General features: G+C 38.1%; 4 protein-coding genes and 1 long non-coding RNA gene across 5 annotated transcripts; 3 read left to right on the forward strand and 2 right to left on the reverse strand.

The window, feature by feature from the left end:
• Positions 1-8,519: 8,519 nt before the first annotated feature.
• On the forward strand, positions 8,520-10,754 carry KLHL9 (kelch like family member 9). Its single transcript, XM_049769362.1, has one exon. It carries the CDS (start codon positions 8,554-8,556, stop codon positions 10,405-10,407), a length of 1,854 nt encoding a protein of 617 aa, XP_049625319.1. The 5' UTR covers positions 8,520-8,553; the 3' UTR covers positions 10,408-10,754.
• Positions 10,755-20,923: 10,169 nt separating this feature from the next.
• On the reverse strand, positions 20,924-23,699 carry LOC126002873 (uncharacterized). Its single transcript, XR_007493486.1, has 3 exons — positions 23,665-23,699; positions 22,995-23,104; positions 20,924-21,098 (listed from the first exon to the last, which is right to left on the reverse strand). It is a non-coding gene; the product is annotated as an uncharacterized LOC126002873 (long non-coding RNA).
• Positions 23,700-34,428: 10,729 nt separating this feature from the next.
• Positions 34,429-35,073, forward strand: IFNA6 (interferon alpha 6). The gene has a single exon (XM_049770172.1). The coding sequence runs from the start codon at positions 34,429-34,431 to the stop codon at positions 35,071-35,073; it is 645 nt and encodes a 214-aa protein (XP_049626129.1).
• An 11,752-nt stretch (positions 35,074-46,825) lies between these two features.
• On the forward strand, positions 46,826-47,413 carry LOC126003886 (interferon omega-1-like). Its single transcript, XM_049770253.1, has one exon. It carries the CDS (start codon positions 46,826-46,828, stop codon positions 47,411-47,413), a length of 588 nt encoding a protein of 195 aa, XP_049626210.1.
• A 15,942-nt stretch (positions 47,414-63,355) lies between these two features.
• On the reverse strand, positions 63,356-63,941 carry IFNE (interferon epsilon). Its single transcript, XM_049769395.1, has one exon. It carries the CDS (start codon positions 63,939-63,941, stop codon positions 63,360-63,362), a length of 582 nt encoding a protein of 193 aa, XP_049625352.1. The 3' UTR covers positions 63,356-63,359.
• Between the last annotated feature and the right edge of the window lie 8,148 nt (positions 63,942-72,089).

Raw genomic sequence — 72,089 nt, forward strand, 5'->3', positions numbered from 1 at the left:
TTTTAGGATCAACCTACCTTCTCAAATATTCAATATATACAGAGGGTCAATTGGAAGTCCTGGGTCTGCAGTCAGTAAGCTGGAGGAAATAAGCACATCTTAACCTTTATTTAGCTCTCCAAAATTTCCCTGACCCAAAAGTGACTTGCCCTGAGTGAAGGCCATTTCACTATTACTGATAATCCATGCAAAAAAGAGACTTTTATAAACTCTGGAGGAAATTTTCCACAAAGAAACAGTCCACCATAGATAAGAAGTCTGCCCTCCAGACTTCTGGTCCTGTCATATTTGGTCAACATGAGGCCCTTGTACTTTGAGAAAAACACAGTTACCATGTATTTTTGCTTCCTTTTAAATGCATAAAAATAGTCATAATCCTATCCAAATTACCCCACTCCTTTTATAAGTTACTTGGTACAAGACTCCAAACTCCCTAAGGGTGAGCCAGCAGAACTCAGTGGAACTTGAACTCAAGGAATAGATCCTTTCACAGGTCCAACCAGCAGAAGGCATGGTTTCCCAAATGGGTGGCCACTAATGCAACTGTCTGATAATCTCCTTTTCCATGTCCCATAAGTACCCCATCTTGGCTTTGCATACTGAATTTTCAAGTCTAAGTCAAAGTGGCTACACCAACCACATTAACCCTTACTTCAATCAATGAACCTTCAAAAGCTCACAAAATTATCTGCAGGGGCAAGAAATAATCAAACCCAAATCACCCAAATGATCTAATCCATATATATATATATATATATATATATTTACAATATACCTATTGAATATATATATTCAATATAATGAGTGCCTTATCAAGGATACTTTATCCACTAAGACAAATTCAGATTTGAAGTAATGATATACAATGTCATGAATAAACAATAACTCAGGAACTTGATATATTCAAAACCAACTTAAAAAAAACTGAAGGGGCTAATTTAAGGCAAGAAGCATCTCAAATACACCAAACTTCCTCAAGAAAGATGGTGAAAAAAGTCTCTGACAAGAATCTCTCTCAATCTCAATGGTCTATGTGTACTAAGAGGCTCAGAGTGTCAATTCAAAAAGTTGAATCCAACTTTCTGCTGGCTGCAAAAAAACAAATTTGAATAGTCAGCAAACAAAAACTCAAAGGCAAAGATTGGAAGACAATCTTTTAAGCAATTAATAAGACTGAGACTAATATAAAATGACATAGACTTCAGGCTCAAGAACACCATTGACTAAATGAAAGCAAACATAAACAAATGGGATTACATTAAATTAAGTAGCTTCTGAACTTCAAAGTAAACAAAATCCAGAATAGAAAAAGAGCCCACAGACTGGGAGAAATTATTTGCCCATCACACATCAGTAAATGTTTAGTATTCAAAATACATAAGGCACTGGTAGAAACTTCTAAGAAAATAAATCCAACCTATCAAAAAAATGAGGAGAGAAGAGGAACAGAAACTTCCTTAAAGAAGAAATTCATATAACCAAAAGTCATATGAAAAAATTCTCTATATGAGACTGGAGAAATAGCACAGGGGTAGGGAGTTTGCCTTGCATGCAGTTGTCCAGGGTGGACCTGGGTTCGATCTCCGGCGTCCCATATGGTCCCCTGAGCCAGAAGCGATTTCTGAGGGTTACCGTGAGTAACCCTTGAGCATCACTGGATGTGGCCCAAAACACACACACACACACACACACACACACACACACACACACACACAAAATTCTCTATGTCCCGAATCATCAGGGAAATGCAAATCAAAATAATAGTGAGATACTCATACCAAAGAGACTGTCACATATCACAAAGAACAACAGCCAATGTCAGTGTGGATGTGTGTAGGGGGGAGAGATCCTCAGTCATTGTTGGTGTAAAAGTCAACAGGTCCAGCCTTTTGGAAAAGCAATATGAATATTCCTCAAAAAATAGAATTGAACTTCCATTTGACCCAGCAATATCAGTTCTGAGACTATACCATAGGGACTCATAAAACAATTGAGAAAAGGCAGTGCAGATGCATTCCTATGTTCACTGCATCTCTATTCACTGTAGCCAGAATCTGGAAACAAGCCAAGTGCCCAAGAACAGTTGATTGGATAAAGAAACTAATCTATCCAATGGAGTACTACACATTTAGAAAAATAGGATGTCATGAAATTTCCTTATACATGGATGGACACGGAGAGTACCATGCTGAATGAAATAAATCAGAGGGAGAGGGAAGACAGAATGATTGCACACATTTACAGGATATTAAAAAGACACAGTATGAGACAATGCCCAAAGAGAACAAAAATGGGAGCCAGGAGAATTGGTCCCTAGTAGGAAACTTGCCACAGAGGATGGGGGCAGAGAGTAAAGTTAAGATAGGGAAGGATTACTTTTAAAATGATAGTGGAAAATGATTCTTTGGGAAAAGAACAGGGTGCTGAAAGGAGATAAAATGATTTTCATGATACCCTTTCAATAACAGTAGTATCTAAGAGGCAAAACCATAGTGGCTAAATGAAAAAAAGGAAGTGTCTGCCATAGAGGCAGGCTGGGGATAAGGTGGAGGAAAATTGGGGGAATTAGTGGCCAGAAGTATACACTTGGTGAAGGGATGGGTGCTCAGATATTGTATATCTGAAAATCAGGAACAATTTTGTAACTAAGTATTTTATAACTAAGTAATTTGTAACTATGGTAATACAATAAAAACATAAATATTCAACATAAAAAAGTGGGATCCTCTTAGATATGTTTCTGAAAATCTAGAAATATCAGTTAACTTGTGCTTTCTTATATGTATGTTTGGGAACCTTTTTAACCATGAACCACAAGAGAGCAGGAAAGAGCTCTACAGAAAAGACTGTGCAATCACAGGAATGAACTAGAATGGTGCCAGGGAATTTCTATATTTGAAGAAGGAAACTATTATGATGTTGTAGGACATGCCACTTGATGAAAGGACAAAGTTCATTTGAGTGGCACAAGAAAGAATCAAGTGTGGGCCAAAGAATTAAAGAATAAGAAAGTTTCTTAGAGAACTATATATGCATAAATTTTTATAATAACACTGTGATTTACCTAGTAGTTCATAATACAGCTATTTCAGGCATTAAATGTTCCAACACCAATCTCACCAATAGTGTGACCTCCCACCAATCTCCCTAGTGTATCACCATTCTAGCCTGCTTCCTTACAGAAATAAACAAATTTATTTTATATTGGCATACAGCATGAACTTAAGGATAAGGGTGTAGACTTGTTCAAAAAGTGAATATCATTGTTTTAAAGTAAGACAGTACACATTCAAAGAATTAGGAAGAGGTCCTCAAATTTTTTAAACCTGGTGCCAATTCACTGTCCCTCAGACTGTTTGTTGAAGGAGGGCTGGACTATAGTTTTAAAAATTAATCAACAAATTTCTATGCACATATTTTATTTTGAAGTAAAATCCAAAATGGGGCAAAAACAATATTTAAAATAAAGAATAAATAAAGTTAAATTAACAAACTTACCAGTATGTCAATGGGAACTATGGGCCTGCTTTTGGCTAATAAGATGGTTAATATCCGGTTTCCTAGTTGTCACTGCTAGTTGTAACAAGTGATGGAAATATGCATCAGTTAGTCTACAATATAATAGAGGAGTCAAGAGACAGCAAGAAGGGGAATAGGAGTGTGGAGCACATTTCACATATGTGTACTGCAGGCCTGGGACAAATTGGCTGCTAAGCAGGACAGGCAGCTGCAGCAAAAACACTCAGAGAGCTGGATAAATGTCCTTGGTGGGCCTCATGTGGCCCATGGGCCATACTTTGAGAACCTCTGAGTTAAAGTGTCATCATGCTCCAGGGAGCAGCAGCATTTCTACAGTAATTTCTAGGTTATTTAAAATAGAAAGGGCTAAGTTCATAAGTAGTTACTGATTGTTTTTTAGAAGATACTGAATTTTTGATACAGATTTCCTGGAGTCAATGTGCCACCAGACTTTAACCATATTTGGCACTTCCTTGGTTTCACTGCCATGCTTTTTTACAATACAAATGTAGAATAATGAATGTTAAATAAAGGAAGCAGTCATCAGTGGGTCACTTGGTCCTTCATCTTTAGATTTCTTGACTCACTGATTTTAGGCTCCAACCTGACTTGGACCTCATGGTTCTTTTTGTAACATAAAAACTTCTTTGAGGGGCCGGGAAGGTGGCGCTAGAGGTAAGGTGTCTACCTTACAAGCGCCAGCCAAGGAACGGCGGTTCGATCCCCCGGCGTCCCATATGGTCCCCCCAAGCCAGGGGCGATTTCTGAGCACATAGCCAGGAGTAACCCCTGAGCGTCAAACGGGTGTGGCCCAAAAACCAAAAAAAAAAAAAAAAAAAAAAAACCTTCTTTGAGAAAAATAAAAACAAAAGAAACAAAAACCAAAGTTAGCCTACCAGCATTTTATATGATTATGCTGAGAAACATGATCAAAGACGGGAACCATCAAACATGGAGTGTGATATCAATATATTAAAGGACAGGATATAGTTACTAGTTTCTAGGAACAAAGATGTTTGCTTGAGTGAAAGTTGCAATTGTTAAAGTTTGCAAGATATTCACAGATGAGTAAAGATTGCAGTTGTTAAAGTTTTGCAAGGTCTTCACAATGGAGTATTTTTTCATGAGAGGCAAATGTTTCTAATTCTTTTCTCAATATAGAAGTGAAGGGCCTGGAGAGATAGCACAGCGGTGTTTGCCTTGCAAGCAGCCGATTCAGGACCAAAAGGTGGTTGGTTCGAATCCCGGTGTCCCATATGGTCCCCCGTGCCTGCCAGGAGCTATTTCTGAGCAGACAGCTAGGAGTAACACCTGAGCACTGCTGGGTGTGGCCCCAAAACCAAAAAAAAAAAACAAAAAAACAAACAAACAAACAAAAAAAGTGAAGGAAAAGATCCAGAAACTCAACCAACAGTGTTGGTTGGAATAAAGGCATGGGGCATGAAAAGAATGTTAGGTGCTAGCTAAAATAAGTGAAAAAATACATATAAAGATTTCAACAAGGAGGGTAATTTAAATATATAAAAGTTATTTTTACCCCTCGACACTTGGGTCCCACAGGGCTTAGTCAAGATTCTGAGTTCAAGGATAACTCCTGAAAGACTTTAGGATCATATATAGTCCTGGAGATTGAACCTAGGTCAGTTGCATGCAAGGCAAACATCTTCCCTGCAGTACTATCTTTCAGGCCCAACATTTTATTTAATTTATTTATATTTTAGTAATAATATATTTATTTAGGCACCATGATTCCAAACATGCTTGTAGTTGAGCTTTAGTTATAAAAAAGAACAACCCCCTCATCAGTGTAACCTTCCCACCATCAATGCCCCCCATCTTCCTTCCCCCCCTTACCCCTGCCTGTATTTGAGACAGGCATTCTATTTTTCTCACTCACTATCATAGTCATGATAGTTGTCAGTGTAGTTATTTCTCTGACTGAACTCACCACTCTTTGTGGTAAGCTTTATATCGTGGGCTGGTCCTTTCAATCCTCCTCTCTATTGTCGCTGGGTATTATAATCATACTGTTTTTTATTTTTCTTAAATCCCACAGATGATTAGGACTATTTTGTGTCTATCTCTCTCCCTCTGACTCATTTCATTCAACATAATAGTTTCCATGTCCATTCTGTGTAGGAAAAAAATCATGACTTCATTTTTCCTGATGGCTGCATAATATTTCATTGTGTTTATGTACCACAGTTCTTTAGCCACTCATCTGTTGTCAGGCATCTGAGTTATTTCCAGATTCTGGCTATTGTAAATAGTACTACAAAGAATAGAGGTGTGCAGAGAGCATTTTTGTATTGTGTTTTTGTGTTCCTAGTGTACATCCCTAGAAGTGGTATAGCTGGATCATATGAGAACTCAATTAGCTGGTTTTTGAGGAACCTCATACTGTTTTCCATAAAGGCTGAACCAGATGGCATTCCTACCAGCAGTGGGAATTTTAAATGTGACTAGAACATTCTAAGTGTGAACATACAGTATGATTAGAATATTGTAAAGATGCACATGGTATACTTGCAAGTATATTAAAATGATTAAATAGGAAGTACATGGTGCATATAAATTAATTTAAAATTTTACTTATAATGACATGATGCACTGTACCACCTGTATTTCATATTTTCTTTTCTTTTTTTGGTTTTTGGGCCACACCCGGCGGTGCTCAGAGGTTACTCCTGGCTATCTGCTCAGAAATAGCTCCTGGCAGGCACGGGGGACCATATGGGACGCCGGGATTCGAACCAACGATCTTGGGTCCTGGATCGTAATATTTCTAATAAATGTCATGGAAAATCTGGTTCACTTTCTTGCATGATAAAGATAGGGAAAAGGTTTTGAAATCACTTTGCAATGTGAATATGATAAACTATATCTGTTCACAGAAATTGTCCTATTCTGAGTACATGTCCGGAGCCAGAAAGAGAATGAGAGGAAGGCACTAGCCTTACACAAAGCTGATCTGGGTTGAATACCTGGCACTTGAGTACAAGCCAGAAAAAAAACCTTGAATACTGCTGATAAGGCCCCCAAAAGACCAACAAAAACCTAACAACCATAAAAGAGTTTAAGTCTGGTTCCATATTCCTTATCTCGCAAATTAACAATAAAAAAAGGGTCTTCATGACTTAGGCTCTGACAATGAGCCTGCCAGCAGTCCTATTCTTTCTTCTCTTGAAGACTGGTTCTTTGGAAGTGCTTCTTTATAGTACAGAATCTGTACTGCCTGTGGTATGGCATCTTGCGCTGAACAAACTGAAGTTCTGCTGAAACATCTTTTGAAGAGCAGTGACACAAACCTTTTTGACCACTAAGCTATTTACCAGAAACAATAGAAAACAACGAGCTCCTATCCATCACTAGAGCACTTAATAATTTATGATGTACTTCTTCAGTGGAAATCAATACAAATACTTAAATACATTGAATAATTCTTTGTAAGATTATCTCAAAGTTGGGCAGGGGGAGGAGTACAGAATATTGAGGTTGGCATTGTAACCTTGACATAAAAAGGGAGAATGTAATAAAAGAAAATAGCTTTATTCTTATTAGCTCATAAATGCATAATTAAACTAGATTAAAGAGTAAATAACCCCAAACTATAGAAAATGTTGGATGTGGGGGAAACTATATCAAAGTACACATTCATTCTCATCCCCAAATATAAATTTACTACTAATTAAAGAAATGCACATTAATAAATGCACATTTACTGTGAGGACTTAATAGGCAAACTGCATAAGCAATACTGGTGACATTTTGGAAAAAAAATCCTTTTCTATGTCTTGAACCAATATACCACTCTTTGGATCTTTCTAAATACCATAGTTGTGTGCCTAGATCTAGAAATTTTAGTTACCAGGTATGCTATAACTACGGAGAGGAAAAAAAAAAAAAACATAGTCTGTCCTGTCTATAAAATAATTGGCCAAGGAAGCTACTAGAAAACCTGGCTACTAGAAAAATTGTGTGTGCAAAACTAAATCACGAAAAATTTGCTTATAATGCGATTGCACGGTTAGGCAAAACAAGCAGGCTTTATTATCTACATTGCAGGAACCAGAACATACTCTTTAGAGAGGCACAATAATTGACATAACATAATAACTTCACATAAAAAAAAATGTGAAAATAGGAAAGCCAGAAACGAGGTGTCCAGAAAGCCGAGCTAGACATAGCTGCTTCCCTCAGCAGTCCAAGCGTCACAAGATCCCTCACAAGGCCGAAGCCCGGAAGTGTAAACACAGGGGAGAAGAACTCCGCACCCGGAAATGGCTACTTCCGCGCCGTGCCGCTTAATATCCGCGCCCGGAGTCCGGCCAATTCCGCGCCGATAGCACAGAGAAAATAGAGCCCGCACAGACCGGACCTATCCCCGCTCTCCAAACCCCGCCCTTCCCGTCTGCGGCTAACTTCCTACTGCTTCCCTCCAACCCCCGCCCAGCAACGCCATCGGCGTCTGCGCAGTCGCAGTCGTGTCCGCGGCCGCTCCTCGCCCGGGGGATCCTGGGAATCAAAGCTCTGTCGGCGAGCGGCTGTGCTCGGCGCCTGGGGGCTAGGCCGAGTGGTCCGGGCCCACACTGGCGCAGACCCAGACCCGGGTTGCAGGCCCCTGGCTTCCAGAGCGGCGACGACGCGCCGGTGACAGACGGCGGAGAGCGCAGTGGCCCGCTTGCGGCTTAGGGGCCGTGCTCGGTGGCTGAGGGCTCAGGACGTGGCGGGGCCGGCGCCTCCCTCCCGTTTGGCCCGGAGCGGAACTGCTGGCCGGACGGGGTGAACCGGGTCACTTAACTGCCTTCTGGTGATGAATCATCGGCCTTTGAAGTCCCCCGGCTCCGGCTGCACCGGGATCCGCGTCCGAGTTACCACCAGTGGCTGGCTGGTTAGTGTCTCCTGAGTGGGAGGGAGCCTCCGGGTGCATCGCTTGCTCCCCCAAAAGGAAAGCAAGCTCCCCCCCTCCTCCCAGCGGTGCTCGGAGCATCCTCTTCTCTTGCTCCTTGGATTGCCCCAGAGGAAGGCTTTCCCATGAAAGTGTCCCTCGGTAACGGAGAAATGGGCTTCTCCTCCCACCTGCAGCCGTGCAAGGCTGGCACCACGCGCTTCTTTACCAGCAATACTCACAGCTCGGTGGTCTTGCAAGGCTTTGACCAGCTTCGACTCGAAGGCTTGCTCTGCGACGTGACCCTGGTGCCCGGGGATGGAGAGGAGATCTTCCCAGTGCACCGAGCCATGATGGCGTCTGCCAGTGATTATTTTAAGGCCATGTTCACAGGGGGCATGAAAGAGCAAGATCTGATGTGCATTAAGCTCCACGGGGTGAACAAGGTTGGCCTGAAGAAAATCATCGATTTTATTTATACTGCTAAGCTGTCTCTCAATATGGACAATCTTCAGGACACTCTGGAAGCCGCCAGCTTTTTGCAGATTTTGCCTGTCTTGGACTTCTGCAAAGTCTTTCTGATCTCAGGAGTCTCTCTAGAGAACTGTGTTGAAGTTGGACGAATCGCCAACACCTATAACCTTATTGAAGTGGATAAATACGTCAACAGTTTTATCCTGAAGAATTTTCCTGCGTTGTTGAGCACCGGGGAGTTTCTGAAACTCCCTTTTGAACGGCTTGCCTTTGTGCTTTCCAGTAATAGTCTGAAGCACTGCAGTGAACTTGAACTCTTTAAGGCTGCCTGTCGCTGGCTGAGGCTGGAAGACCCCAGGATGGATTATGCAGCGAAATTAATGAAGAATATTCGATTCCCGCTAATGACACCACAGGACCTCATCAATTATGTGCAGACAGTAGATTTCATGCGAACGGACAATACCTGTGTGAATTTGCTTTTGGAAGCTAGCAATTACCAAATGATGCCATATATGCAGCCCGTGATGCAGTCAGACAGAACTGCAATTCGATCTGACTCAACACACTTGGTTACATTAGGAGGAGTCTTGAGACAGCAGCTTGTTGTCAGTAAAGAATTAAGGATGTACGATGAGAGGGCACGGGAGTGGAGATCTTTAGCCCCCATGGATGCCCCTCGTTACCAGCATGGCATTGCTGTTATTGGAAACTTCCTTTATGTAGTTGGTGGTCAAAGTAATTACGATACCAAAGGAAAGACTGCTGTGGATACCGTTTTCAGATTTGATCCTCGGTATAATAAATGGATGCAGGTTGCATCATTAAATGAGAAGCGCACATTCTTCCATTTGAGTGCCCTCAAAGGACATTTGTATGCAGTTGGTGGACGAAGTGCAGCTGGGGAACTGGCCACTGTTGAATGTTACAACCCAAGAATGAATGAATGGAGCTTTGTTGCAAAAATGAGTGAGCCCCACTATGGCCATGCCGGAACAGTGTATGGGGGATTAATGTATATTTCAGGAGGAATTACTCACGATACTTTCCAAAATGAGCTCATGTGTTTTGACCCAGACACAGACAAATGGACACAGAAGGCTCCAATGACTACAGTCAGAGGGCTGCATTGTATGTGCACAGTTGGAGACAAGCTCTATGTCATTGGTGGCAATCACTTCAGAGGCACAAGTGATTATGATGATGTTCTAAGCTGTGAATACTATTCACCAACTCTTGACCAGTGGACACCAATCGCTGCTATGCTACGAGGTCAAAGTGATGTTGGAGTTGCTGTGTTTGAGAATAAGATCTATGTTGTAGGTGGATATTCTTGGAATAATCGTTGTATGGTAGAAATTGTCCAGAAATATGACCCAGAGAAGGATGAGTGGCATAAAGTTTTTGACCTTCCAGAATCACTTGGTGGCATTCGAGCTTGTACTCTCACAGTTTTTCCACCTGAAGAAAACCCTGCATCACCCTCTAGAGAATCACCACTTTCTGCACCATCAGATCACTCTTAAAACTGAATTGTATAATGATCGCGGTGCAGTATGGATGATCTCAAACTTTTTCTTGAATTAGATTTAGAATGGTTATTAGCTGTTATTAGATAAAAAGGAAGCATGTGTGTTTATTAAAGGTTAAATACATTCTGAAAATGTACTGAATATTACCAACCAGCTGTTATGAAAAATGTAAAAAAAAAAAAAGTAGGAAAATGTTAGGTGTCTTTTTTGTGGTATTGTGTCAAATTGTAGTTAATTGCTATAAATGTCTAGTTATGGTCATTGTGCTTCAGAGTTTGGAGTTTTTATCTTTGACTGTAAAATCAAAGGAAGACTGCTTCAACTTAAAAAGTAAGCAAAAGTTTGTCAAGTATTAGCTACCTTCCTTTGTTCTAAGGTTTTTCAGATAGTTGCCAATTTTCATCAGTGACATTCAGAATATGTGAAGTTTCTAAGGGAAACAGAAAATAGTAAATTGAAAAAAATAATAACTTAAAAATTAGTTCAGCCTCAGTCAGGGTTTCTTTTCTCTTTGGAAAGGGAAAGAAGCATATATACACACATACACCTGTATGTGTATCATGCATGCATATATGCATTTTTTTAAATTGGTGTTTCAGTTATAGTGAAGTTTTTAAAATTTCAATGATTCCTTTCTGCCTAGTATCTATTTCTATTAAAATATAATTCAGTACCAGAGACTGAATGTGTAGTTTTACTGAATTGAGATAGATTAAGACTACAACATATTGACAGTCTAATTTGTGATTTTACTAAATTGTTTCAAATGCAGCATTACTTTTTTTCTGCTTGTATTATGTTTTCTGTAGTTTTTATACCAATTATTTAGCTAAGTTCAGGTTTCAGAAAAGTGCTTTTTACTCAGTTAATTTGAGCTTTGCTGTTTTCCATCTTTTTGTTTGATAAAATTTACCAAAAATATAAGCAAAGAAATACACAGAACAGATACAGGATTTTAAGTTCCATTTACTGTTTTGTTTTTGTTTTTGTTTTTGTTTTGCTTTTTTTTGCATTTCTAACATGATTATTTGTTTTGGGGAATGGTTCTCCCCTTATCCTAAATTTTATGTGATCTGCTTCAAGGTTGTAAGCAAACCAGAGATATATTGTCCTGCATCAAATTAGGAAAATATATTTTTGGCCATGTGTAAAGTATAGGAGCAGCTTTAATTTCCTTAGGAAGCAAGTAAAGAAAGAACATTGCTGACAGTCAAGCAGTACTAAAGTAAAAGGGCATCTCTACTGGTTATGAAATCACATAGGCAGATCTAATTAGGATCTTTTCAATGACAATAATAGGAGTCCTCTATAAGTCCTTCTTTCCTAGAATAATTGTTTATCTAAAGAAAAAATTATATGTGTATCCCAATCTAGGAAGATTGTCACGTTTTATGTTTATTGACAATCCCACAATAAAACTCAGGTACTAAAGAAAACTGAGTTGTCTCCCTAGAATCTGGAAATCCTTTACTCCCCATACAACTGTTGATTCATTTTAATGCCCCCCCCCCCAGTTTCAATAGACAGATATTTACTTGTTTTCTATGTTTGTTGGGTTTTTGTTTGTTTTAGCAACACTCTTATTTTTTTATTATGAAAAAAAGCACTTTGGGTACATTTAGAAAATAGAAAAATAGAATTGCTGTTAACTTAGTACATTGAGTAAACAAGAAGTAGCATCCCAGTATTTTTTTTTCTGGATTATTAGTGTAGTTATATATTGTTTGAATAGCTGTGTGTCTTCAATTAAAATTTTGCATGTCTTTTGCCCTTGTAATACTTATGGAGTTACTTTGTTTTTCATATCAAGTTATAGAATCTGTTTGTGTAATAAAAACAGTTTTACTGGTGGTGTTTGTATTTTTCCCCCCTCAACATATTACTATTTTACAAAGGCTGGGCCTATCAGTTAATTTTTGTTTGTTTCTTGGGTCTTATCTGGCTGTGATTAGGGCTTATTCCTTGCTCTATACTCAGGGATCACTCTTGGCAGTGCTTGGGATGCTATATAGGGTGCGGGGATCAAATCCAGATTGGCCTTGTTGCAAAGCAAAGAACCTACCCACTTTGCTATTTCTCTGGCCCATTCAGGGTTTTTTTCCGGGGGTGGGGGCAGGGAAGGAGAGCAGAGCACATCCAGCAATGCTCAGAGTTTATTCCTGGCTCTGTGCCCTGGGATTACTCTTGGCAGGCTAAGGAGACCCTATGGATGCAAGAGATGGAACCCAGATTGGCTGTATGCATGGTAATCACCTTACCTGCTGTGTATTGCTCCAACACTACATTCAGTCCATATCTTAGAGGAAATTTGTTGATCATTTTAACCTTTAAGGATGATTTTGCTAAGGTTCATATTAATAAGGGCTGGATATTTTTATTTTGTTGACAGGCACTTTTGAGCGTTGGCCTTGCTTTAGGATTGCTCCCCCATTCCTTTGATGCTAACATAGTATTAATGTACTCCTTTTCTGGTGTTGAGTCAAACATGCCAAGGTGATTATTACCAAGTTTGTCAATTTCCCCTTGATGAAAAGGATTTCTTTTGCCTTCTATGAATTTTGATGCTGTTGCACTTGACAGCTCTTGCCAATTTTAAAATAGCTGACCTAGGGGCCAGAGTGATAGCACATTGGTAGGGTGTTTGCCTTGCACAAGGCTGACCTGGTTCTATTCCTGGCATCCCATATGGTCCCCTGAGTCTGCCAGGAGCGATTTCTGAGTGCAGAGCCAGGACTAACCCCTGAGCATAACCTAGTGTGGCTTAATTCCCATCCCCCCCCAAAATGCTGACCTATGTGACTTTTAATCAGAAATTTCATCTATATGAAAATTTTCAGTGGGAATATTTAAAAATTAGGACAGACTAGAAAAATATTCTAAAACAACAACAACAACAAAAAAACCCCTTAAAACTGCAAGCATTCTATTCATTAAAAAAAAAAAACACATGGGGGCTACACCCAGTGCTTAGGGTTTACTCCTGGCTTCACTCAGGGAGCACGATTGGCAGTTGGGAGCAATTTAGGATGACAGTGTTTGAACTTAGGTCATAGCATACTATGCAAGCACCTTACCTGCTATACTATCCAGCTCTTTTTAGTTTTTTTTTATTTTTTAAATAAGTTTAAAATTTGATTCATATCTTTGGTTTTAAAATAATTCTATTGTAGGAAGTACAAGAGGGAGGGAGATACAGTGATAATGGGTATAGGAACTATGTGAATGAGAAATCATTAACAATATTGTAAAGCACAGAATTTCAAATCAAAACAATATACACATATAACACATTTTCCTAATATATCAAACTCTAAGCCAATCTGGTTAATAAGAGGAAATCTAACAATGACACATGGTACTATTATGAATTTTTCTCCAGTTTTTTTTTTAAGTTTTTATGTATTAGAGAATAGATGTAAGCCCCCAATTATCAAATGTATATATATTAGAGAAAACATTCTATTTTAATCAGACAAATCTATACTTAAAATTTCCCCTCTTGCCAACAATAATATTCTGTAATTTATTTACCTGCAAAGGAAGCACATTAAATAGCTCAATTTTTTTTGTTTGTAATTAAAATGTTCTGATTATAAAGGCAGAATATTTGCCTATAGAACATTTTTACTCTGGCTGAAATGAAGATTAATTTTCATTAAAATTTATGAAAAGATTTATGCTAAGAATAGTAATTTGTATTTTCTTTTTTATTGATTTGAGGGTCTTAACAATTTTATAAGTTGGAAAGTGATCTTTTCTTTCTTTTTATGCTCTTTTGCTTAATTTTTTATGGTTAGATAGTGTAATTATACCTCTATACACATCCACACATTTTTTTTTTTTTTTTTTGCTTGTTGTGGGGACACATCAGTTCAGAGGCTATCCTGGCTCAGTGCTCAAAGGTACTCCTGGCTTTGCTGGGGGACCATATAGTGCTGGAGACTGAATGTAAAGCCTGTGCCTAGTCTTTAGTCATGTCATCAGATCTATGCCAGCACTTAATATTTATTGTTATGAATATGGATTTTTACTAAACTTGTGGTATAATGTGTACTTTCAAACAATTCAATTACTGTATCACTAATTTTTAATTATATTTCTTTAATTTTTGTGTTTAATCTATAATAGAATCTTATTTGATATATGGGTAACAGAATCTTTAGCTGTCTTATAGATTGTTTTTTTGTTTTGTTGTGTGTGTATGTTTGTGTGTGTGTGTGTGTGTGTGTGTGTTTTGGGGCTACACATAGTGGCACTCGGGTTACTCCAGGCTCTGTGCTCAGAAATCGCTCCTGGCAGGCTCCAGGGACCCTATGGGATGCCGAAGATCCATCCAGGGTTGCTCCTGGGTTGGCCCTGTGCAAAACAATGCCCTCCCACTGAGCTATTGCTCCAGTCCCTATATTGCCTTTTTTTCTTTTTTTAGATGCTTTTTTGCATGGGATTTTTTTTTTCTCACATTGTATTCTAAACTATTTCAGTTGAAGAAAATAGAAGATTTTTACCAGGTTTTTGTTTTTTTTAACCAGGTTATTTTTTTTTGGCTGCCTTTATAATCACACTGGGGGTAAAATATTATCACCAGTAGTCAATTCTTTGGATGAATTTTTTTATGTTTTCACTTCGAAGAACTGCATACCATGTGAACTTTTTATATTATTTGTTCCATGTATCCTAGAGAATTGTTTACTACTTAAGGCAAAATTGTTGCAACATGAAGCACCACTTCTTGTAGGTCATTTTTAATTAAATTAATTATAATTTTATATTTCTATTCTTTAGGATAAAGCATCTTTGCTAACAATGACTGAGAAATTATAAAAATGAAAACTGCATAAGGTAGCTATAACTTATATTTATATCAATGTCTAAGTATAAGTAACTCTTTATAACTATAAGTATGTGCTTTCCTTTTAATATTTCAGTAATTTTAGAAACTTTTAGCTTCTGATAATAGTCTAATCAATAATTCCTGACATCGATCTCTCACTTCTTTTATGGTCTTGCGGTCTATTCCAGAGTGTGGTGCTAGTTTGAAGAGGTGATAGGCATAGCAGTTGGAGTTTGTTGTCTCTGTTGTCCTATTGAAAATCAAGATGTTTAGCCCTGACACATACAAAGCTCCAGTAGCCTTCTTCAACTGCTTGACCTGTGGTCTGTAAACACAAATAAAATCTTGTTTTTGAAAGTACTTAATGGATTCTGAAAGAAGGCTTGATATAAACATTATTTTTTTAAATGATTTACAAAGTCATTGATTTACAGTTAGTTGCATTAGGCATATACTATTTCAACATCAATCGCACCACCAGTGTCAACTCCCATTACCAGTGTTCCCAAACTTCACAATTCATTCCTGTTTCCCACCCCCACCCCTTGCATATCACCTTAACCAGTATTTTATAAAGTTTAGTGCTTGTAACTTAGATCTCCTGGTTTCATTTTTGTTGAAACTTTGGGTTTATTGTTGTACTACTGTCCTATGTCACCAATATAATCAAAGCCCCAAATCCTATCCCTCCATTACTTCTTTTTCTCATTGTTTTCCTTTCTTGATTTTTTCCCTTTGATATGGAGACTTTTTATAATTCTGAGCATTTCTGACAAGTCCTGACAGATTTTTTTTTTTTTTTTTTTTTTTAGGACAGGAGGGTTTGAGCATCTGGCATTCTCAGGGATTGGGTTTCTCAGGAATCACTCCTTGTGGTGCTCAGGAGACTAGAGTGGTCTGGGGATCAAACTTGGGTTAGTTACATGAAAAGCAACTGCTCTACCCACTGTATTTTCTCTCTTCAGCCCCAGTCCTGACAAGTTATCACAGTTGGTTTTTATATATATCCTCTACTTTTTCTAAGAATATTATCTTTGGCACAATTTTAGTTAGTAAAGAAATTTTAAACAATAAATAATTATTTGTTATTTGAATATACTTCATGAAAGTTCTGCTTTTTTTTTTTTATTATTAATTGGGAGTCTAACTGGGCTGAAGAGAAATAGAGTGGGTAAGGCATTTACACTGCATGCAGCTGACCTGGCTTTAATCTCTGTCACCATATATGGTTCCTTGAACCCCACATGACTCAGCAGTAAGCTCTGCCACTGCTAGTTGAGGCCTCAAACAAAAAATAAATAATGTGGGAGTCTAAATAATTATAAATTTATATTTCTTTTTTATTAGTTTTTAAAAATCTTGAGACATATTCAGTGGTGCTAAGAGTTTACTCTGTTGCTTGGGGTTGCTTTTGGTGGTGCTCTGGGTAATCATGTGGTGCCAGGAATGGAATCTGGCCTCCTACAATAATGCATGCATTCTAGCCTTTTGAACTATAACTTTGAAGGTCATATTTTATCACAAATACTTATAAAAAGTTATTGAAATTGCAATTTAACTGTCATCTCTGACACGGAAGAGAGTTTGTTTTTTAATTGTTCCCAGCTGTTATATTAAAATAGCACATAATATAGTTGAATGCATCATCAATGCATGAAGAGCAGCTTGATACCAGCAGTATGTTTATCTTATAAATTTATACTCCTTAGATATTAATCATGTTTCTGAAATCGGTAATTAAAGTCAAGATATTGTCATTTAAATAGGATTATACTTTTTGCTTCTAAATAGGACCCATTAGAACTTCCATAAATTTTTAATGAACTACAAAAAATTCTTCTAAGCTGGAAAGACAGAACAGCAAATAAGGAGCAGGCCTTGTACCCAGCTGACCTGAATTTGTTACCCAGCACTACTACATATGGTCCCCTGAACTCCATCAGGAGTCATTCCTGAGTACAGAGCCCAGAACAAGTTTTAGGGTGTAGCCCTAAAACAAAATTTCCAACCTTAAATTTTGTTTTGGGGTCATATTCTAGAGTGCTCAGGATCATTCCTGGGGACCATATGGGATGCCAGGGATAAATTGGGTAAGCGGCATGCAAGGCCACAAAACCTGGCCCATTGTACTACCTGTCTGGCCCCACCTGAAATTTTTTAACTTTAATTTTACTTCTAGTAGACGATTTTTTTTTTGTTTTGGTTTTTGGTTTTTGGGCCACACCTGGCATTGCTCAGGGGTTACTCTTGGCTGTCTGCTCAGAAATAGCTCCTGGCTGGCACAGGGGACCATATGGGACACCGGGATTCGAACCAACCACCTTTGGTCCTCGATCAGCTGCTTGCAAGGCAAACACCGCTGTGCTATCTCTCCGGGCCCTCTAGTAGACGATTATTAAGCATATATTTTAATGGAAGAGTGATAGTTAAGACAGACTTAAGCTTATTAGAAATAGTTGTAGACTGTTGAAGTCATGTTTCTTAATCAAGTCCACATAAATGATTAGTTTCTTTGTGATGAGCTCTGAGCAACTGCTTACTGGGGGCTAAAGCTATTCTGCCATCTATTGGTTGAAGTTATAAGTCCTTGTTTACATAGATACCAGAAAATGTATCTCCTTTAAACAAAAGACTTTGGAGTAAATTATTTTAATGGTAGAAATAAGATAATGTACAATGTATCCAAGAATAAATAAATCTTCCAATTTTATGTATTCTAATAACTATTGGTTTGTTAACTAGTCAAGGCTGTAGCTGTTTTGATCTAGTGGAGATAGTAGCACATATTCAGAAGCCCACACAACTGTGATGCTGAGCAGCTTCTGGGTAGTGGACTTCGAGGTCCCCACACGTATGGCCTAACATGCCTTTTTAAAATGCCTCCCTGGAAATCTACTTTATTTAAGGGAACAAACAAAAATCTCTTTTTTCCCAATTGCATCCCAAGACCTCTACGACCTGCCCCCTGTATTGTTCCCCACCTCAGAGAGGTAATTATTATCTGCTTTGGAAGACATTCGTTGAGTTATCTAATTTTTTTTTCCTTAACAGGATTTTAAAAATCTTGTTGGGACAGGAGCAATATAGCACAGCAGGTAGGGTGGATAGGGCGTTTAGCCGAGCCTGGAATGTGGCCCAAACAAACAAACAAACAAACAAACATAAAACAAAAACACGTTTGTTGGATCTAGAGGTTAGTACTGAGTACAAGGTGTTGCCTTGCACATGGCTGGTCAGGTTCTATCCTGTGAGGGACTCGGCCCCACCAGAAGTGATCCCCGAGCAGAGACTGGAGTAAGCCCTGAGCACTGCCAGGCATGGCCCAACCTTCTATTTGTGGGCCCCATACCATATGTGGCCTATCTGAACAATAAGAGTTGCATAACCACCCATTTCTCAGTTCTCCAAAGCTTTGCCTCAGTGCAAAATCTTCTTTGCTTTATTTCCCTCAGGGTAAATGTGACATCTTGTCTTATGACTAGCACCTCTCCCAGATGACCCAGTGTAAAACACTTCTTCCTTTCTGAGGTCTAATTGGACAAGGGTCTATTTCCTGTGGTCTGTCACAGAACAAGACAAGTAAGTTTAACACTGTTATAAGTAATGACCTCTGTAGTCTGTGACCCAAGTGCAGAGGTTTCTTTGTGTACAGCAGCTTCTGACTCTTTATAAACCCATCTTTCTGGAGATGCCACCAGAGAGAAAGAGATTTATAATTACTTTGCCTCGTTTTACTCAAAAGCAAATCAGCAGAATCTGTTTATGTGTGTGGGGTGGGGGTGGGGGAGAAAGGGAGGAGGTTGGTTTCATTTCAACCACAAATTTTAGGTAAGTATATTTTATCACTTAGAAAGAAGTCAAGACATCTTCCAAACAGTAACTAACATTACTTATAAAAGTCTAATTCATAGTAAGTAAAATCTTAAATGCTGGTCAATAATAAAGTTTATTTACTTATGCTAAATAGCATGTTAACTCCAATTTGTTTGTTTGTTTCTAGTTATCAGCATTGCAGGGGGCAAAGTGGCATCTCTTAAAAGCTCCAAACCACCTTTAAGAAAATAAATGGTGGAAACCTAATTTCCCAAAATTTCCCATGAACTTGTAATTAGAGTCACTTACTGACCAGTCACATTTTTGTTGTTTATTTTGAGACCACACCCAGGTGTCTCCAGTGGTTTTCCTGGCTTTGTGCACCTCTGATGGATTCATACCAGGATTAGCCAGATATGAGATAGGTACATTAACCCCTGTACTTTTGTTTTGGCGCCACATCCGGTGGCACTGAGGGGTTACTCCTGGCTCTGTGTTCAGAAATGGCTGCTCTTGGCAGGCTCAGGGGAGCATTTAGGATACCAGGTATTGAACCCAGGTTGATCCAGGTTGGCAGCATGCAAGAAAAATGCCCTATCTGCTGTGCTATAGCTCTGGCCCCTGACTCTGTTTTGGATTACTGGTCCCACCCTATTCAATATTGATACTCCACCCTAAGGTGTGATATAGTGATGGGATTATTGGATCATTTCCTACTTGGTATTCCTCTTCCACCCTAGGGTGTGACCTGCTTCTTGTCAATAAAAGCACGGTGTGAGGGAGGCAGATGCCTATTTCTTCGGGCTTCCTCCACTAAGCTACTTTTCTTCTTAGAAGCCGAAGGCTTGTGTGGTGGGATTCCATGCTTGAATGCTTGATTTCCTGAACCGAATCTTGTACCTTTTCACTGTGTGGATTATTTCCTGCATCAGTGTTTGCTTCCAGACCCGTGTCTCACCAGATCATTGTTTTGGAGCCTGGGGCTCCGAGTATACCCCTGTACTCTTACTTTTGGGCCCTGCTTCTTAATTTCTGTTTTGACAATAGCCCTGCACAAGACTGCATTTTTCTCTCAGAAATTGACTATGTTTTTGGTCATTATTGACCAAATAGTTATTATTGACCAGGCAGTCTTTTCATTTCTTCCTGTCTCTCTGCTCTCAGGAATCACTCCTGGCAGCTAGGGAGACCATATGGGAAGCTGGAGATTAAACTCTGGTCTGCTGTGTGTGTGAAGAAAACACCCCACACATTGTTATCTGACCCCACCTTGAGATTTTTAATGTTCATATTTAGTGAGATTTCCTAGAGCATTTCAGAGAGATGAAACTACAGCAAGGCCTTGAATTAGAGCTTTTCATTCAATGTCATATTATATAATTAGTTTAAGCACCATGTATATAAAATTGTTCATGATTGAGTTGTTGTTGTTTGTTTGATTTTTTGGTTTCTGGGCTAACCCTGGCAGAAGTCAGGGGTTACTCCTGGCTTTATGCTCAGAAATCACTCCTGGCAGGCTTCGGGAACCATTTTAGATGCCAGGGATCGAACCTGAGTCAGTTGCATGCAAGGCAAACAGCCTACCTGCTGTGCTATTGCTCAGACCTCTCATGATTGAGTTTTAGTCATAGAATGTACATCATCCTTCATCATTGCACCTTTTCCATCACACATATCCCTAGTTTCCCTTCCACCCTCCCCTGCCTGCAGCACTTTACTTCTCTCTCTCTTTCTTTCTCAATGTCAATTTTTAATGCATATTAAAACAAATAAAGATTGCCCTGAGATTCCCTGAGTCTTGTAAAGCTGCTATCATTCAATTCCCTTCTTAATTATGACATTCTTATACCTCAGACAATGAAGATGAGCTTGCCTTTCGGAGTAGTAGGACTCAGTTCTGGCAGGCTATGCTTCTGGGCCAAGTCTCAAGTAAGGAAGGACACAACATGGAACACACCATTCTTGGTCTCACAGTGAAGAGAAAGGTGGTCTTGAAATTTGGCAGGACAGATCTCTGGAGATACTGGCCTTTGTCACGTGGCTATAGAGAGACAGAAAATATAAAACATATAATTCAATGTGCACACACCTCTTAAACTCAGCAGTTTTGAAATCATTGCTGGTTAAGTAAGGCATTTGACAAATGAAACCACCCAAAAGGGGTATGTTGTAAGGAATATGACACATTTATGTGCTCTTTAAAATGTTGTACCTTAGGGGATAGAGCCTGTTCTGCCTAAGACAAATTAAATTGTTCCTAGGACTAGAAAGTTGTACAAAATGACTAATTTAAAAATTTCAGGATGTGTTGTTTAGGGTTCTCCAGACAAAGGCATTGTGTGTGTGTGTGTGTGTGTGTGTGTGAGAGAGAGAGAGAGAGAGAGAGAGAGAGAGAGAGAGAGAGAGAGAGAGAGAGAGAGAGAGAGAGAGAGAGAGAGAGAGAGCGCACCTTTATACTTACAAAGAAAGAGGGACAGAAAGACATAATGAGAGACAGGTGGGTTTCACTTTAACAAGTTGCAGCACTAAAAATGTTTTATCAAATGAGATTGGGGGGGGGCCACACCCATTGGGGCTCAGAGCTTACTCCTGGCTTTGCACTCAGGAAATCACTCCTGGCAGGCTAGAGGACCATATGGGATGATGACGATCGAACCCACTTCTGTCCCAGGTTGGTTGTGTACAAGGCAAATGCCCTACCACTATATTGTAGCTCTGACCCTCTCAAATGAGATTCTTATTAGGTGAGGATTGTTCTTTTCCACGCTTACTCCAATATTTTCCATTTCTTTCAATTTCTCTTTCAGTTGTGGGCCTTAGATAATGTCACATAATTTCAGCACCTTTTCAGTATCTTGGTCAAAGTGAATTACATATCTTTCATAGTAATATTTTAGGTAGATATTAGAAGCAGGGGAATTCCCACCACTGAAGTTGACTTCCCTCCCCCCCATTCCCAGCATGCATCTGATACCCCCTTCCCTTACCCCCCACCCCCCGGGCTGCTAGTATAAGTGATCCCCTCTATATCTAGCTTGTTGTAGATTGGGTATCAATTCTGTTGTTGGCTTTGGATTTGGTGATTATGTCTGATCATTTTATTACTATTTAATGATCATACAGTTATTTGGACTTGGTACCCTCTGTTATTTCCCTCTCAATTTAAGGGCAGAGCAAGATGTTTCCAGTTATGTGGTACTGTTTGAAAAAAAAAGGAAAGAAATAGGATGGGGTAAAAATGCCACAGGCCAAAAGTGGGCAGGGTCCTTCTTGAGGATCTAAATATCAGTTTTGAGAGAAGAAGGGAAAAAGGGATGAGGATCACCACAATAATACAAAAAGAGAAATCAAACAAAAAATCCAATGAGCACTACAAGAAATCCAATGAGCACTACAGCAATAGACACAAGCACCACACAATAATCACGATTCTGAAAAAAAGTCAGAACGGAGCACAAAAGAAGAGAGGAAACAACAATGACAATAACCAAACCAAAAAAGCAAACACAAAACAAAAATTTGTGCTGGTTCTCTTTTCAGTATCTTACAGTGGTTACTAAACGTACTTGTGCAGTGGTAGAAGCTCCACTCAATCAGATATTTTTATCTAAATGAGATTTAATGTGCAAAGAAAACTTGAGTTTTTTTTTTATCTATGTTTCAATATATTTCACAAAGAGTTCTTAGACATTTGATCCTGACTTTGTTTTTACACTCCTTAAATCTAAGTGAACAGAAAATTAACTAATATAGGAGTGGCTTCACTTTCATATTTCCCTTTTCAGGGGTGAATGCATTTGATTGTGACTTTCCATTGTCCGTACAAGTGCAATAGCTTATAAATATAGTCTATAGATAATAGCAGCATAAATTGGGCACACTAAGAATTAGCTCTTACAATCTCTTCCTTCTCTTTCCCCAAATTCTGACAACCCACCTGTGTCAGGCATTGTGGATATCAAGGAAGACAATAGGATGTGATTGTGATGCAGGATTTCTGTATTCCTCAGTGGTAACCAATTTCTTCAATATTGCACAAGCTCAGAGCTGGAAAGATAGAAAAAAAAAGAGATAGAAATAAAAAAAATAATAATAAATAAAATAATACAATAAATAAAACAATAAAATAATAAAAACAGATAGAAAAAAGATAGTAAAAATGAAACTCTAGTATAGGACTAAGTTAAATATGACTTGTTTTATGAAATTTTTATAGGAAAACTGGGTTTTTGTATTATTTGTAAAATGTTACAAAGTATATGAAGATTTTAAAAAGTAATCTGGCTAGTAAGGCCTTTGACATTATTATTATTATTATTATTATTATTATTATTTTTTACTAAATGCTTAGATACTGCCATCATTTCTGGTCTCTAAGACCCTAAGATGGGCAGAATTTATGGTCTTAGGAAACTGTTAATTTCTCATTCTTAGAAAGCCCATTAAAATGTAGGATCAGGACTGCTAACAGCAACTGGCAAGTGGAAACTTAGACTTCCTCTTGCAACATCCTCCAAAGAGTAAGAAGCAGTCATGAGACAGATTGGGACTAAGGCAATATCAGCATGTACAGTGTAGTTGGTAAAGGCTGTGGCTCCTGATTTTACCTGATAGCAGAGTTTCCTTTCATCTTTGATACTCAGAAACAACTTCCTGGTGGTCACCCAGGAGCTGACCAAATTAAAAGAAATTGTGTTTGTCAGCTGTACATGGAGAATATGAAGAAATGAATGAGAGCTGCCTTTCCTATTTCCATCACACAAAATAATCTTTCTTATCACTTTCCTGCCAAGAGAGATGTGGAGTGCAGCTCCCCTCATTCCTTCAGGGGTTTGCATGTTCAGAGCCCCAAATACTAACAGGGGATTATTTTTTGTGTGTGAAAGCACAGAGCCCAGGTTTCTCCCTTGCAGCAATGTACAGCACACTAAGAAGAGAAAGGATCTAGCCCCAAGGCCTCTGCAGAGAATAGTGTGTGGGCTCACCATCTGACAGAACAGCAACTAATCTGTTTCAGTTTCAGTTTCCAACTCAATTTCACACTTCTCTGCTTTCAAGGCACAATTTTTTTCGCAAGTAGTAAACACCAGGAAGACAGAAAATTATCTGTTTATTTTCTACCATGATGGAACATTTCTAAGTTTTTAGCCATAGAAACCATAAAACTAATTTAAAAGCCATTTCGTATGTATTACTAGAGTAAGTAGTACTTCCTACATGAATGGCATTAAAGAAACAATATTCCTAGAAGTAAAAATAAATAAAATCTCAATGCAACATAAAGATTAATGTCACATTGCTTTACTGAAGAAAATATGAAAAGTTTTGAATGAAGACAACTCATGACTGCTCTGGAAATTCCCAGGATTCAAAGAAAGAGAGGGTGCAATTGAAGTATGAGGAATTAGTTTAAGAAATTCTTACCCCAAAATATTGAAGTTTCTCCTGCTAAGTATCCTTACTGCTTCATTGAAAAGCTAACTGCTCTTCTTGTATTGGAGTCTCCATTTTTACTTAAGTAAGATTGGTGTACAACAGCATATTATTTGAAGCCAACAGATTATAATTCAACATCAGATTCTACACACACATTACATGTTGCTTCCCAGCTCCCCTTATTAACAATACAGTCACAGTGGGGTCTTGGGAATGATGCTTTAGTAACATGAGTTTAAATGAATTGTGTCTGAGGTAGACAGGAGTGATAAGAAATGATCAAACATGTTAGTTCTGCCTGCTGATAGTATTAAAGTGACCTTGAAATTTTTAAGGAATTTGTTTCCAGTGAACTAAGAAAGTAAAATTGTATTGAATTCATGTTTTTATATAGGCAAAATAAAGATAAGGGAGGACATGGGTTATAATATTAAAATACTATGGGGGCCACATACGTGGTTGGTCAGGGCTATTCCTGGTCTTGGACTTGTGCGTGCAAGTCTAAGGACACTCATGATTGTACTTGGTGTGACCATATACACTGTATATTCAAGGAAAGCACCTTCTTTGCTGTACTAGCTCCCAGATCCCTTAGATACAGTTTTATATCTTTTATTTAATATTTTATTTAGGTAAAATAAAATATTACATAATATATTTATAATTTATAATATTTATTTATAATATAATATTTGATAAGATTCTATTTAACTGCTTAAATAAAATATTAAAAATTGTGTCCTACATTTAAAATAGCTAAACATATTGAAAATATTTTGCCTCCTTTTTTTATATCGAAAAATCTTAAATATTAACATTAAATATTAAACATTTAATATACTAAAAATTGTGTTCAACGTGGATGCTAAAATTTTGTATCAGAAAGCTTACTAGTATAATTTCAAAATCATGTCATTTTTTTTGTTTTGTTTTTTAATTTTAATTATGACAACAAAGATGCAAAGAAAGAGGACATGGTAAAGTTACAGTGGAAGCCCAATCACCCATAAGCAGAATTCTCGGTAGTCCCAACGATGATATCCCAGCCTTGATCTTTCAACCAAAGAAAATTAAGAAAAAAAAAACTGAACCCATGTACAATACAATTAATTTGTCCCTCAAATTCCCAGTTGTATTACATACTATTTCTTAGCAGCACACAATATAATCCAAAGAGATTAGACTTATGTAACTCCTTAAACATTGAGGGCAAAGTACATTTATCTAGTTCCATGCACATGCTTACTAGTTTAAGTTAACCTCAAAAGTTTTAGTGGGTTGTTTTTCTTAAGGATTGGAGTCAAGGGAAAATAGTAAAAAAATGGTGTTAGAGTGGCATTTGTTTGCATAGGCCCACCAAAATATAAGGGACATGGAAAGAAAAATTATGGTCTAAATACAAGGAGACCCTACCACTGAAGTTTCCCGGCACAGGACTGACTCTAGGCTCCAGGCAAACTAGTTTGTTCAATTCAAGTCATCGTCTGTAGTGGCAATATACCTTCATTCCTCACATAGTCTCTGTTGTTGGTATCATGTTTCTGTATTAAAGGTCCTGGAGTCTGCATATCCCATATTGCAGTCAGGATGGTGAAGAGCATCCTCTCGTTTCACCTCACACTTAAGGGGCACTAGAGAGAACCATGTCCTGTAGAGCAGGTCATTGTTGTTGTCAAGTCTTCTCAGTGTAAACGGAAGTCTCTTTTTAGGAGGTCGATGTCAGACCCTTGGTAGTGTCTTTCCTGGTAGAGGACTGCTTCCTCTTCTTCTCAGTGTAAACGGAAGTCTCTTTTTAGGAGGTCGATGTTAGACCCTTGGTAGTGTCTTTCCTGGTAGAGGACTGCTTCCTCTTCTTCTCAGTGTAAACGGAAGTCTCTTTTTAGGAGGTCTATGTCAGACCCTTGGTAGTGTCTTTCCTGGTAGAGGACTGCTTCCTCTTCTCAGTGTAAACGGAAGTCTCTTTTTAGGAGGTCGATGTCAGACCCTTGGTAGTGTCTTTCCTGGTAGAGGACTGCTTCCTCTTCTCAGTGTAAACGGAAGTCTCTTTTTAGGAGGTCGATGTCAGACCCTTGGTAGTGTCTTTCCTGGTAGAGGACTGCTTCCAGCTGTTGCTATAAAAGACCTTGGATGTTTCGTAGATAGCTTGCCTGGTTCTGGCGTGAATGGAGGATTCCCATTCTTCTGAGGCCTGTGCCAGGGCATTATATCAATGTTCAGGGTGTAAGGTACATTGTACTGAGATTTATTAGATAAGAACTTATCTGTAGGTATAGTGTTTTCCTATTTTAATGTGTCTATGCAAAGAAGGATCAATGCCATGAAGCGTTATTGGTGCATCTGGAGGCAATAGGAACAAGACCTGCAATTTCCATGACATAGTTCAATCATAGGCATTAAACTGAGGGACAGTTCCACCAACAATCCTTATTGAACAGCTTACAAAGAAAAGACAAGATGAAAAGTGGATAGAAACATCATGGTAGAAGAATATAGAGAGAGTTACAGCCGTTAAAGAAAATATACATAAAATATTTAAAAGATATATGTGTGCAATTTATGTCCTTCTAAATAGTTCTGGGATTGTTAGATCCACTGTACGTCTTTGGTCTGAGATTAGAACTGTGTATTATTGAAGGGTAAATCGGGGGTACTGATGGTTGGGAGGAGAATACGGGCGCTAGCCCCCCGCGCCGTTTGCATCATGTAGACTAGTATGAAATTGCCAGTGACAGCCTGAGTATAACTGACCAACTATCTGCCACCCCACAGATCAAACACCACCCCCCAAGCCAATCTCAGGAGCTCAAGCCCCACCCTAGGCCAATCTCCGCAGCTGGCCTGGGAGTGGGGAAAACCCAGGGTGCCCCATCAGGTCCTCCAAGAAACCCACCTGGAGATCCGGAGGAAAGGGGGAGAGGGGGGTCGGGTGACCCAGGTCCGGGCCCCCCTACCCTAGGCCGGGCCAAGTGGCCCCTGGCACATACGGAGGTCTGCCAGGAGCCAGCCCGTGCTGGCTGAAAATCCTGCGCCAGGAAGGGAGGAAAGCCCTCCCAGGCCCCAAGGAACAGAGCTCAAGACCCACCCTAGGCCAATCTCCACAGCTGGCCTGGGAGTGGGGAAAACCCAGGGTGCCCCATCAGGTCCTCCAAGAAACCCACCTGGAGATCCGGAGGAAAGGGGGAGAGGGGGGTCGGGTGACCCAGGTCCGGGCCCCCCTACCCTAGGCCGGGCCAAGTGGCCCCTGGCACATACGGAGGTCTGCCAGGAGCCAGCCCGTGCTGGCTGAAAATCCTGCGCCAGGAAGGGAGGAAAGCCCTCCCAGGCCCCAAGGACCAGAGCTCAAGACCCACCCTAGGCCAATCTCCACAGCTGGCCTGGGAGTGGGGAAAACCCAGGGTGCCCCATCAGGTCCTCCAAGAAACCCACCTGGAGATCCGGAGGAAAGGGGGAGAGGGGGGTCGGGTGACCCAGGTCCGGGCCCCCCTACCCTAGGCCGGGCCAAGTGGCCCCTGGCACATACGGAGGTCTGCCAGGAGCCAGCCATTGCCGGCTGAAAATCCTGCCCCAGGAAGGGAGGAAAGCCCTCCCAGGCCCCAAGGACCAGAGCTCAAGACCCACCCTCTCATGTCATTTTTTTATTAACAAAACTAAATATTTCAATATTAGAAATGCCCTTTAATAAGTTGTTTTACAATACTATCATATTAAAAAAAAGAAATATAGTATATAGTTAATAAAAGATGAACATTGGAAGAATCTAATCTAATCTAACATTGTTTCCTATCTGTCCAACCTTTCAGCATCTTAGTACTTGCAAGCCCTAGAACGTGGGAAAGTGGAAAAAGTTCTCAGGACTTGGGGACAATAGCCCTAGGGAGCACACAACCTTTAGGGTTTTTTGCAACGTAGATTTCTCCCAGGACCATCGACTAACTCTCGTGACTCTGAATCACTGCGACGAGCCAGAGCTATCCGAAACTCTGCAACTCACTCAACACGCCCTGATTGCCAGCCTTGAAAAGTTGGCTCATTTGCGGCGAGGATTGCGCACACGATTTCCCTTGCGTACTAGTGCTGTAAAAGCAGCACAGCGTGGTTCTCTGCTGTAGTGGAGGCTAAGGTTATTGAGCAGTTAAGAGCCGACCATTGTCTCCAAACTACCCCAGTGCGTCCCGGAAATTGCACTCTCTTGTGGCCATCTGCAGAATCTCAATTTCCAGGGTACCAGCCAAGAAAAAGGGCACATTGTCTTGACCACGATTTTTAAGGTAAAATCATAGCATATAAAGTGGATGAATCTGGGGAATATCAACGTGAGTGAAGTTAGTCAGCGAGAGAAAGACAGACTTACAATGATCTCTTATAAACGGGCTATAAAGAAACAGTAAGGGAAAAAATAAATGCCCAGAAACTTGAAAGTCTGTAGGAAGTTTGGGGGTAGAGTTGGAGGTGAGGGACACAGATCAGGAAACTGTAGCAGTGGTGGACAGAAGTGATAATGAAAAGATCATCAACAGAGCACGGCCTTTCCTGTAATAACCTAACAAATTAACTTCTATGAATGGAGAGAACTCCAGGATAAAATCATTTAGGAGATTAGCATAAAACTTCTTTGCCAAAGCCACTTGGGGCTTGCTGTCTTAGACCTCTATGATTTCTCTTGATTATGTTTCTCACTTGCTTTTTTCTATGTCTCTGTATTTTCACTCTGGAGATGCCCACTTTCTTTCTTTATATATTTTTCCTCTTTATCTCTCCCTTCACATCTAAGTAAATTTCATTTAATAACTATCTCCCTTCACTAGAAAAAAAAAAAGGGGGGGGATACAGAGGCTGGAGAAGAAGGGAAACCCTCATGCTTCTGAGATAACTGCATATCAATCCTTCATATACATGGAAAAGAGGCAATATCGCCAACTCCAGAAGAGTCAAGGGCACCTGTTTCCCATCAAGTAGATTGTTCATGCTTCAGCACTGAGCACAGCCCACAGTTCTGGAGAAACTACTCTCTAGCCTTCATCACAGCCAGGAATACCTGTCATAATTAAATTGGGACTGGTGCTAACCACAGTGAGAGAGGACGTAGTCTAGTTTCTAACCAGTAGATTCACCAAAGATGATCTACTTCCTTAGTCTAGAAGTGGATGTGTGGTATAGACACGACAATCTGGGAAACATTATGAACAGTAAAATTCTCACAATAGTGGGGTCTGGGGATCACAAGTTCATGGCTTGAACATGATCAGGATAAAAGGCCCTCTTCTAGTCTTAGGCTGTCATTTAGGTAGCTAGTGGTGTCTCTGAAGTCCTTCTACAGAGGCCTCAAAACTCATCCTTGATCTAAAGCACCTCACGTAAGGCCACACTTACTAGTATGATCACATCACACACTAGGATTTCAGCATATTCATCTGGGTGCCATGATACTACATTTGAACTATGATGCAGCTACCATTTGGGAGTAAAAGGCCTCAAGACTGAGGGACTCAATTATCTATACAAATAGATGAGTTAGAAAAGGAATCTTAAAGTTAATTGTGAACCTGACAAAGACCAGTTTTTCCTCTGGTTCTCATTTTCATAGACATTTCCTTTTCATTTAAAACAAATGGAAGGGAATTGAAAACCTCTAAAATTTTCTGAAATCTGATGTTAAAGGGAAAATATTCAAATTGATGATAACTTCTAAGTGGTACATTCTCACTGGAAAATGCTATTGCTTGCAAATTTAGTACTTGAAGATATGAACAAATTTACAAGACAGGTGAGTGCTCTGACTCCTAAGGTAAGGAACCATAAACACAATTTTAAGATGGTTTAAACTTATTCAAAATGCAGCATTTCTTAGTATCTCTTGTTCTCTTTGGGGTTTCTCATATATCAAGACAAGAAGTATTCATGTTAAACTTAAGAAAGACTAAATTTAATAAGGATGAACTCAATGTTATATAGTCATTGAAGGTAATTCACGTCCTCAGTGAACTACTGGTCAGATGTTCACATCTCAAGTTCATCTTCTGACTCATCTTTATTTGCTTATAAAGTGGTATTGACTAATTTTTAGGGTTAACTTTGTTTTATTTTATATTATAATTATATATATTAATTGATTTACAATAATGCTAATGATAGGGTTTCATGTGTACAATATTCCAACATTCTACATACCTGCAGGGTGTTCACTTTCCTCCATCATTGTCTCAGGATGCTCTCCTAACCACCCTAATCCATCCCCCCTTTGATAAGTCAAATTATGGAAACTAGTTCTCAGGTACTGCTTGTCTTTGACTTTTTATTATTCCTTTGCTATAGGATCTCCCTGCAGTGGATGCTGTTTCCGTTCTGAACCACCGTGGCAGACATAAACCCACAGAGCAACTGTTTCGGGAATTCTCCTTGAAGCTAAAGCTTCAGAGAGACACTGCTCCAGAGAAAGGGAAGGAAAGCACAAAAAGGGGCACCATCTGCCCAATATTAGTGGTTACTAATCAGGCTTGACTCCAGGACTTCCCTCTTCCCTTACAGAGAGGTCTGATTACAGGAGAGTATTGCCATTTTAATAAAGTTAATTCTCCCAATCCATGGACAGGATATATGTCTCCATTTCCTTGTGTCCTCTTTTATTTCTTGAAGCAGTGTTTTGTAGTTTTCTTTGTATAGGTCCTTCACCTCTCCAGTTAAGTTGAGTCCAAGATATTTGAGTTTCTGTGGTACTATTGTGAATGGGATTTTTTATGTCTATTTCTTCTCTATCATTCATTGTACAGATTTAATGCAATCTCTCTAAGGATACCAATGGCATTCTTCAAAGAAGTGGATCAAGCACTCCTGAAATTCATTTGGAACAATAAATGCCTACGAATAACTAAAGCAACCATTAACAGAAAGAAGATAGGAGACATCACTTTCCCCAACTTTAAATTGTACTACAAAGCAATGGTCATTAAAAGAAGCATGATATTGGAATAAAGACAGACCCTCACTCAGATCAATGTAATATACTTGAATATCCATAGAATGACCTCTAGGCATACAATCAATTAGATTTTGATAAAGGAGCAAGAAATGCAAAATGGAGCAAGGAAAGCCTTTTCAACAAATAGTGTTAGGACAACTGGTCTGCCTCATGCAAAAAATCAAACTCAGACATCTATATAACACTATGCATAAAAGTCAGATCAAAATGGATTAAAGACCTTGATACCAGACTTGACACTTTAAGTATATAGAATAAAATGTGGGCAAAACACTCCATGACATTGTGACTGAAAGCATTTTCAAGGAGGAAATAGCATTCTCTAAACAAGTGGAGGCAGAGATAAACAGATGAGAATATATTAAGCTGAGAAGCTTCTGCACCTCAAAGGAAATAGAGCCTAGGACACAAAAGCCATGAGAGAAACTATTCACCCAATGCCCAACATTTAAGGGGCTAATAGCTAAGATATACAAGGTACTGAAGAACTAAACAAGAAAAAAAAATGGGGAGAAGAAATGATAGACATTCCCTCAAAGAAGAAACAGATGGCCAAAAGACACATGAAAAAATGTTCCACATCACTGACCATCAGGGAAATACAAACCAAAACAACAATGAGATATCATCTCACTCCACAGAGACTGGCACACATCACAAAGAACAAGAACAACTATTACTGGTGTGGATGTGGTGAGAAAGGAACTCTCATTTACTGCTGGTGGGATTGCCATCTAGTTCAACATTTCTGGAAAACAATATGGATATTCCTCAAAAACTAGAAATTTAGCTCACATTTGGCCCAGCAATATCACTTTTAAGGATGTACCTCAGGAACACAAGAATACAGTACAAAAAGTCTGTCTGCATACTTATGTTCATTGCGGTGCTATTTACAAGAGCTAGAGTCTGGGAGCAACCAGATGCCCAGCAACAGATGAATGGCTAAGAAAACTGTGGTACATCTATGCAATGGAATACTATGCAGCTTTAGGAAAAATTAAGTCATGAAATTTTCTTATACATGGAGGGACATGGAAACTATTAAGCTGAGTAAAATGAGTCAGAGAAAGAGAAACAGACACAGAATAGTCTCATTCATCTGTGGGATTTAGGAAAAATTAAAAGACCATATGGTAATAATACCCAGAGACAATTGAGATGAGGGCTGAAAAGACCAGCCCAGAATACTCTTTGTGATGAGCACAGTTAGAGAAATAACTGTACCAACAATTACCATGACAATGATAGCAAGAGAGAGAAATAGAATTCCTGTCTTGAAGACAGGTAGGGATGGGGAAAGAGGGAAATGAGAACATTGATGGTCAGAAAGTTACACTGGTGAAGGGTGGTGTACATTTGATGACAGAAACTCAACTATGAACATTTTTGTAACTATGGTGCTTAAATATAAAAATTATTAACAAAAACAAATAAATAAATTAAAAGTTAAATAAAAAACACTATTGCTCCTGAGACATTCCTAAGCCCCAATATTTATGCTTATCTTCTCTCTGATGCCTCACACCTGTCTATACTTCTGCTATGTTCTGCCAATCTGCATGTATCCCAGTTTCTCTTGTCCTATGTAGGCATTGTTGGAATGGAATAGTGTCTCTGGTTATTAACCTGGGACCTGTTCTTTCCCAGTCATCAGCTGGAGGAAACTTCCTTAGGCCTGAACACAACAGAAAGATAGAAATTGACTCTAGTTGGCTGAAAGGGTCTACATACTTTATTGTTTCTTTAAATCTCACATCCTAGAGGGATCATTATGTATGTTCCCCCCCCCTTTTCTCGTTGATTTCACTTAGCATGATAACTTCCAGATTCATTCACAGGTGGCAATTACATGATTTCATTTTATTGTATAGGTGAGTAATGCTATTGGCATTTCTTTTTTAAGACAATTTTTTTTTAGCAAAGCAAAACCTTTTTATCTAAATAAATTTACTTAGAGAAATGGGAGGTGAGGGGAGAAAAAGAGAGAGGAAAAACACGTGTCCGAGGGAGAATATGAACTTCTCCAGAGTGGAAAAATTCAACTATTGACTACTATTGAGGCTATCCATAGCTTATGTTTGAGTCTTAGTTCTCTGAATCTGTGGTAACATTCAGAATCAAACAGTTCACATTCTATTTTCCAGTTCTACTAAAGTTGTTAAACAGGATAATCATGCCAAAAATAATTTACAATATAGAACAAATATAAACAAAATTAAATATAGAACAAATATGAAACATTTTAATTTTAAAACTTTAAATTATTTGGGTACCAACTTGTAACTAGTGAAATTCCAAACAATTTTGTTATATGAAGCAAAATCAAACTTTAGGTACCTATAAAACATGTCGAAAAATAAATGGACAAAATATGTATGTGATTTTTTTAATTTCTGAAAAAAATTAAGCATACCATTATATAGGTACATATTAGTATGTATATTAATTTTTGATATGATATGTTATAACATTTACAAAAATATAAGTCATTCAAATTTAATCAGAATATTAAATATGAATGACTTTTAACTGGCCTTTGAGCTGAATTGAAATATTTTTGTTATTGTCAACTTATTTTGTGAACACTAAATTTTTCCTTTATACAAATAACTAGAGATATACAAAAGTACATATGTAAACAGTACTATTATATTACCACAGTTTCATGAAGGGTCAATTAGGGAAAGGTATTTTAAAGAACTTTGAGGGAAGTGAAAAGTAATAATTAAAAATGAAAACCAAAACAGCTTTGAGAATTACCACTTTACAACCAAGCAGAAAGAAGATAAAGGGAAACAAAAAAATAGAAGTGGAAATTAAGAGCAGCATTCAGAAAATGGAAAGCAATATGCTCCTATATAAGACCCTTTCAGAAAGGCAGTTCTTCAGAGAACCTAGATAGCAGCACTCACAAGAACAACCTTTAGCTTGACTCACAACTTCTGCAAGAACTACCATGGCTCTGTCAACTTCCTTACCGATGGCAGTTTTGGTACTCAGTTGTAGCTTCATTTGCTCTCTGGGATGTGACCTGTTGGAGCCCCATCGATTATTCAAAAGCAAGACTCGGCTTTTTCTGAGACAAATGAGGAGAATCAACCCTGTGTCCTGCCTGGAGGACAGACATGACTTTAGATTTCCTCAGGAGGCATTTAACGGCAGCCAATTCCAGAAGGCTCAAGGCATGTTTGTTTTCTATGATATAGTCCAACAGACCTTGCACCTCTTCAGCAGGAAAGATTCTTATACTGCTTGGAATGAGACCCTCCTAGACCAGCTCTGCTCTGGCCTTGATCAACAACTCATGGACCTGGAGGCCTGTCTGACACAGGAGTTGCAGAAGGAGGACTCTCCTCTGATCAAGGAGGACTCTCTGTTGGCTTTCAGGAAATACTTCCGAAGAATCACTGTCTATCTGCAAGAGAAGAAACACAGCCTTTGTGCCTGGGAAATTGTCAGGTTGGAAATCATGAGATCTTTCTCTTCATCAACCACGTTACAGGAAAGATTAATGAGGAAAGACTTATGCCTGGCGCAACATGGAACTATTTCTCATGAACTTCCATGTGTTCTGTCATATCCAAAGACACAATCTTTTTAATCACAACACTACAAATGTTTTGTCAAGTGTTTGTAGGAGTATTTCACAATTTTACTAGCAATTACAAATAACCATGCTGCAATTTGCTTATGTACATATTTATTTTTTATATTTATAAGACTTAAATTATTTTGTATTTATTAATTTTGTAATATGAATCTGTTTACATTGTGATAATATAGTAGCATATTTTTACTATTGGGTTAATTTATTATTTTGTTTGTTTCTTTTAATAAATGTTTTACTATGGAAACATTATTGCCTTCTATTTTTTTCTTAATACTTCCAAACCTGATTGTGCATGTATAATGAATGGTGCAAAATGGTATACATTGATTTATATTAAAGTTCTCTGTATCAACTGGCTTTCTTGAAGTCAGGTTCTGTGTAGTCCTCTGGAAAGAAAAGTGAATGTAGAAGGAGAAGAACTTCAAGAAGAAAGGGAGTTCAGATGACCATCATGAGTGGGTAACTCAAATAGCAAAGACCAGATATTTTGTAATTATATTTGTCTACTCATGCAGAAAGGCTTATTTAATAGAAAAGTTATTTAATTTTTGTTCTGGGCTATAGCCAGCAGTGCTCAGGGATCACTCCTGATAGTGTTTGTAGAACCATATGTGGTGCAGATATAGAATCTGGGTCAGCTTCGTGCAAGACAATTGCTTTACTTTCTTCCTGGTGGTGCCTATAGTACCTGGGCCATGAAATGGTGTCGGAACCCCAAAGGCACATCCTGCAATTATGGAGGCCTCCAGAGCTGCATCCTGTTTAACTCAAGGTACCATGCAAATGAGTTGGTTGGACTACATGTTAGGCATATACCCAAATCTCTTGGCTCCTAAGGTAAAAATAATACCAGAGTTACTGTATGAGACAAGCAAACATATTATTATTAACCATTTGTAATATTTTCTACAAAAAAGGTCTAAAATATGAGAAACATTTTTCTTATTTTTTCACACAGTTAAATATGAAAATAGAGATCTTTCCCAGTAATTACTTGCAAGAACAGACTAGAAGCCAGAGTGATTGTACAGCAGTTAGAGTGCTTGCTTTGCACTCTGTCGACCCAGATTCATTCCCTGGCATTCTATATTATTGTCACAGAACCACCAATAATAATTCCTGAGTGCAGAGCCAAGAGAGGGTGTGACCCAACAAAAAAGTAACAACAAACCAAAACAAAACATGACAGACTGAAGAAAAAGATTCTGGAAAAGATTGCTATGTGATTACTTTCAATTCTGATCTGTATAATACTCAGTTAAGTTAAGAAATGGTAAGTTGGTGGCCAGAGAGATAGCACAGCTGTAGGGCATTTGCCTTGCATGCAACTGACCCAGGAACAGATGGTGGTTTAAATCCTGGCATCCCATATGGTCCCCCGAGCCTTCCAGGGGCGACTTCTGAGCATAGAGCCAGGAGTAACCCTGAGCACAGCTGGATCTGACCCCCCAAAACAAACAAAAAATAACAACAACATGGGGCCGGAGAGATAGCATGGAGGTAAGGTGTTTGCCTTTCATGCAGGAGGTCATCGGGTTCGAATCCCGGCATCCCATATGGTCCCCCGTGCCTGCCAGAAGCAATTTCTGAGCCTGGAGCCAGAAATAACCCCTGAGCACTGCCGGGTGTGACCCAAAAACCACAAAAAAAAAAAACAACAACAACAACAACAAAAAGAAATGCCAATTTGCATAACTATCAAGAAAATAAATTAGTCTTTTAAGGAGAAATGATATAACAATAATATAGCAATGTCTTAGTATAGTATATATTATATATGCTATTATATAATTTTAGTAATGGTATATTATTAACTAGCTTTGCAATATTATATTATTAAAATTAATGTATCATTAAGAATATAAAGGAATATAGAATATATAAAAGAATATAGAAGAATATAAAAGAAGTATATATATTTGATCAATTTGCTGATTCTGAAATCTGGCACATTTTATTCTCTATGCTTTTCTGAATCATGTTCTTCTATTCTCATGCCACAACTGTTCCCTTCTGCTCTAAACTCCTCATGTGCTCTCCTCTATGACACTCTTTTACCTACACCGCAATTCACACAACTGTTCCTGTTTCCTTTTGTGGTTCTGTGCTGCCTTTTTAAAAGCCACAAACTGAAAGCAAAAATTGAGTAAAAGTTCCATTTGTTTTCTGTAGAAGAGACTTTCTGTGCAGCCCACTTATGAATAGATTTACAGATAAGGCTGTGTACTTTTGCAGTGATGTAAGTAACTAGCAAAAAGGAACTCGAAAACTGTATCTACTTTGAGGGCCAATAATGCTATTAAAATATTAACAGAAGAAGGCTGCCACCTCCTGGCTAAGAGAGATAAGACCACAGACCTCAACTGGAAATAGATCTAACTTTAGGTTCAGTGCCAAAAAAGATGGTTCCAGATCACCTATCTTTTTATTTATTTTTTTTAATTTAAAGAAAATACGTCACATAGTTGATATAGTTGATCATAAGAGGGTCAGTGATGAGGCAGGGCCTCATGGTGATTGTGACTGTGGATGATGGAGACAGCAGGCCTGGCTTCAGCAGTTGGGGACTAGGCCCTCCTTCTCCTCCTGAGATGTCCAACTTTCTGCTGTGTGTCCTGGTGTACTCATGATATTTCTTGGCTTGGTTTACATTTAGTTTGAGAAAACAGCAAGTGAGTCTATGGAGCTGGCTTGCTTTGAACATGGAGACTGTATTTGTGCTCTTTTTCATACAATGGAAACTGACTTTTCCAGAAAAAAAAAAGATCCCTAATACTTGATGAATTGTCCTCCTTTTTCATTTTGTCAGCTGTTTCTCCATGTCATTCCTATCCAGATGGGCTAAGGTGGATACTCTGAATCTGATGGGTCCTCTCCATCCCAGAGACATGGCCAATAGCAGTGTCCCTTGTATAGTAACTCAGTAGTTTGAAGAGTATAAAAAAGGAAAAGGACTGCCAGCTGAAAATTTCTGTTTCATCCCTTGGACCAAGACAGTCAACATGTTGTGGTGAAAGTAATTATGGATATGATGTAAATCCACATAATCTTTTAACTTTGAGTCATTACACAGTCTCCCTGAAAAACAAAATAAGAAGTTGGAGAGATAGTACAGGTGTAAAACACTTACCTTGCACTTGACCAACCCAGGTTTGATCCCTGGCACTGTACTGCACTATGGTCAGCTGAGCACCCCCTGGAGTTATGTAATTCCTGAACACAGAGCAAGGAGTAAGTCCTGAGACAGTTTGGGGAATGTGTGACCTCATTTCCCCCAAATAAATAAAACAAAAATGAAGTAATATGTAACAAAGCACTCTCATGCAGATATTTGAGTTTATTTTTATATGGGCAGAGTGTTCTTAGCCAGCCACATAATCAGGACTGTACTTGTCTGAGGGCCACGGTTTCTATCTAGTAAAACCTTTTGTAAAAACTCTTTTATTTAACTTAGTTCTTTCAAATGAAATCTTTTTTGTTGTTTGTTTTTGTTTTTGGGTCACACCCGGCAACGCTTAGGGGCCACTCCTGGTTCTACACTCAGAAATCCCCCCGGGCAGGCTCGGGGGACCACATGGGATGCCGGGATTCGAACCACTGTCCTTCTGCACGCAAGGCAAATGCCCTTACCTCCATGCTATCTCTCCGACCCTTCAAATGAAATATTTATTATGGATTAGGTTTAATCAGTTTTATTTTTATCTATAGCTTATGTAGGTTGCTCATATGGTACATTTGTTTTTTTTTTTTTTTTTTTTTTTGGTGGTTTTTGGGTCACACCCGGCAGTGCTCAGGGGTTATTCCTGGCTCCAGGCTCAGAAATTGCTCCTGGCAGGCACGGGGGACCATATGGGGCGCCGGGATTCGAACCGATGACCTCCTGCATGAAAGGCAAATGCCTTACCTCCATGCTATCTCTCCGGCCCCCTCATATGGTACATTTAAAGTCAGAGTTGGGTGAACTTCCGACTTCCAGCAATTAGGAAGCAAATGCCTCTCTGGGAGTCAGAAGCTTCAGCAGGCAACACGGGGAGGACATGGCTCCCTGTGCTCTTCACTTGTCCAAATCACAGACCAACGTGGTGTCTCGAAAACAACATCCTCCCTCTTGACTATTTCTAAAACACAAAAGGGACACGTGTATCTCCTTTGTATATCTCAGATGTATTCCCTTAATGTCTATAACTCTTTTCAAACATCCTCATATAGTGACAATTTTGCCCACTGGTTTTGTTATTTGATTGTTTGATTTTCCCCCTTTGAGATCTGTTTTATAAGCAATACTGGTATAGGAGTATCTCTGTATAGATTTCATGTTTGAACCAAGTTACAGGGAATGTTGGACTTTATTCATCGGTTCCCAGATGCATTAACAATATCTTGTGGCATTGCTTCTCTTTTACATAGGCACATTAAAATGGGAAAATAATACATATGCAAACAAGTTCTCATCTAATAGAGATGGGAACACAAATTTGGTAATGCAATTAGGCCTTATACCCTGAACATTGGCATAATGATTTGGCTTAGGCCTCAGAAGAATGGGCATCGCCCATACATACCTGAACAATGGATACCATCTATGGAAACAACCACAATTGTCTATAACATTACCAGGATCCAAGCCTCTACCAGGGAAGACCTACCACTGCTTTGGCATTGACTTACTCCAAAGAGTGCTCTCAACACCCAGACAACTCAGCAACAGCCTGCTTGCAGGGCAGATTGCTCCACATTTAATGGTATGCTGAAACTAGAGGATGCTCCACATCAGCCTGACATCGATGAAAGGAATGCACAGAATCCAGAATCTTTAAATATAAGAACCCTATACCAACAATAGCAAAAGTGTGAAAAAGTTTCACCAGGACCACGAAGAATGACTCAGGTTGGACAGACTGGTATGCCTGGAACCCAGAGTCGGTCTTATGCCAATAAACTTCTGGGGTGAGGCCTTTTTGTAATCAGGCCAAGGATTTTTTTTCGTTTTCCCCATATTTTTCTAGACCTATGCAAACAATGGCAATTGCCACTATCACACCTTTACTATATTCTTTTTACTCTTATCCTTTAAGGAAAAAAAAAACAATTTACTGAACTTAACAATAAATAACTATAGTAGAATGCCTGCCTCGAATATAGGCAGGGGATGGGAAGGGGGGAGAGAGGTATGTTACAATGGCGAAGGGGGGAATTCTGTTTGTAACTGTAACCCAACTCTGATCATGTTATTTAAATAAAACATATTAAAAAAAAATAAAGTCAGAGTTGGATTCCTCTCTGACCAGAAGAGTATATATAACAGAAATACAAAATATAAAGTCCTAGTGTTGGAGTGAGGCCTTTCTTGGCTCCACACAGCACCTATAACCCCTTTGGCCAGTGAGTCTAAAGGTGCAGGATAACAGCATAGAAATGCACAAGCAGTCAGAAATTTCAGTCAGATGAAGTTTCAGGAGTCAGCCAGTTTTATTTCATGGCCCTAATTGCATGTGCATTTCCCCACATGACTTCTATGCAAAGCCTTTTTGTTTTTGTTTTTATGTTTTTTCGGGCCACACCCGTTGCTCAGGGGTTACTCCTGGCTAAGTGCTCAGGAAGAACCTCGGTTCTTCCTTGGCTAGTGCTTGCAAGGCAGACACCTTACCTCTAGCGCCACCTCTCTGGCCCCATATGCAAAGCCTTTTCTTTTTTTTTTTTTTTTTGGGCCACACCTGGCGGTGCTCAGGGGTTACTCCTGGCTATCTGCTGCTCAGAAATAGCTCCTGGCAGGCACAGGGGACCATATGGGACACCGGGATTTGAACCAACCACCTTAGGTCCTGGATCGACTGCTTGCAAGGCAAACACCGCTGTGCTATCTCTCCGGGCCCGCAAAGCCTTTTCAAGCAGCCTTTCTCAACTGCCCTCCAGGATCCTTTGCTGCCTTTCTCTTCAATTCCTCCCCCCCCCCCCAGGCAACACCTATATTCCCAACTGCAGACCCCTCCCAGCTGTGGGTGGGTCTGACCATACAGGTGATATTAGCATATGGAATTGGGGAAGGGGTAAAATTAGTGTTAGGTATATAGAGGTCTTTGAAATAGTTATCTTTTGTATCTGTTCTCATAGCCTGCTTTCCCCCCTCCATCTGCGTGGGAAGAGGGTTCCGGTTTGGAGCTGAATAAATGGGAAAAGGTAGCTGAAAGAAGAGTTTTTTCACCTGCAGGCTCGTGGGCTCCTAGAGTGGTGCAGCTGGCTTAATGGTGAATTGCTTGAGTATGAGTTTCTGGCCTCATATCACCCTTATATCTTCAGACTAATATAACTGAAATAGCTTCCTTACTGGATAGGGGATTTGGGGTTTCTCTTTCCCTTTTGGGAACTGTGGGATAACCAAACCCTAACCTCACTTCAAGGGAACCAAACATTTCAACATGCATAACAGGTATATATAACAGACATGTCCCACCTTTTATTGAAACACAAATTTTGAATAACTAGCTCTTACGGTGAATAATGAAGGGCCTTTGACACTTAATCAGGAAATTGGTGATGCTAGGAGTTTTATTCTTATTTTTTATAAAAAGGAAACTTCAATGAAGCTTGTTGAAAAGGGTTGTCATGAGCACTTTATATCATACATGTGAAGTGAACTAACATCCTGAGATGTAAAGCATCAACCCAACTCCTTATACCTCTATTGTTAGAGTGTGGTTTGGACCGGAAAGGAAAAAGTTTTGAAAACTTTTTTTGAAAACAGGTAGATCGGGAATTCCTAGCAATGAGTTTTGGGAAAGAATAAAAACAATATGTGATCTAAAGAAGTTATTTTGGGGCCCGGAGAGATAGCACAGCGGCGTTTGCCTTGCAAGCAGCCGATCCAGGACCTAAGGTGGTTGGTTCAAATCCCGGTGTCCCATATGGTTCCCCGTGCCTGCCAGGAGCTATTTCTGAGCAGACAGCCAGGAGTAACCCCTGAGCACCTCCGGGTGTGGCCCAAAAAACCAAAAAAAAAAAAAAAAAGTTATTTTGGTTGCTGGAGATTTTTTTTGTTTGTTTGTTTTTGTTTTTAGGTCACACCCAGCTGTGCTCAGGGGTTACTCCTGGCTATCTACTCAGAAATAGCTCCTGGCAGGTATGGGGGACCTTATGGGATGCCAGAATTTGAACAAACCACCTTAGGTCCTGGGTCGGCTGCTTGCAAGGCAAACACCGCTGTGCTATCTCTCCGGCCCGGTTGCTGGAGAATTGTAAGAGGATTAAGGCATTTGCCTTGAATATGGTTCACCCTGGTTTGATTCTCATAAGTGCATATGATCCTCTGGCCCAGCCTGGAGTCATCTTTGAGACAAAAACAGGATTAAGTCCTGAGCATCAGTGGGTATGGCCTAACAAACCAAAATTATGATGATGATAATAATAATAAACACGATTAGATAATTAACCTTTTGCTATTTTTCCAAGTGGAAAATTTGGAATTTTTTGTTATCTTGTCCTCCCTGTTCTACTAATTTTATGTCATTGCCTCTACATGGTTTCATAAACTCCATGTCCATTTCAAACATTCACTTTCTTTTTTTTTTTGTATTTATTTAAACACCTTGATTACATACATGATTGTGTTTGGGTTTCAGTCATGAAAAGAATACCACCCATCACCAGTGCAACATTCCCATCACCAATGTCCCAAATCTCCCTCCTCTCCACCCAACCCCGCCTGTACTCTAGACAGGCTTTCCATTTCCCTCATACATTCTCATTATTAGGATAGTTCAAAATGTAGTTATTTCTCTAACTAAACTCATCCCTGTTTGTGGTGAGCTTCTGTTGCTCTTATGGTGGAGGGGAGAGGACCAGGGGCTCATACATACAAACTTGTGTTCTACCATTGAGTCCCATCTTTGATTCCTATCTTTTACTTCTTTTCACTGATATTTCCAGACAAGTCATTATCTCAAATCTCCTCAGAGTTTTAATGTTGAGCCCCTAATTTCTTCTAAATATTTCAACCTTTTTTTTATTTCTCTCTGTAATAAATGATAGAAATGAACATAACCTATATAGGATAAACTGTAACTCAAATAGGGTTACTGTTAATAATTTCAGGTTTTTAAGAACACTCCTCTCCATAGTTTAAAACGTTAGTGGCTGCCATTTCAAATCTCATCTTTATATCATTATATACAGTTAATAGTGAAATTCTTCAGAATTATTCAATTCTCTCATAATTACAGGCTTTTCAAGTCAGTCGTTTTATGGTTTGAGTGTACTTGTTAGTGAAATAAAATGTCCAGTAATGCAATAATATATGTTCTCCTTCCAGAGATAATTAGTGTTCTAGCGTCTGGGTTCTAGTTGCCGGCCTATTGTGATTTGGTGGTATAACCCTCCCCTTTCCTCCTCAAGGCAGCTCATGTATGAATTCAAGGCAAGACTAATCAGATAGATTGTCTGGCAAAACAGAAGATTGCACTTTAAACCAGGAGATATCCTTTGAGCCTCTGAGTTGTGTAATTCAGTTAGCATAGTAACAAGCCTATAATTTTGCTGCACTCAATTTTGCTGATATGGAACCTATTTGAACTCACAAACTCCATTTTGTCTCTTAGCTTCCATATTAAGATTTCTTAGAATAAATTAAATGCTCTCAGTCATTTTTATGACTACCAAAAATAAGAGGTATCTTTGATCTCACCCTGCAGGCTTTCATCTCACTGTGGCAGAGAAACAAGAGGACTTGGGAGCCAATGCAAAAGTGTCACTCCAACTGAGAACATATTCCTGCCTGGTCCTCTACATATCTCCTATGCTTTAGTCATGATAGCACATACTTGAAATGATGCCTTGGTCATTTACTTGAATTCTTAGAGAAAAACTTCTAGATAACTACATTTTGTTTGTTTGTTTGTTTGTTTTTGTTTTTGGGTCACAACTGGCAGTACTCAGGCATTACTCCTGGCTCTATGCACAGAAATCGCTCCTAGTAGGCTCAGGGGACCATATGGGATGTCAGGATTTGAACCACCGACCTTCTTCTGATTGCAAGGCAAATGCCTTACCTCCATGCTATCTCTCTGGCTCGAAAATAACTTCTAAATTATATTATAACCTAATTGTTTCTCTTGTGACACTAACTTACATCTTGTCAGTAGAAAACTTTCAGAGCCAGAGTGATAGTTCAGTGGGTAGGGATTTTTGCCTTGCACATGGTATTCCATATGGTCCCTCTTCAGGATTTTCAGAATTACATTTTTTGGCCCTTCTTTCCTTCCCCATCAAGTTTTATTTTCTAGGAAAGTTGAAAAGAGAAATAAAAAACTGATGTATTGAAAACTATAGAGAAAAATAGTGAAATCACTCTTTTACTTTCCTTTATTATTAGCCTGAGAATAAAACTGAAAGTAATAAACAGTAAGACAAATCTCCCATAAAATCACTTTGTGAGAAATTTATTAAAATATTTTTGTCTGCCCGGAGGAGATACACAGCGGAGTTTTGCTTTGCAAGCAGCCGATCCAGGACCAAAAGGGTGTTGGTTTGAATCCCAGCACCCATATGGTCCCCATGCCTGTCAGGAGCTATTTCTGAACAGACTAGCCAGGAGTAACCCTGAGCACCGCCGGGTGTGGGCCCAAAAAACAAACAAACAAACAAATATATATATATATAAATAAAGATAATATATATATATAAATATAGTTTTGGTGACTGGGAAGGTGGCGGCTACAGGTTAGGTGTCTGCCTTGCAAGCAGATTGGACTGCGGGTTCGATCTCCCGATGTCCCATATGGGTTCCCACCTAAGCAGGGGTGATTTCTGAGCACATAGCCAGGAGTTTAAACCCCTGAGCGTCAAACGGGTGTGGCCCAAAAATATTTGTCATTATTTAATTTAAATGAAATATGATAAATAAATTAAGATGGTTTATCTCTGTCGCAATAGTATAGGTCTCATGCTATTACAGCATTCTGAGCCTGGCATTCAGAGCCTGTGTCCGAGATTGAAGCAAAGACATTGAAGAGAATGTACATATAATAAACCAATGAAGGCCACTACATTCTGTACTCTGAGTTTCTCTCAGTGTCCAGCTGAGAAATTTGAGCAAAACAAGTATTTGATTATTTAATTTAATGAAACAACAAAAATTAGACTCACAAAGTAAAGTTTATTTGCTTATTATGGGGAAGGGGTTATAACTTTTTTTCTCACCTACTAAGATAAAACAAATGTTTATTATCAGTGTCTGGAGTTGTTGATTTTTGCTTTTGGTACTTGAGGACATGGTTCAGGAGAGATGAAGATACCACTGAGAACTAGGGTACTTCACGTCCTAGGGAAAAATGAACTATGCTGCCAAACACAACAAAAGTGATCTTCTCTTGTTGGAGAACACTAAAGTCTGTCCCCAGGGAGTGATTGGAAGGTTTTGAGGCTGAGAATTCTCTGAGGTAATGTATTCCTACCAGTGTTAACTTCTTGGAGAGTGAGATGTTTCTGGGAATCTAAAATTCTGTTGGTATCAGAATCTCCACAACCACATGTTCCTGATAAAAAGTAGAATTCTTGCATGGGTCCTGGCACAACCACAGGCCTTAAGTAAAAAAAGATGAAGGAAGAACAATGTCTGCTTTATCCTGATCCTGTGACTCCAGTAAACAGAACCTCAAAAACTTGAGTGGGTGAAACATCAGGGAAGATAGTTTGCTAATTTGAGTGGGTGAAATATCAGGGAAGATAGTTTGCTAATTTTGCTAATTTGATAATTCACTCTAACCTCTGCAGTGAATCAAACAAAATCCAATCTATAATTTTGAAGAGTGTATTTGCCAAATATGATGTAACAATTCTCTAACAAAATACAGCAATACACAGGCTATGCCAGCAGATTTCTTTTTAAATTAAGAAGGTAAAAATATATTCTAGAATCTAACCAAATATGGAGAAGTCTTCTAAGCAATACAGAGGGGATTACAGGTGTTATTCTTTTTGTTTTGTTTTGTTTTTTGTTTTTTGGGCCTCACCCGGCGTTGCTCAGGGGTTACTCCTGGCTGTCTGCTCAGAAATAGCTCCTGGCAGGCATGGGGGACCATATGGGATGCTGGGATTCGAACCAACCACCTTTGGTCCTGCATCGGCTGCTTGCAAGGCAAATGCCGCTGTGCTATCTCTCCGGGCCATACAGGTGTTATTATTGGCAATACTTGACCAACAATTTCAAGGTTCTGGTCTAAGTCTTGAAGCTGCAAGTTGACTGAACCGTATGTGTGGTGCTGGGGCCACATGAGTCACAATTCTGCTTATGAACACATGTGATACTGGAGATTCCACCTGTAAGTCATGTGCCTTTATTCTAATAACTATCTCTCTGATTCTCTATTTCTTATTTAATACAGAGAATAACAAAGAATGTAAGTAAATTTACATGAGTACCCATAGGTATACTATACACATTTCAGTCTTTAGGACATATATGCTGTCATTAAATTATAGTAGAGACATATTTATTGAAATAGACACATCTCAAATACTTTAAAACAATGGCAAAAATTAAAAATTTTTGTTGATAGTATCTTAGGCCATTTGGAGAAAACCTAAATGGAAACCAAAAAGAAGAAAGTGAAAGTAAAGGGCAATGTTTGAGAAATGAAAATCTGAATGCCCTATTTAAAGGATATACTTTGGAAATGTCTTCAGAGAACCCAGACTCCAAAGCTCACCCAGAAGCCCAGCTTAGCCAGACCAGCAACTTCCTCTGTTCTCTATGGCTCTCCAGCTGTCTCTACTGATGGCCCTGGTGGCACTCAGCTGTAGCCCAGCTGGCTCTCTGGGCTGTGTTCTGCCTCAGCACCATGTTCTGGTTAGCAGGAGAAACTTTGAACTTCTGGGTCAAATGAAGAAAGTCTCCCCTTTGTCTTGTCTGAAGGACAGAAGAGACTTCCGATTCCCCTGGGAGATAATGGCTGACAGCCAGTTGCAGGAGGCCCAGACCATGTCTGTGCTCCAAGAGATGCTCCAGCAGCTCTTCCGGCTCTTCCTCACAGAGGGCTCCTCAGCTGCCTGGAACCCGGCCCTCCTGGACCCTCTGCGCACTGGACTCCATCAGCAGCTGGAAGACCTGGACTCCTGTTTGGTACAGATAAGGGCAGAGGAGAGCGCTGCCTATGACATTTGGGGCTCAGCATTGGCCATGAAGAAGTACTTCCGGGGCATCCATCTCTACCTGAGAGAGAAGAAATACAGTGACTGTGCCTGGGAGGTTGTCAGAGTGGAAATCATGAGAGCCTTCTGGCTATCAACCACCTTGCAAGCCAGGTTGGGAATTAAAGATGAAGACCTGGAGTCACATTGATTAATAAGCTAAGATGCCTCATCATTCCTGTTTATTGTCAAAGACTCTGGTTTACTCACAGAATTTATATATTTTAATTTAAAAACCTTAGTACTATCAAAGAAGAAAATTTAAAAATCTTTTTACTTTCAGCCTCTTTAGTTCCTAAATGGTTATTTATGTATTTATTTATATCTTAATTTTTCATGAATCATTTATTTTTATTATATTTATTTGTTTTTGTATTGGGAGGGAAACACTCAGTAGTGCTCAGTGTCTCTGTGCTCACTCTCCTGTCAGGTTCAGCAAACCATATGAAATGCCTGGGATTGAACTCAGGTTGGCACATGCAAGGCAAAAGCCCTATCCATGGTATTATTGCTCTGGCCTTAAATATTTATAATATTTTGAAATTATAAACGTTATGTGCTTATTTTTACATTATCTTAAAGTTTGTAGGTAACATTTTCATGTCCATATTATTAAATTTGCATTTATTTATTAAATTATTATAAAAGAATAACTGTGGTATTGTTTTCCATTGGGTTTTTATTGCAAAAACTGAGACTTAGTGATAATGAGAGGGCCATGTGATATCAAGTATTGAAGTCTTGGGTACAATAAGCATAGCACATAAATTGAATTGTATGTGAAGTTGTTAGCAAGCTAATATGTGTCTGTTAGTCGTTTATAAATCATTTTTGATTTATAAATCAAAAATTTATTTTTTATTTAAACCATAGTGTTTACATTAAAAAATAAACAAATACATTATAAAAATAGAAACCTGAGTATGAAAATATACTAGAAAGATAGTTTCTTATCTATAAGAAAAATGTAGGGCAATCTAAGGACATTTCATTGAAATTAGAGTTGCTTTTATTTATGAAAATTGGTCAAGATAATGAAGTAATCTGGTAGCTATGAAAAAAAGAACATTAATTTGCTGCTATGTCATAAATTTGCAAGAAAAATTCAAATCTGAGAGAAAGAAATCAGAACAGAACCCAGCTAATGCAGAAACTGCTGACTCGTAAAATAGTGAACTGGCAAATGAGTCCAAGGCTAGCTCCTACGCCTACCTTCAGGAGTCCTCAAACTATTGCCCATAGGCCATATGCAGCCCACTGAGGACATTTATCCAGCCTGCCAGCCCACTGGGCCAGTTATTGCTGTCATTTTTTTTACTCTGCCTTGCAGTCTGTATGTCTCTGTGTGGGCAAAGTTATTGCTGGTATATTTTTTCTTTAGTGCTGTATATATATATATATATATATATATATATATATATATATATATACACACACATATATATGTTATATGTATATATATTGCTGGTATATTGTTTTTTATCACTATATATACATATATATACCATATGTATATATATATATATATATTTTACTAATAGTAATTCAGAATCCCTAGGAAACAATGATGTCAAGAAACAGAAAAATTGATTCAGAGTGTAGGATATTCAAAGAACAGTGGATTTTTGATACTTTTTTATGCAGTACAAGAAAAGATCTGTGCATCTAATATGCCAGAAAATAGTGTCTGTGTTCAAAGAATACAACTTGCATCAACACTATGAAACTCAACATAAAGATAAATATGATTGTTTGGTCAGAGAAGTGAGAAAAGATAAAATATTAAAACTGAAAACTACATTGACAACTCAGCAAAATACTTTTGTGAAGCAGAAGCAGCTAAATATTTCATCACTGTGAGCAAGTTTTCAAGTTGCCAAGCTAATAGCACGCACTGGCAGACCATTCATGGAGGAAGAATTTGTTAAAGAATGTCTTCTGTCTGTTACCAAAGAGATGTGTCCAGAGAAGGCCGATTTATTTAGTACAGTGAGTCTGTTAGGACCTACAATTACACAGAGGGTTGAAGAAATAGGAGACAATTTGCATCAGCATTTGCAAAATTCCACAAAAAACTTTCATATTTTTTCTTAGCACTCGACGAAAGTAATGATGTTCCTGATTCTGCACAGCTTCTAGTTTTTTTGGGCTGGTAAGAGGCTTTTATTTTTAGTACCTAAGATAGCTGAATAATTTAAGGTTTAGCACTCCAGAGGATGAAGATGATAGATAGATTGATAGATAGATTATATTGATTTGGTTCAGCTTCTAATTTTTATTCATGGGACTAATGATTATTTTGAAGTCACAGAAGGAATTACTGCACTGCAAAGCATCAAAGGACCAACTACAGGTGAGAATATCTATAAAAAGGTGTGCCAAACTGTGAATGGTTTTGGAGCTGGACTGGGTTAAACTAGCCAGTTTGACAACTGATGGTGCTCCTAGAATGGTGGAGTCTAAGAAAGGAGTAATTGCTAGCATTAACCAACAGTTGGATAAAAATAACCATTCTCATCCAATAGCCACACACTGCCTCATCCACCAACAAACTCTGTGTTGTAAATCACTGAAGTGGGACTCTGTTATGAAAATTGTGTTATTTTGTTTGACTTCATTAGAGCTCATGCACTAGACCACAGAAAATGTCAGGAATTTTCGTCTGAGCTAAATGTTGACTATGAAGATGTTTTGTATCACAGAGAAGTCCTTTGGCTGAGTTGAGGGACAGATTACAACTTTTCTGCTTTCAAAAAACAAAGAAGTACCAGAGCTCAATGATGCAGAATGGAAATGGCACCTTGTCTTTCTGATAGATGTAACAGAGCTACTCAACAATTTCAATGTGCAACTTCAAGGAAAGGGGAAGATCATCTGTGAAATGCAATCACATTCAAAGCATTTGAAATATAATTAGGCTTCTTTATCAAACAAGTGAAGGAGGATTGCCATTTCCCCACAACTCAAAATCTGTTAGTGGAAAACCCATTGGTTGCATTCCCAAACAAAACATGTGTGGATGCACTGGAAATATTGCAAAAGGAGTTCCAAATGAGATTTGGAAAGCTTCATTTCCACAAACAGGACATATAGCTTTTCAGTAACCCATTTTCTATTGACATTGAAAATGTGGATACAATTTACCAAATGGAACTGACTGAACTGCAGAATTGTGACTTTCTGGAAGACACATTCAAGTCAAACAGCCTTCTTAATTTTTATGCTTCTCTCCCCTCCAATATATATCCTCATATCAGGCACAATGCACTCAAACTGCCAAACATCTTTGGCAGCACTTATGTCTGTAAGCAGACTTTTTCTAGAAAGAAACATTTGAAACCTCCCACCAGATCATGACTAATGGATGCACACTTGTCACAGAAATAACATAAGAATCTTAATATTTCTAGAGGAAGTCAGTCTGAAGACCCACTAGGATATTCATACCCTTAGCATGGGTAGCTGATCAAAAATTTCTGAATAAATATTACCAGCAGGACCACTGAGAAGTCTTTTTTCTCAAGTGTGGATGGTTGGAAGATTCCTGAGAGATCTCTCACCAATAGGTCCACTGAGTCTTCTCTCAGTATGGATAATTGAATGAGACATTCTTTTAATAAAACTGACATTCTGCTACCTTTACTACAAAATTTAATATATATGCTCCCTTCTGCTATGTGTATATAGTAAAATCTTTCTCATTCTAATATAAAGATTATTTTAGGCAATATAGCCTTGATTAAATTTATCTCTACCTGGAATACTCACCATCAAAAACACAATTTCTTCTCTCCTTGTTTTTGAACACCATAGCAATTTGTAACTTTGCTTCAGGGACTTTCCCTAGACACTTTGAATACTTGCTAACTAATCTACACTCCAAAAAAGTTTGGCCAGAATATTATTGGGCTATTGAATTTTAGTAGGTATAAATTCTGTACACCTTTCATAGCTTATATCTTTCAAAGCCAGACCTTAGAAAGTTAGTCTTAGCCCCTTGAGCTAAAAAGCCTGTTTCCTTAGGTAAAGGAAATATGTTATAGAAAACCTGATTTCTTGCTAATCTCTTAATTTACATCAGTATGACACCTAGGCCAGGCCAGTAAGGAACTACTTTGAAATGTAAAAATTTAACTTTTATCCTCTGGACTCCTAACTGAACTATATTCTATTCTAAGATTACAAACCACCTAGAGACATGTGTATTGTTTTAAAGATCAAACAATGTACACTGATAAGTATTCTGTACTTTGCAAAGAAATAAAATGTGAGCATTCTTCTAATATGTGTGACTGGCATTTTACCCCTTAAATAGTCCTATCTAGGAGATTAAATTTGAAGCACGATTGCCAGAACATGTTTTCCCATACATTCATTGTATGGTCTCATTTTCTTTATATTTCATCGTATGCCAGTTTGTGCAATCCCACTCCCCTGAAGCGTATTCATTGAAATCCTCTGGTGTGGTCAGACTAAAGCTAGCTGGCAGCACACACTTGCATCATTTGTTACGACTAGCAGTGACAAATACGAAACCAAACATTGACCATCTCATTAGCCAAAAGCAAGCCTATAGTTCCCATTGAAATACTGGTAAGTTTGTTTATTTAATTTTACTTCATTTTAAATATAGTATTTGTTCCTGGTTTGTTTCTTCACTTCAAAATAAGATATATGCAGTGTGGATAGAAATTTGTTCATAATTTTGTTTTTACTCTAGTCTGGCCCTCCAATGGTCTGAGGGACAGTGAGCTAGCCCTCTGTTTAAAAAGTTTGAGGACCCTTGGCCTACAGAGTTCGTGACTTTAAGCAACATCTTTGCCCATTCTATGTCTCCTTTCTTTCTTTGCAAACTGTGATAGTTCTGTATAGCCTTAAAGTAATTAAATGGATGAGGGCTATAAAAACACATTTGTTTAAAAATAAAGGTGGTAGAGTCTCCCAGTTTTTAGGCCAAAGGTTTTTCCTTCTATTTATCTCAACTCTTGCTGTGCCTATGCAAAAAACTAAACTGCCATCCCTTTCTTCTTCCATTTTTTTTTGTTTGTTTTTTTGTGGTTTTTGGGTCACACCCGGCAGGCTCAGGGGTTATTCCTGGCTCCATGCTCAGAAATTGCTCCTGGCAGGCACGGGGGACCACATGGGACACCGGGATTCAAACTGATGACCTCCTGCATGAAAGGCAAATGCCCCACCTCCATGCTATCTCTCCGGCCCCTTCTTCTTCTAGTTTATATATTTTTTCTTTCTTATCTTTTAATAGGGGCTCCCATCTTTTTCATAGAACTTGGGACATGGTTCATTTTGTTTTACCTCATATTTCTGCATTTCTATATTTCTGCACTTAATACTGTGTTCCTTGGGGGTCGGAGAGATAGTGTGAAGGTAGGGCTTTTTGCCTTGCATGCAGAAGGACGGTGGTTTGAATCTCAGCATCTCATATCGTCCCCTGAGCCTGCCAGGAGTGATTTCTGAGCGTAGAGCCAGGAGTATTCCCTGAGTGCTGCTAGGTGTGACCCAAAAACCAAAAAAATAAAAATAAAAAAATAAAATAAAAATAAATACTGTGTTCCTTGTAAAAATGCAACAATTTAGATGCCAATGTTTTTCTTTCTGAACCCACCTAAAATTCAGAAACAAACAAAGTAACAGAATGGTCAATTAGCAACAAGAGCTTAGTAAACTTTCTGACAATGACTTGAGGATTTCATTGGAGATACAATAATTTTTACAAATTTGTTTGTTGCTGTACTCTTTCTTTTCTTCTCTTCCTTCTTTTTAACTTGCTTTCTTTTCTAATTTTCTTTTTCAATAATTTCTCTCCCACTTACCTGGAAACAAATGTATTATGATCAGCTATGTCAACTATATGATACATTCTCTTTAAATAAAGTAAATTAAATTAAAAATGTCATATTTGAAAAATGTTTGTTCATTTTAAAACCATAGTTCATTGAGCTATCTCTCTGACTGTAAAAAAATATCTCAAATTTATTTATTCTAAAATAAAAACCTAAATGTTTCATAAACAATGTTGAATAATGGGTGGTATGATTTATTTATCCACTTATCTCATTAAAACAAAATTGAGTATTCATTTGGATGGTTTTTATTATTATAGTTGATAGTAGTAACAACATTCATAATCCTGATCTACACAGTTAGCATATCTCACCACCACCGAAGTGTCCAAGACCCTTCACCAGTGACTTAATATTTTTCCTGACTATTTCATCATTTCAATATCACTCCTATTTGGTAATTAAAATTTTATAATCGAAAAAGTTTGTCTTTATTTGCCCCTTTTTATTTCTCTACATACCATAGATGAATAATACAATTTTTATTAGTCTTTCTCTTACTTACTTAGCTCAGTATAATATCCTCCACAGAAGTGGAATTTTTTTTTTTTTAATTTCTGGGCCACATCCAGGAGTGGTTAGGGCTTACTCCTGGCTCTGCACTCAGTAATTATTCCTGTCAGTGCTTGGGGGGACCATATGGGATGTTGTGGATCAAACTAGCATATTTCTTGTTTATTTTTATTGTCTTTTTTTTTTTTCAGATATTCTTTGTTTATTCAGCTGATTTCGCTTATCTTTGTTTTGGAGCAATCCTTGGCTTGCAAGGCAAATATCCTACTCTCTATATACTCATCTCCCCATCTCCACAGAAGTGGAAATTTTATTTTATCACATAGATGTGTATACTATTGAAATGATTGGTAAATGTTATTGTTAACATATGTCACTTTCCTGAGGTTGTAGTATCTGTCATATTTCTAGAATATAATTTTTTTCACATAATTAAACTTTGGGTAGAAGTCACCATCAACAAACCACATTTTTCCCTTCTTGAGGAAATAATATCTATATTTTAAAAATTTTGCCCAAGAAATTTGTCTTTACTCTTGCATTAAACCATTAAATAACATTAGCATGATAAGATCAGCAAGTAACTTTAGTTGAAACATGTACAGATCGCCAAAGAATTCAGTTAGTTGGGTCAGGAGTCAATCAGTATTTCATACTGTGTGTGTGCGTGTGTGTGTGTGTGTGTGTGTGTGTGTGTGTGTGTATGTGTGTGCGTGTGTCCTTGTTTTCTTTCCCCTTGCTTTTAGAGCCACACACAGTGATACTCAAGGATTACTCCTGGCTGTGCACTCAGAAATCTCTCCTGGCATGGGGGGCCATATGGGACACTGGGGGATCGAACCACAGTCCATCCTAAGTTAGCTCATGCAAGGCAAAAGCCCTACCACTTGTGCCACCGCTCTGACCCCTCCTTTTTTTCTTTTGAAGGAAAAAATGTCATATTTTATCTTACAGGTATTTTCTGGAATGTATCTAAACAGAAAATTTTGATTTTAATCAGTAGAAGGTAGGATAATATTACACTAGATTAACACTAGAATGTGATCAGAGTTAAAAATGAGCAAAACTGAAGTGATAATTTTTTTAAAGTATAAATTACTTTATTTAAAGACCATGAATCACGTAGTTGACATAGTTTAACATTTGTTTGACATTAGTTTGACATTTATTTCTAGGTAGTAATTAGTAGCAAAAATTATTTTAAAAGAATAAAAGAAAGAAAACAAGGAAAAATAATATAGCAGCAAGAAAATTTGTGAAAATCATTGTATCTCACAATGAGGTCATTAAGTCATTGGGAAAAGATTTAGTAACCTCTTGTTGCTAGTTGATTCTATTACTTCTTTTGTTTCTGAATATTAGGTGGCTTCTATACACTTTGGTGTTCAAATTGTTGTGTTCCTATGGAGATGACAGTAATAAAAAAAATTCGAGTTAACAAGCAGTCTCATGGTCCAGTAATTCTAGGCACTAATTTTGATACTGCAGCATTTGTAGGTGTGTTTTCAGTTGCTAGAGGCTTCTGGAAGTATGAGAAGATGTGTGTGTATGTGTGTGTGTGTGTGTGTGTGTGTGTGTGTGTGTGTGTGTGTGTGTGTGTGTGTGTGTGTGGCTGGGCAGGGTGCCCACACTTCAAAATATCCTGGAGATGTCAACCCAAATATCAGAGTACCTGGAGTTTTTGGCATATTGGTGTCTCTGCAGAGAGTTATAAATGAATGGTGAAGCTGGGCCATCGGTGAAGTGCCAGTTGTGGGTGTTGGGTATAGCAGGCTTGACTGCAGCAAGATAGAGACTTGACTTGTCCTAGCCTCTCAAGATTGCCAGCTTTCAGCTGCACTGTGATTTACCAAGTTGTTCATAGGACATAGTTACTCATAGTACATTTTATTTTAGGCAATAAACATTCAAACACCAGTCCCACTACCAGTGTGAACTTCCCTTCATCACCCACCATAGAGCCTGCCTGCATGCAGGCACAAACAAATTTACTTCACATTGTTAGTTACAACAGAAAGAAAATAGAAGTATCTATATTTAAATCAACAAAGATCAATTTGAAATGGTTGTTATATCCCTCCATGGTATTACTAAAGTCAATGTCTAAGGACTTACTGACCTGTGGTTTGGTGCTAGTTGAGTCTTCAGTATTATAATTTTGGCTCACTGAGCTTCGTAGATTAGTATGCAACTTTCCTGTCAGATTTTTTGCCACATTACTAGGCTAATACTATTATAAAATATCGAGGTGTCCAGGATCTATAGATCTGAAACAAATTTGGTGGCTTGGTAGTTTGAGGATATTAGTAGCAAAGTTGTGTCATTTCTGTTAGAGGTGTAGGGGGTGGCACTGGGCTGCTGTTGTTGATGCAGAAAGGAGTATCTGCACCATACCCACCAACCCCACCATCCCCTCCCAGTAAATGCATAAAGGTTTCAGCTGGACCTAGCTGCTAGGAAGTTATCAGTGGCCATTATTTTCTTTTGGAGCTTAGTGGAGGATCTGGGCCATATTTATTTTGGGAAGATGGAGACTGTGGGCAGAGTTTTCTGATTGCTTGGCCCAGTTCTCTAAAAATTTTAAAAATAAATTATGCCTGTGTTATCACTAATCATATGTCAGTCTTTTTTCAGTTTTTTTTGGGGGGGGGGAGGGGGGGTCATATCCAGTTGTGCTCAGAGCATACTGGCTCTCTGCTCAGGAATTTTTACAGTTTTTAGCATAAACTTTTTCACTTTTAATCAGTCTGATGTGTGGGTCATACTAAGACAGTTTGGTTTGGTTTTAATTTATATCTTGTGAGAACTATGAAGCGAATTAACCCCCCTATCTCCCAGGCTTGTTGATCATTTTGGTATCCTGTTCAAAATATTTTCTTTTTCTTTTTTCCTTTATTTAGTCACCATGAAATCCCAGTCATTAATGATTTGCATACAATGGTCCAAACAGATCTCTTTTTCTTTTTGCCATTTTAGTTTATAAATTGTATACTTTCTCATTTTCTTATTGATATGGAAAACCTATTTTTAAAGATATACAAAAAAATCTACATTTTTCTCCCCCATTCCAGATGACCCAATTCAGAAAACTGAAGATTTAATTAAGTTAAGGGAGCATATAAGTTCAATAACCTTCTTAGTTTTTCACCATAATTAACCTGGCAACTTCACAGTAAACTTTGGGATTGTCAGAGGACCCTTTGATTTATTTCAAGTGCCTCCCTAATAAAGCTCTGTGATACAGACTCTCCAGAGGAATAATTGCGGATAGATTTGAGTGAGAAGGCCCTTTCTTCAACATCTTTCTTCCATGAAGTGCATTTTGGAAGTTCTGATTTCAAGTTCACTTCATCTAAGAGTCTCTTTTGTGATTGTCCTAGAAACACAGGAGTGAGATATTGGCTACAATCTAGTCAGCAATGAATGGATCTGCTAAAAACAAACTTGCAGTAAAGTGTGAATGTGTCCTTGTTAGTGTAAACATTGCCTCCCAAGAGAAAAAAAAAAATGTCAATACCAGAAAGTGCAGAAAAAAGATCCAAGATCTAGAATTGTTCTAAAACAAACAAACAAACAAATAAGCAGGCTTTGCTTTACTCATCAATAAATTATTACTAGGAAAAAAAAGGTAAAGACAAAGGTATTCAAGAATCAGCAACTTATTAACAAGGTCATATTAATGTTTTATTCATTGAAAGAGAATCATGCATTCAATTTTCTCTTTATGCACTAGCAGGAGAGTGATTTTTATCCCAAATACTATTCCTCTGCTGTTTATAGTCTATACCGCCCCCTGGTGACAGAAAGGTAGGAATTATCGCCCAGCTGTTAATAGGAAAGTGAGGACTTGTTGTCGTTGTTCTTGTTGTTGTTGTTGTTGTTGTTGAAAACTGGTTTTCTTTGGAAGTACTGAGGACGGGGAGGAAGAGAATAAAAAAGAGAGGGTAACGAGTAGCATGCACAAGGGAGACTGGGCTTCTCCAAAAGGCGGATTAGAGCCCTGGTACACTTCCCAGCATGAAAGTACAGATCTCATGTGCTTGGGCACCATGTACCCAGGCAATACATGTGCCAAGATCCATTTTTTTTGAGAAACATAGAAATACTAACACAACTTAAGAACCAGTTTTATGGCTGTCTGCATTGTGAAGGTCGTGCAAAAGAGGAACAGAAAACAACAGTGACACCCCTCCGCCCCCAAGAATCAGTTTTACAATTAAATTTGTATCTGCAAGGGGGCAAACTAGGGTGGTGGGTGGGTGTTACGGGTGAATGGAATTGATCGCAGGATTAGTGTTTGAACATTTAATGTCTTAAACGACTGTATTATGAACAGTGTGGCAAATCATGATGTTATAATTTTTTTTCAAAGAATCGGTTTGAAGTTCATGGCAGAAGGAAAGATAAGAGATACATTGGTATCAATAATTAAAATAATTTAATTATTTCATTTCTATTCTCTATTTTTGCAAATGCTTTTTATTTTAAACTTAATTTAATTTTAAAAATTGAGGCAATTTGGACTGCACTGTACATACAATTTCCCTCCCATAGTATATAGTTTTCTTCTCCTGTTCTCTACTCTGATCTACCCTAATCATAATATTAGTTCTGTGACCAGACCCTCAGTTTTAGTTTTTGTATAATCTGCTGCTTTGCTTCTCTATATCCTAAATATGTGTGAAGTCATCCTATATTTGGGTATTGTGTGGCTACCTGAGGCCACATGATCCAGGGTTTATAAACCTGAAACAAATTAAGTGGCATGGAAGTTTGATAAAGTTAATTTGCGGAGCAGGGTCCTTTCTGTCAGAGTATCAAGGGGTGGCATTGGGCTGCTGTAGTTAAAGCAGAAAGAATAATCTGCCTCCTTTTATTTCCTAAAAAGATCACAAAGGTATCAGCCCAGAATGGACTACAGAAGCCATTATTTTCTTCTGAATTATGGTGGCAGAGCTGGACTGTTTTTCTATTAGGAAGATGATGATTGTGGTGGGCAAGGTACGATGGTATTTTTAATTGTGGGGTGGGTGCAAGAGGGCTTGACTGCCCCCTTTCAGAAGGAAATGCCCAGATATTTCACTGCTGTAGTCCAACTTCACCTGGGAGGATTTAGCTGCTCAAATGATATGATTTTAGTCTCGGAGTTGGATCATTTCTATGCAGAAAGTATTAGGGATGGTATTGGGTTATTATAGTCATACAGGGAAACTGCCTCCCTCCTTCATTAGAAGGCCATAGAGGTATCAGCCCAGACAGGTCGACCTAGTAAGTGTTAGCTGCCATCATTTACTTCTCTTGCTCAATTTTTCCTCTTCCCAATCCTTTCCAAGGACTGAGAAAGACTAGGAAAGCCTGCTATGTAGAAAATTACCACAGCTAAGAATTAATATTATTTCCTCCCTCTCCTCGTGCCTCCCCCCCTCTCTCCCTCCCTCCCTCTCCGTCTTTCTCTCCCTTTCTTCCCCTTCCTTTCCCTCCCTCCTTCCCTTTACCAACCTCCCTCCCTCCCTTCTTTCCCTCCCTCCTTCACTTCCCATCCCTCCCTTCCTCCCTTTTTCCTCCCTTCCTCTCTTTCTTCTCTCCTCCCTCCCTCCCTCCTTCCCTCCCTCCTTTCCTCCCTCCCTCCTTCCCTCCCTCCCTCCTTCCTTTCCTCCCTCTCTTCCTTCCTTCCTTCCTTCCTTCCTTCCTTCCTTCCTTCCTTCCTTCCTTCCTTCCTTCCTTCCTTCCTTCCTTCCTTCCTTCCTTCCTTCCTTCCTTCCTTCCTTCCTTCCTTCCTTCCTTCCTTCCTTCTTTTTTCTTTTGGTTTTTTGGTCACACCGGGCAGTGCTCAGGGGTTACTCTTGGCTCTATGCTCAGAAATCGCTCCTGGCAGGCTCAGGGGACCATATGGGATGCCGGAATTCGAACAACCGACCTTCTACATGCAAGGTAAACGCCTTACCTCCATGCTATCTCTCCGGCCCTATTGTGCATTTCTTTTCATACATTTTTTGTGAAAAGTAGGATGATACTAATTATTTAGTAACATTTTAACAATTTTTAATAATCTTTTTTGGGAGCTGGAACAATAGTACAGCCTTAGGGTGTTTGTCTTATATGTATCTGATCTGGGTTTGATCTCTGGCTTTCCATCTGGTCTCCCAAAGATCACCAGGAGTAATTCCTGAGTGCAGAGCCAGGATCATTGCTGAGTGCAGCCCAAACCCTCCTGCACACCCCAATAATCTCTTAGCTTCAGTGCAGGTAAGTATAAAAAAGGGCCCGGAGAGATAGCACAGCGGTGTTTGCCTTGCAAGCAGCCGATCCAGGACCTAAGGTGGTTGGTTCGAATCCCGGTGTCCCATATGGTCCCCCGTGCCTGCCAGGAGCTATTTCTGAGCAGACAGCCAGGAGTAACCCCTGAGCACCGCCGGGTGTGACCCAAAAACCAAAAAAAAAAAAAAAAAAAAAAAAAAAGTGAATATAATTTAAGAATATATCTTTACTCTGAATTGCCCATGTAATATTAGCTCTATGTTCAGAATTTTTTAAAATTTGTTTTTAATAGAGGACTCCCCTGTGGTACTGGGGTGTAGAGGTCATTCCTGGAGAGACTTAATCTGTGGTGCATGCTCAGTGGTTCAGTTTTTAGGTCAGTGACTAGGGCCACGCTGGAAGTGTCCAGGGGGACACACAGTGCCCAAGATAGAATTTGGGACCTGGTATATACAAGGAATACACTTTACTGTTTTGAGATCTCGCCCCAGCCCAGTGTGCCTATTTATAAAGCTTTTCATTCTCTCCAATTTTAGAACTCAGATATTAAAAGTTGCAAAGGTGCACATTTATTTAAAAGCAAGCCATGTGTATTTTATGGAAGACAGAAAGACAGCTGCACAGACAGGATGTCAATATAATTAAACAAAGTATTTGGGAAAACATCTACATGTAAAGTATTGGTTTTAGCTTCTAAATTAGAGTTTTCTCAGCTCTGAATTTTCACCAGACAACTCCTCCATTCAGTTTTCCAAACCTCAGTGTTTTGGAAAGAAATATACAGAGGTGAAATTTTCTACTTAAAACTTCAGGACTAAAGAAACTGTGGGCACTTGACTTGGGAAAGCCAAGAACAAATTGTGATCATTGTTGTTTCAGTTTTGGGTGCTATTGCACAATCACTTTCAGATTTATTGTATTCATAGTACAAAGCAGTCTTTTCCAACAGGTTAATTTAGAGGGAAGCTTTTCTCTGTCCTTGCTTGGCTTCCTATGTTGTTATTTTGAACAGGTTATTTCACTTTTAGTCCTACTCTTAACTGAGAAAAGAAATACTAACAGAAACTACCAATGTTTCAAGGTTCAGTAGAAAAGTGAACACTGTGTTAAAGGAAGAATTTGTTTCTGAAAGGTTCCTGGTTCAATGAAAACAACACTAATAAGTCTACAGACCACAAGTTCAAAATGACCTGACTTGTAATTGACTGTGGTAAAGAGTTCTCTCTCCATTTCCCTCCCTCTGTGTGAACTTGAGGGTAAATAGATCAAGCCTGGGCTGAAAGTTGAAGTTGACAGTACGGTCCCACCTGGTATTTGCATTCTTGTTCCATTCTTCCTCCTCTCTTTCAAGTAAATTCTAGAAGTATGTCCAACCTAGTGAGCAACCCTCTTACTCCTTTATGATAACTAATGAATTAATTCGGAACTAACAGATTGTTTTGTTTCTGAGCGAACTGTTTCATCCAGTGACAGTTTTTTCCTCTCCTGCTTCAGAATAACTCAAAAGAAGATTGTAGCACGAAATAACAGAAGTAGCTTGAGTTTGAAGCCAGGAGTCCGTGACTCCTTCAGACTAAACTTCCTGTGACTGGGGTACAGTCACTAAGCTTTAATTTCTATGCCCCTACATTTGCTCCAAGAAGATTCCTGAGAGTGCCTGCCTCTCTGACTCCCTTTAGTACCTCTCTGGAGCAGAACTGTCTCCTCTGCAGCTGGCACTTTGTCCAGCTCTCTGTCACCTGACCCTGCCAACCTAGAGCAGGTCATTTAGTACTCAATTTCTTTTTTTTTTTTTTTTGGTTTTTGGGCCACACCCTGTGACGCTCAGGGGTTACTCCTGGCTATGTGCTCAGAAGTTGCTCCTGGCTTCTTGGGGGACCATATGGGATGCCGGGGAATCGAACCGCGGTCCGTCCTAGGCTAGCGCAGGCAAGGCAGGCACCTTACCTCCAGCGCCACCGCCCGGCCCCTTAGTACTCAATTTCTACCCTTCACCTAATACTTTGTTTCACCTGCAAAACTCCTCTTTGCACATTTCTGGTAACTGAGTTATCAGATCTTTAATTATTGTTATTGCATTATTGATTAAGGAAATTAGTTAAATGTAATTATTTGAATTGTTGTTACTGTGATCATTTTATTTATATTTCCAGTTACTTTATAACATTCACATAATTACATTTTTCATTTTAATAAATATACAAATATACTCTAATACCTTTCCTAACTTGCATTTTACTTTAGTTTCTCTTTACCTTCCAAATACAGATTATTCTTATAGTTATTTATCTGATTTTTACTTATATACAAGGATTATAAAGTATAAAGCTTACTTTATATTTTAGTCTTAGATGTGACATTTTATAAAACTGTTTTGCATCTTTCCTATTTTTCACCCTTTAATTTTTTTTTTTTTTGTATAGAAAGAGTCTTTACTCATTTCTCTGCCTGTATTTTGTTTTTTTTTGTTTTTGTTTGGTTTGGTTTGGTTTTTCGGGCCACACCAGTTTGATGCTCAGGGGTTACTCCTGGCTAAGCGCTCAGAAATCGCCCCTGGCTTGGGGAAACCATATGGGACGCTGGGGGATTGAACCACGGTCCTTCCTTGGCTAGCACTTGCAAGGCAGACACCTTACCTCTAGCACCACCTCGCCAGCCCCTGTATTTTGTTCCTTTGTGGGAATATGCCTCAACTGTCTTAAATATATGGATTTGTTAATTTTTATGTCATGAACAATGTTTCTATAATACATAAAACTTATTTCTCAAAGGTGCAAGGACACACTTCTACCTAATTAATGTATGAAAGACTTTATGCATCTGTACTTTTTTGACACATACTCATCAACTTGACCCTAGAGTGACTGTACCAGTGCCCTGCAAATGATGAGTATTCCTTTTTAAAGTCTAATTGGTAACTAATTGTTATGTATAAATATATATTTTGTTTTTTGTTTTTGAGTCAAGTTGAACCTTGTTCATGTATTTTCCCCCTTTATAAACTGCATTTTGTGACCTTTTGCCATATTTCATTGTGTCACCTGTGATAAACATTTAGTATATAATGGTACTTTCAAAATCTTTCAGTGTTAATTATTCTTAGTAGTTTTCATTGATTTAGCCACTTTCTGGCAAAGAAATAATTGGCACAAATAAAGTATTATGAATTGAAAACATTATTTCATTATATGCACCCAGCCACTTTTATCCAATATAACCTATAAAAGTCATCTATGCAATGTTAATCAATCTATTCGAACTTAAAAAATTTTCAGACGGACACAAAATATAGAATGGCATTACAAAATAATACCTAGACAATATGTATATCTCAAAGCATAGATATGTGTAGCAAATCAAAATTGCATTTTAAAGACAGAAGAAATGTAATGTCTGAAAAAGTTCCCCACCTTTTCACCTACCATATATTTTTATAGTCTTTAGCTGATTATTGTTTCATATTGCTCAAGGGTATATTTCTTGTTTGCTCAGCATTCTTGTGAGTCTGAGTAGAAAGAAGAGACACCGCTGAATTTCAATGTGAACAATGGTCCAGGCACAGCTACTGTACCTTTGGTTTTCCAGGTAATCACAGATCCTTAAAAAGTATATTTTAACTTGTAACCTCTGGTTTTCATTACTCACAGTACCATTTTTTTGTTTTGCTTTCAGTTCCAGAAGCACTTCCAGGTATTCCAGTTGTTGATGAAGTTCAACAAGGAACTGCTCCATGTGTCTTTGCTCCCACCCATCCAGAGAAATTCTTTCCCTGAAAAGACTGAAGATCTGCTGAAGCGTCTCATGAAGAACGGTCAGTGCGTGTTCTGTCTGGTTGTGATGAAGATTCATTGACTTCAGAGGAAGCAGGAAATTTTTCCTGTGAGGTAGACATTGACGAATTGGTGAGCTTTGTGATCTATTTAAGAGTTTTAAACTTTCTCTGTTTATTCTCCTTTGTTGGAAAAGAATCATTTTCAGTTCTAGGGAGAAGACAGCAAAAGAGGTCAGCAGCACCAACACAACTTCAAAGAAATGCTTATTGTTCATGATGAAAATGGAATGTTACTTATTTCTATGCACAAGTAATAAAGTTCTTTTAACCTTAGTGTTGTCTCTAATGCATCTCATTTGTTCTGGAAGGTGTTCTCTTTTGTTAGTGCTGTTTTCTAAGGCTATCCTTTCTCTAAGTTTACATGTTAAAGTGTTTTTTTCTCGTTTTATAGTATTCACGGGGCATTTCCTCCACTTTCCCTATTGTGTTGCTGTTTGAGGAAGTAACCAAAAGAACTTGTTTCATTGTATTATTTCTTTGAGAAAATTACATGCCAGGCTATTCTTCTCATTATTTATTACACTTAAAGTTTCAATAATGTACTTTCTAAATATTTAGTCAAGTTTATTCAAGTTCCTATAGCATGAGTAATATTTTTAAAAGGAGTAGTCTTCCACAGAGCAAATTAGTAAATTAATCAGAGGTTTAGAGAGTCTCCATAAAGCTCTACAAAAATGGACATTTAGGGTCCAGAGCAATAGCACAATGGGTAGGGTGTTTGTCTTGCAAACCCAGAGTTGGATCTCCAGCATCCCATATGGTCTCCTGAGCAGGCTGGGAGTGATTCCTGAGTGCAGAGCCAGGCTTAACCCCTGAGCATCACCAAATATGGCCCCAAAACTAAACAAAAACAAAACTGAAATCCATATAGAATACTAAATTTAAAGCCTTAAGCACAAATTTTACACATCTCAAATGCTGGATAAAATTAATTAAAATATATATTAGCAAGATTATATTATTTTTCATCATATCCAAGCAGTATATGAAAATCTAGTATATGAAATAGAAAATTTTGCAAAAAAAAGCTATTGTTATAAAATAATTGCCTTGTAGAATATTAGTGAGTATAAAGACCAACAATTGGGTAACGGTGACATAAGTATTTGTAATCTATCGAACTGAATGCTATTAATCAATATGAATGAGAAAATTGTGTAACAGAGGAGATTATAGTAGCTAGTTAGCCTATATTTTCTACATTATCACTGAGCATGGTAAATCAAACTTCTATCTTTGCATCAGTAGTGTTTCTTGGATTGCAAATATCAGGCTGCATATTCTAAGCCCTCACTAATAAACCCCAAATACACACCTCTCAAAAATTATGTACTTTCCATATACAGTTAACATCTACTTCCCCTTCATAGAGCCAGCAATATGTGTGCGTGCATGTGTGCGTGTGTGTGTGTGTGTGTGTGAGTGTGTGTGTGTGTGTGTGTGTGTGTTTATCTGATATTGGCTTCTCTCTCTGAATGTCACCTCTTGTCTCTTCCACTTCCAATTCCTGACTGTAGAAGTACTAGTGATTATTTCTTTCAGGCCTAGGTTTTCTTCAAGGTGCTAGGATCTCTCATCTGGATCTTCTCAGTACTTTATACCTCTTTTAAGCCTTCTTTGTTCAGTCTTTGATATAGTTATTTATCTCTCTTACAAAATGACATTAGAACCTCTTAAAAGAGTAGAAGAATCACCTCTCTTTGTGCTGTTTATACAACTAAGTAGTTTAATAATAAAAAAAAAAAAACCATGTGCAGACTTGGGGGGGAATCAATATGCTTTACCCTTAAAGTAATATAAAAGTTACATCTTTGGCCATTTTCTTCTAAAGTTAGTAGATGAAACTCTAAGTGCTAAAAGCAGAAATACTTAAAAATCTTTGGTGTACTAATCTACCAGATCACATATGTTTTTGTGTTCCTAAGTCAATTAGTCAGTCTGATACTTGCAAGTTGAAATAAACTGAGCCAGCCACCATGCTTCATGGAGAAGACTTTTAAAAATCTTTTTTCAAGGGCCCGGAGAGATAGCACAGTGGCATTTGCCTTGCAAGCAGCCGATCTAGGACCAAAGGTGGTTGGTTTGAATCCTGGTGTCCCATATGGTCCCCTGTGCCTGCCAGGAGCTATTTCTGAGCAGACAGCCAGGAGTAACCCCTGAGCACCGCCGGGTGAGGCCCAAAACAAAACAAAACAAAAAAAAATCTTTTTCAATTGCATTTATCACAAGTTTCTAACATTTTGGTGTTGTGGGTTGTGAACTTTTAGTTCTATGAGTCAAACCTCGGATATGCTCTATCACATAGCCATATGCATAGTCCTATTTTTTTTATTTTTTATTTTTTTGCTTTTGGGCCACACCTGGCAGTACTCAGGGATCATTCCTGGCTGGGGTTGGGGAAATATGTGGGACACTCAATGAGCTTATGCCAGTTATATGCAAGGCAAGTACCCTACCCCCTCTATCACTCTGGCCCCAATAGTCCTTTTATGCAGTGGTTTGGCCATTTGCTTTTAATGTGCTTATTAATATTGCTGATTTTACATCTACATATATCTGTTTTCAAAATCATTAAGCAATTCAAATCAAGACAACAATGAGGTACCACCTTACACCAGTGAGAATGGCTCACATCAAAAATAATGGGAACAATCTGTGTTGGCGGGGATGCGGTATGAAAGGCACTCTCATCCACTGCTGGTGGGAATACTCCCTAGTTCAAAATCATTGAGCAAAGAGGATAATAGCATATATTCTTTTTCAGCATTTTTTTAAATCATTCTACTTTTAATCTGTATTATTGTTTTAATGGTCTGTTTCGTCTTTATAGTAGTTTTATCTAGATTTTTAATTTAAATTTTTAGTTTTAAAAATTAAAATGTTATAATTGTCTTTACTATAGTATAGTTTAATTTAAAAGAATATTATATATATTACTATATGAGGATAGGGATAGTGATGTGTTCATTTATTTTATTTATGAAATTTAAATTTATTTTTATTCATTTATTTAAATCATAACGTATGAGCTTTATAAAATTTACTTGTTTTAACTATAAATTATTTTAATTTATTTACTTATTTTAATAATGCATGTATGTATTATGTATATAATTACTGGTGCTAGAAACTGAGCAAGGGTCTAATTTATGCACAGTATACACTCTACTAAGCTACAAACCTAATATGTTTCAAACACCATATACACTAAAATATATTTGATTTCATCAATCACATTTTAAAAATATATTTTAAATAAATACATAGTTCTAATATATTCATATTTACTATAAACCAAAACACATTATTATTTATTCACATATTCATCATTTTCTGTGGTGCTCCTCATTCTTCCTTGAAAATTTAAGTTTTTATATTATATAATATGTCTTTTGGGTGACATCACACCCAGAAATGTTCAGGGGATACTCCATTGTCTGTGTTCAGTGTCACTCTCTGTCATGCTCAGAGAATCATGCGATGCAAGGTAAATGTTAACATGGCATCAGCCTTTGAGATATTGCTAAACTTTCTAATTTACTTTTTTTCTTGAACAACTTTAATATATCTTGTCTCTCAGGTTTTTAGCAATGAATTCTCTTGACTATGCTTAGCAATGCTTTTCCTTCATTTTGAAATGTTTTTTAATGTACATTTAAATTTGTCTTATTTTTCTTCCTGTATTGTCCTGATGTTGTTCCACACTGTCTTTTGGTTTGAAATATTTCTGAAAAGCAAACAGATATCATTTGTAATCCTGTTCCTCTTTGTGTAATGTGTCGATTTTTTTTCTCAATTTTTAGTATTTCCTATGATTATTTTTGGAAAATTTGATTAAGATGTGCTTTGATGTAATTTTTCTTCTTGAATTTTCTTGGGATTTTTTTTTGTCTTCTTAAATCTTTGATTTTATATTTTCCTTGTTTTGTTTTAGTTTTGGGGCTACACCCAGCAATGCTTAGGGATCTATACTTAGGAATTACTCCTGGTGGTGCTTGAAGGATAATATGGAATGCTGGGAATCAAACCCAGGTTGGCCATATGTAAGGCAAATTCCCTACCTGTTCTACCTGTGCTATTGCTCTGGTCTCTGTGGTTTAATATTTTTCATCAATTTTTAAAAAAATTTTAGATTTATGTTTCTTGATACTTTTGTTTCCATCTAAGACACAGTAGATATGTTAGATCATTCTATAATATTTATATTTTACGTAACTTACTTAAAATCACATTAAGGCATATCTTAATCAAATCTAGTCATTTTTCTTTATAACAGGCTCTATGTTTATTGCTTCAATTTTATTGATATTTTCTTCTGTAATACACTATCAGATGTGAATCTATTGAGATATAATGAATAAATAGATTACCAGGTTAGGTATTATAACTTTTACTCTTTTTTTTTGTTGTTTTTTTGGGCCACACCCAGCGGTGTCAGGGGCTACTCCTGGCTGTCTGCTCAGAAATAGCTCCTGGCAGGCACGGGGGACCATATGGGACACCAGGATTCGAACCAACCACCTTTGATCCTGGATCGGCTGCTTGCAAGGCAAACGCCGCTGTGCTATCTCTCCGGGCCCAACTTTTACTCTTGAAGTTTAATTTGTTTCCTAACATTTTTTATTTCTCTCCTTATTTTATTTTCTCTTTTGACCTCTTCTGCTTATTTATAACAGGCTTTTAACCTTCTTGTTTACATATTCTATCATCAGTATTATTTCTGGATCTGGTTTCTTGATTACTTTTTATATTGTATGCGTACTTTATTTTTCCTTTTTTTTTTTTTTTTGCATCACTGGTATCTTTGGTTGTATTCAAAGCACTGTAACTTTTTCTTTTGAGTATTGGATGTTAAATAGTTTATATACTGTTGGACTTTGTTTTAGGACACAGTCAAATTACTTGGGGCCTATTTTATTTCTTTTGGACTTAGTTTTTAGTTTAATTATAATATATAGAACAAATTATATATTCTAGGACAAAGTCATTCTACTACCAGGAAAGGTTTTTCCTGAAGACTCTACTCAATACTTCCAATATGAGGACATCTTTACACCTTAGTGGAAACATCTTCCCTTTCTTGTATCTTCTCTGAAACAGTTGGTCTGCCTTATTCTTGGCGTTATTTTTCTAGCGGTAGATAATTTGTAAGTAACAAATCAGTTAGAAGGTCCAAAAGACCATTTCATTCATCCCTTTAACTCTTTCTCTGCACTTTTATTTTGGGAGGAAAGTTTCAGGAGGCTAGTAGTTCTAGCTGAACTAGTAGTTTAATGCAAGAAGTTGAGGATATAGTGTTTCTTAGGTCCCCCACTCCCGATGCATTCTGGATTATTAGGGACATACTGGTAGTACTAGGGACCTGCCAGGACACATTTGGGACCATGTGGTGTCATGAATTGAACCAGTGTCAGTTGCATTCAGTGTGAGGCATATTTCTTTACTATCTCTCTGGCAACTCTTTTCATTCCAATATTTTGCAGTAAAATCTACCCTCTAAAATTGCATACCTTTATTCTTTTTTTAATTGTTTAAAATGGGAGGATAAATATGGTTATCCATCATGGCTGGAAGAGGAAAGTTCTCTCAACATTAATAATTTAAGGTAGGAGTTAGCAAACTACAGTTCATGTGCCAAAAATAGTTCACTGTATTTTTAGAAATAAACTTTTACTGGAACACATTATATAAACATTTGTATATGTTTAAAGCCTTTCATGCTATAATAGTAGTTACCATAAATGAAATTTTATGGAGATATTAATATGTATTGCATAAATGCATATTCCATTTAGTCCACATTTTTACTTTTCTTTACAAATTATCTACCATCACTACGGATCTGAACATAAGCAATGCTCAAATTATAAAATACTGATTACTTTTCTGTTAAAAATATAACAAGGGTTTGTTGGTAAGAGAGACATTTAAAATTCAACCAAGGGATGGCAGTATAACATTAAGTACTTAGAACCCAATATGGCAACAACATTTTATAAAGCTTATGCATTTTGGCTCTTTAATGCATAGCCAACAGTACTTGACAAAATAAATCGTTGCTGTCATAGCGATGGTTGCTAATCATTCTAACTTATAATATCAATTAGTATTGTTATATAGTTCTCTTTTTATCTTGATTTTCCTAATGCATATTTGTTGCCACTGGTCACTATCATTTCATTCCCTTTCCTGACTTTCCTATCTATTTCTTTGCTTGTGCTTCCTGTCAAACTCCCCAGCATGACATGTCTGTCTCTAATTAAAATCTACTACCTGCCTCACTCTATCTTGGTCTCCAGAGATTATTTCAGTCATGGTCATTTATGAGTATAATAATTCTATTCTATTCAGAAAATTTGCAAATATTCAACCATACCAATTTATCTATAAATAGATAGAATTCTGGTGTAGGAAAAGGTCTTACACTGCTATAACCTCTGCTTCCTTTTCTCTTCCTGAAAATTTATTCTAATACTGGTACTATGTGGGCAAATAAAATATTGCCTTGGAAGAAAGTGTTTAATGGAGAGATACCAGAGTTCAAAGAGATTGATGAGAGTATCCCAAATGGTGTAAGTGCCTATGAAAAGTGAGTGGAGTGCCCAGCAGGAAACTCTGCTGTGAAGACATAACATAGGTGGGGTTTGAAGGACCAAGTTTTCTGAGGATAAAATTTCAAAGGAACACTTTACAAAACATTAGATTATTCTATTATTTATTTCTTTATAAAAGGTATGTTACTTACAAACTACAATGTGATGTTTTAACAGGTGTATATTGAAATTGATTATTAAAGTTAAGGTAATTGATATAACCATTATCTCATCTACTTACATTATTATTTTGTTTTTGTTTTTTTGGGGGGTCACACCCAGCAGCACTCGGGGGTTACTCCTGGCTTTATGCTCAGAAATTGCTCCTGGCAGGCTCAGGGGACCATATGGGATGCCGGAATTTGAACCACCGACCTTCTGCATGCAAGGCAAATGCCTTACCTTCATGCTATCTCTCTGGCCCCTACTTATATTATTTTTAAGAAAGCAAAAGAATGGAAAAGTCTTACAGTCTCTTATTTAGGAGTTCAAAACATGATCAATAATGGGACAATTGAAATAATGAATCATCATCTCTCAAAGATGCAAGTTAAAAAGTATAAAATCTCTTCTTGGCTTTTCCTGCCTCATGTAACTAACTTGAATCTAATCATGAGAAACATCATTTAAAGTGAAACAAGGATTATTATATACAGCCTTTGCTTTGTCTTATTTCAAGGAACTGAAAGTTAAAGACCAAGAAATGATTCCAAATGTAAAGAGAAACGGAGTTCTGACTTACAGTTCTGCATGTAAGAAACATGGAAGTTATTCCAATTTCCACACACACACACACACACACACACACACACACACACACACACACACACACACACACACACACACACACACACACACACACAAAACAGAACAGCTTAAAAATCAGTAATTCTTTAAAGTTCTAAGATAGAGAAAGACACTGAAAAATGTGACCTTAGAACTGGAGTAATACAGGGAATCATAGTTCCCTGCTGCAGAAATTTGAGTGCAGAAACTACTGTGGTAATAATCAATGTTGTGAAAACCTGAACGTTACTGCTGAATTAATGGAGTATGATACAAAATGATATGTCAGTGAATTATACAGTGAGATTCTGTACAATTTATATTGCTATTAATGATATTATCAGGACAATTAGACATCTCAAAACAAAGTATTGATGTCTTCTATGGTAATGATCTAGTGTCGACATGGCTGAAATATCCCAGGTTGTATAAAATAGTTTTATAATATTAAAAATAATTAAAACAAGGGCCTGAATGATAGCACAGTAGTGGGGTATTTGCCTTGCATGTGGCTGACCCAGGTCAGACTTGGGTTTGATCCTTGGCATCCCATATTGTCCCCAAACCAGGAGTGATTTCTGAGCACAGAGCCAGGAGTAACTCCTGAGTGTCACTGGGTGTGCCCCCCAAAAAATACAAAAAAAAATCAAAGTATCATAATGGCCACTTACTCGAAATGAAAACAAGATTCTGTCTCCAGTGTCAGATACTTTTGACATTATTTTAAAGGTGAAAAAATGTATGTATATATGCATATGTATATTTAAAAAAAGATTCGAAGATGTGTTAATGGGGCTCATGGGCACTATATCCTGTTTATATGCTGTCATCACCTATCTGTTCTTCCATTTTGGGGAAAGGCCACACTTAATGGTGCTCAGGGTTATTTTCCATTATGAGTATAACATGATGCTTAAAAGCACAGACTTTAAAGTGTAGTAGACTCAATTTAAATCTCAACTTCACCACTTGTTTGCTGATTAG

The sequence above is a fragment of the Suncus etruscus genome, chromosome 1, assembly GCF_024139225.1.
Source record: "Suncus etruscus isolate mSunEtr1 chromosome 1, mSunEtr1.pri.cur, whole genome shotgun sequence".
NCBI lineage: Eukaryota > Metazoa > Chordata > Mammalia > Eulipotyphla > Soricidae > Suncus > Suncus etruscus.

Coding starts and splice junctions, on each gene's coding strand:
- KLHL9 (XM_049769362.1), top strand. CDS start 8,554: ATGAAAGTGTCCCTCGGTAACGGAGAAATGGGCTTCTCCTCCCACCTG.
- LOC126003886 (XM_049770253.1), top strand. CDS start 46,826: ATGGCTCTCCAGCTGTCTCTACTGATGGCCCTGGTGGCACTCAGCTGT.
- IFNE (XM_049769395.1), bottom strand. CDS start 63,941: ATGAACAATAAGCATTTCTTTGAAGTTGTGTTGGTGCTGCTGACCTCT.
- IFNA6 (XM_049770172.1), top strand. CDS start 34,429: ATGGCTCTGTCAACTTCCTTACCGATGGCAGTTTTGGTACTCAGTTGT.